The 55,000-nt window shown below is 42.5% G+C and overlaps 2 protein-coding genes across 3 annotated transcripts in view; one reads left to right on the forward strand and one right to left on the reverse strand.

Annotated features, from left to right (window-relative positions):
- The first annotated feature begins 35,557 nt into the window (after positions 1 to 35,557).
- On the forward strand, positions 35,558 to 46,140 carry LOC138965419 (uncharacterized). 2 transcript variants are annotated; one of them, XR_011455451.1, is made up of 4 exons: positions 35,558 to 35,726; positions 36,597 to 36,654; positions 37,405 to 41,910; positions 42,157 to 46,140. XR_011455451.1 is itself a non-coding variant. In XM_070337572.1 (3 exons), exons 1-3 carry the CDS (start codon positions 35,613 to 35,615, stop codon positions 39,936 to 39,938), a joined length of 2,706 nt encoding a protein of 901 aa, XP_070193673.1. In that variant the 5' UTR covers positions 35,558 to 35,612; the 3' UTR covers positions 39,939 to 46,140. The 2 variants fall into 2 exon arrangements, 1 of the variants encoding a protein (XP_070193673.1); XM_070337572.1 differs by having other exon boundaries at positions 37,405 to 46,140.
- Positions 46,141 to 54,206: 8,066 nt separating this feature from the next.
- LOC138965690 (annexin A7-like) overlaps positions 54,207 to 55,000 on the reverse strand; it is a 3,462-nt gene continuing 2,668 nt past the window's right edge. The window contains exon 3 of the mRNA XM_070337866.1: positions 54,207 to 54,922. Within this exon, the coding sequence (XP_070193967.1) occupies positions 54,207 to 54,922 (716 nt within the window). The remainder of the gene's footprint in view (positions 54,923 to 55,000) is intronic.

The raw sequence follows: 55,000 nt of genomic DNA on the forward strand, positions 1-55,000 counted from the left end.
ATACTGAGCCGTTTTGGCGGGTCGGATAGTGCATCTACGTGTGTGTGTGTGTGTCAGTCTGTGTCAGTCTGTGTCTGTGTCCGAGTGTGTCAGTGTGTGACAGTGTGTGTGTGTGTGTGTGTGTCACACCCTGTGTGTGAGTGTGAGAGAGAGAGAGACTCATCTTGAACACGCGGCCAGTACTGTAACTCAGTTACAGTACTGGCCGCGTGTTCAAGATGGAGAGAGAGAGAGAGAGAGAGAGAGAGAGAGAGAGAGAGGGAGGGAGAGAAAGACAGAGAGAGAGAGAGAGAGAGAGAGAGAGAGAGAGAGAGAGAGAGGAGTTTAAAACACGTTGGCTTTATACCCTGCACTGCTTTGGACTGTTCAGCTTAAAGGCACAGTAAGCCTCCCGTAAACCATCACAGAGCTCCCCGAGCGTCTACATACAGTACAAGCATACTTCCATTTAAACGCTCACCGAACGGGAACATCCTGGCTGCTTTCTGTCGAGCGTGAGACATTTTCAAAGAATTTATTTTCGTGGACTTGGCCCTTTACAACAATGGCGCCTCGGTTTGGTGCTGGACGGCTGTTATGAATATCCCGGAAATCACGCCCGGACAGTAAGCCTCCCGTAAACCATCACAGATACTGTCAGGCTTTTAAACACAGTACAAACACCCTTCCATTTGAACGCTCACCAAACGGGAACATCCTAGGTGCCCTACGTAAAGAGCGAGCAATTTTTAAAGAATTAATTTTGCAGATTGTCTCGAACACTTTTTGGACCCATCCTGAAGTCAGGTCAAAAATGAGTTACTTCCCTTAAACTGGCGACAGCCGTGGATCGATGATTATCAGAATGTTTTTGGACCGTGGTGCGTTTTTGCGCTAGACCTAACTTTTAAAAACTAGCTTGTTACACAAACATTCTTTAATCATAAAAGAATTCTTTTTTCATCAAGACAAGATCAGTGCAATTCGAAGTTGTGAAAGTTTGAAAAAAGAAAAGCCCGGAAGCAGGGTCACGCAAGGGTCGTAGCAGACGACGGTTTATGCGGCATATCGCCGTTCCTCTCAACAGTCAAAAGCCATCGCTAGAGTTCTTGTGAACCACAGCCGTTTGTTTCGTGCATAAAAACGTGCTATTGTAGATAAACTGACATCGCGTCGCATTCAAATGACTAACTGACGACTACATTGTGAAAAAGGGAAACTGGATCACACGGGTTCACGATGGCTCAGGGGTAAGATAAACCACGCAAAAATAAATTCTTTGAAAATTGTTCACTCTTTACGGAGGGCACCTAGGATGTTCTCAATCGGTGAGTGTTTAAATGAAAGGGTGTTTGTACTGTGTGTAAAAGCCTGACCGTATCTGTGATGGTTTACGGGAGGCTTACTGTGCCTTTAAAATGAAATGTTTCCCACGTCATGCTTTGTTTTGCAAAGGACAACCGGCTCAGGTGAAACAAGTTTGCATTGGTAACCTAAATGACTGGTAAAGGGTATCCAAGATAAGACTTAACAAGAGGAATGTAATAATTATTATTATTTATTATTATGGTGAGCTTATAAAGCGCGAACCACAATTAATAGTGCTCTCCGCGCTTTACATACTAATTTCTGCCGTGTGAAATGGATTTTTTTACAGACAGACAGACAAACAAACATTTTTTACACACAATATATAACGCATTTACATCGACCAGCAAACCTCGAGCCTGTTAGGCGAACATTCACTTTTCACGGCCTTTATTCCAAGTCACACGGGTATTTGATGGACATTTTTATCTATGCCTATACACTTTTGCCAGGAAAGACCCGGCCTTTTGTCAATCGTGGAATCTTTAACGTGCACACCCAATATAGTGTACACGAAGGGACCTCGGTTTTTCGTCTCATCCGAAAGACTAGCACTTGAACCCACCACCTAGGTTAGGAAAGGGGGGAGAAAATAGCGGCCTGACCCAGGGTCGAACACGCAACCTCTCGATTCCGAGCGCAAAGTGCGTTACCACTCGGCCACCCAGTCCCCTATAAACAGCATGAAAAGGAGGTTGAAACGAATGTGTACATACAATTTTGACAGGCACCATCAATATCCTCTGTCTGTTACGTAGTAAAGGCGAATCCAGATTTGGAAGAACGGCATACAAGTTTGGGACGCGGAATCTGTGAGTTTAGTTGTTAACTTGTTTGCAATTGTTACACGTTGCTATGACGATGTGGCATATTCTTGATTTAAATGTATCTGCCTAAGGTTTGGATTGGAAAGCGTGCATGAAGTGGGGTCCCAAAGCTGTTCAAATTAGGTGACTTCTAGTTGGTAATATTTGTTAAAGGGGGGCCGGAATATTACTAATGTGTATAACGAAAGCGGCATAAAGTTCGGTCACTCTGCAACGAGGGAATTTTGTTATTTCAAGAGAAAACGAATATGGTACATGTATCATGTCAACTTGACACACACACACACACACACACACACATACACACGCGCGCACACACACACACACACACACACACAAACACATTCACACACACACACACACACATCAAAACGCGCACATACCGTGACACACGCACGCACACGTACATACACGCGCACACACACACACACACACATACACACACCCACACACACACACACTGACAAACACACACACAAGAACAAACCCGCTGAACAATACTGATTTTTTACGACTTCCTTGTACTAAATATCCCCGAGGGAATTTCAATACATGTGCTAACGATATACACAAAAATATAAGGAAAAGAATGTTTCTTTGACGGTTAGTAGGGCGTGGTTCCACTGAAAAAATAATGGCAGCGCGATGACTGATGATGATTCAACACTGATCAATATGGCTCAGTGTTATGTGCGGATGGGGATGGGGGGAGGGGAGCGCGTGCGTGCGTGCGTGCGAATGTTTGCGTTTAAGATAAGCAAAAGCAAAAGACACTGTTGAGGTATGACTGATGAGTTGAGGTATGACTGATGAGTTGAGGTATGACTGATGAGTTCTTCATTATTGAATTGTGTGTCTTTTCACGCGTCACTGTTTATTTTACATGGCGTCAATAAATTCGATTTTAATTTTTCAAGAACGAGCTTGTTCCCTAGGGCTTTCCAATACATAGATTGAACTGTAAAGACACAAGAAGGGGCCGTTTTGAAGATGTTTTTCTCTTTTTGAATGTAACCGTTTCTCGGAAGTCCAACATGCACTGCGCTTAAGCTCGCATTTCAATATTTAAGAGAGAAAAAAGCTCATGTAAATCTGGTATTAAACAGCAAGCCATGTAGTATTTATTAGGCTTATGTAGCAAATGCGTGAACGCTAACTTCCCCACTCTCAGAGGCCAACAAAGGTGGGAAGCAGGGCCGGATCTGGGGGGGGGGGGGGGTTCCTTGGGTTCCGGACCCCCCCCCCCCCCGGCCATCCCTGGCCATCCAATGTACCTCTCAGAGAAAAAAAAGTGGACTTTGGACCCCTGCCTTCAGTTGGAACCCCCCCCCTCCCTCAAACGAACTTGGTCCGGGGCTGGGAAGGAAACTTCTTCTTCTACGTTCGATATTTATGGCCGTCATATCGTCAGATCGGTGGCTGCCATGAAGTCCGCAGTCTTCAGCAGTTTGGTGCCCAGGCTGGGAACGAAACGAAAACAAAGACAGCGCGTGTAGAGATTACAGCCTGTTAAGATTACTCAAAAGCTGCGTTTACAATTTGAATAACTTAACGTTCAAACTCTAATGTTGAGGTAGCCTATAATTTGATATAATTACTTACCCATTGAAGCTTATTGGAGCTACTTGGGACAGCTTTTTGTCCACGAATATCCATTTACTAGAGAGCTTTCAATTTTAATTCCATAAAAAGAAATAACAATTAGTCGCGTGAAGCGATATCAAAACATTTAGTCAAACTGTCGGCCTGAAACCAAGAGAACGACACTGAAAGCGGGAACTACACGTAGTAAGGCTTGGTTAGCCTAAGACCGTGAAGGGTCGCGCTCGTCTTGGTCAAGAATAGCCTACACCGATTTTCTTAAACTCTGAGCACATTTTCAGGGTAAACATAACATATCTATTACATTTTTGAATTCAGGAGAAGACAGGGAATACAATGCACTCATTTTAAAATCTGTTGTTGAAAATTCAATTTTAATGACAACTTTAATAAGCAAACTAATTAAAGGCACACAGCTTCCCGTAAACCATTTCAGACACTGTCAGGCTTTCACAAACAGTACAAACACCCTTTCGTTTAAACACTCACCGCTTGAGAACATCCTAGGTGCCCTCCGTAAAGAGTGAGCAATTTTCAAAGAATTTATCTTTGCGTGGCCAGTTGGATTGTCTGTAAGTCGCGCTCAACTGAGTTTTCGAGTCGCGGCTAAATCTGTCCTAATTCGAACCTAAACCGTTGGGGCCGTTCACATGGCAGACTTCAAAAACTCGGGAGCGATTTCGAACCAACAAACGTTGGGAGAGTTGGTTGAAAGTCCGCCATGTGAACGGCACTTTACCCTACCTGTACCCGGTTGCCATGTGACGACCGATGACATCCGGTTGGTAACTTAATTGGTGTGTACTGACCTCACAGCAGCTGTTGTTAGCGGCCGCCATGGAAGGGGGGCGGGGGGGGGGGGGGGGGGGGTGTCGCATATTGAACGGAAAGGACAGAAATGGTTTGATCGTTTACGGGCAAAACTGAGAGAATTAAATCTGAGTATAAAGGACCGAAAAGGACCTGGTACCAAAGAGTGCTTCCTCCGTACAAGCTCTTTGCTGGTACTCAGTAACGCAAGTGTAGATATACCGGTACTGTGTCGGAGTTTGCAGCATCCAAGACACACACACACACACACGCACACACACACACACACACACACACACACACACACACTGACACACATACACACACACACACACACAACCATTATAGCCCTTTCCTGGAAATTCAAATTGATATCACAATAGAACATCAATCAGGGTATTGATTATTTATCCATTTCTTCCGCTGTAAACGGTAACACGGGAATATAGCAGTGATGGTACGAGCGTGCATTTAACAAATCGTATTTAAAATTAAGAAATTTAAAAAAAAACAGGATTGTGGGGGCTTAACGTCCTCACAGGAAATTTCCTATTAGGGACATGTATGTGGGGATATGCTAAAAGTGCTCGTATTTCTTCATCCTGGTTCCTTTAGAAACCGGCTATCTGTCAGTGTCACGTGAAGAATTCAAACCAGATCATAGCACGCAGCAACTTCGTTTGGTCTTTGTGTAAAACAGTCAAACCGGTATAGCTATGACGATCGACGGCTTTCCCAATTCCGATTTGTCTAAGCGTCAACGAATAAAGCTATACGGACAATTCCTGGCCACTGTGATCCCTAGCCCTTAAATTGTCTTTGTCATGCTCATACTCGTACAAGAGGGAGTAAAGACGTGTTTACCGCAAGATGAACAAAAGGTGTAAAGGTTTGTCCATCCCTGTCGGGAACTGAGACAGATGGCTCACTCACCATCACCAAACTGTAGGACAAAACATAAGCTTACACAAATTTAACTGAGCAGTATTTTCATGAAAAGACCGGAAAGCAACGACATTGACTCTTTTCAAGTCAAAGAAGCACTTTAAGTTTTGACAAGGAACAGAAAATAATCGTTTGAGTGTGTATGTATTTCCACGGGATCCACAACTGTGACAGGCGTTTCAAGTTGGGGAAAGGACATAAGTCGATCACAACACTTTCCACGTACGAGCTGAATTGTAAGCTTTTCCTGGACTAAAGAGGGACAATGAATTGATATAACTACACACGGCTGTTTTGGAGAAACTGCAAAAGCTGGATAGATTTTTCTGCTTTCAGCTCTCCGTACCTTCTGGGTTGAATTCGGACAAAGACTGTCGAGTGTAGAAATTCAGTAAGTGCACCTTCGGTTCTAATGAGGCCGTTTTAGTTTAATGCAAAAAAACCCAGTTATATGACTGGAAAGGCCATCCATTCGTCTACCAATCGTTGAGCAAACAGAGTGTACATGTGGTGGTGTCAGAACGGTGGAGCCTACAACACAGATATCCCCCATAGTCACATATCCCCCATAGTCACATATCCCCCATAGTCACATATCCCCCATAGTCACATATCCCCCATAGTCACATATCCCCCATAGTCGCGTTCCCCCATAGTCACATATCCCCCATAGTCACATATCCCCCATAGTCACATACCCCCCATAGTCACATTCACAAAACGTTCCGGCGTTAAAATCAGACAGAAAATCAGAACAGCTAAAACGGAACTCGTTTTGATAGTCATCATCATTACACACAAAAAGATTGCCGGGAGGGAGGGGGGTAATCTAGGCAGCTCCAGTGGACATTGTCGTAGCTTTTGATTCTGCATTAGGGGGTTCATTCTGCATTAGGGGGTTCAGTGTTGCAATTTATGAGAACGGTTCATTCAGTATCCTCGGTGTAAGTCCAGGGCAGGGCCAAGTGTATCTTCTTCTTCTTCTTTGTTCATGGGCTTAGACTCCCACGTTCACTCATGTTTTTAGCACGAGTGGATTTGTACGTGTATGACCGTTTTTACCCCGCCATTCTGGCAGCATACGCCGATTTCGGGGGAGGCATGCTGGGTATTTTCGTGTTTCTATAATCCACCGAACTCTGACATGGATTACAGGATCTTTTCTGTGCGCACTTGGTCTTGTGCTTGCGTGTACACACGAAGGGGGTTAAGTCACTAGCAGGTCTGCACATAAGTTGACCTGGGAGATCGGAAAAATCTCCACTCTTAACCCACCAGGTGGCAGCGACCGGGATTCGAACTCACGACCTCCCGATTAGGAGGCCGACGTCTTACCACCACGCCACTGCGCCTGTCAGGGCCAAATGTATGAGAGGGGGAAGCTTCACGGGCCAGATGAGGCAGGGCGACCCGGGTACAGTGGCTTACAAGAAAATTGGTTGATTAAAATCAATATGGCCGAAGCAATGTTTTCATTAAAAGAAGCGGTATTGTACGAGCACATGTTGTATTTGGGTTACATGTGTTGCAGAGTATTTGAAAATAAAAACATAATATTTGAGCATAAAAACACGAATATTAGTCAAGTGGATAAATTGATTACTTCTGTATCACACTAGTTTTACTGTTACAGCAGTCCCTCTCATGAACGGACACCCTAGTGCCAGTGCAAACCTGTCCGTACATTGCAGGTGGCCGGTCACGGGAGAGGTTCCCCGCCCCCGCACACTGACGGACTGAATGATTCTTTGCTACCGGTGAACGAGCTCTACTTGTACTAAAACAATAAGGTCAAACTACTACAACTTATAACTGAAAGGGAAAAAAAACCTGTCCTGTAAAAATGACGTTAAATCAACGGTGTCAGAAAAAGAGAGATAAAGAAATCCTCAAATTCCTGAGGATACAGGCACCCCATAAAAGCAGCCACGAACATACTCAAAGAGGCACACATGCTTGTGCAGATACTTTGAAAAAATATGAATTGAAAACCTGCATGTTGTAATTTTTGTGTGTGGCTTTATTGAATGCTTCAGGCAGTGACTTTTTCCTGTCCAGTTTCCTCTTTCGTCTCTCTTACCTACTCCCCTCCCCTTCCCCTCCCCGGCCACTCCCTTTACCCAGCCCCGGCCACTCCCTTTACCCAGCCCCGGCCACTCCCTTTACCCAGCCCCGGCCACTCCCTTTACTCAGCACCGGCCACTCCCTTTACCCAGCCCCGGCCACTCCCTTTACCCAGCCCCGGCCACTCCCTTTACCCAGCCCCGACAGCACAAACTTCTAATCTGCAAGGCAGAGTACACATTTTCTTAAAAAGGTTGGTTGGTTGGTTTTTGGGTTTTAATGTCCCTTCAGCAGATGCTAGCTGCTATTCAAGACCGTCTTAAAAAGGAAGACTACTCCTCTTCAATTATATCCAGAGATCTTCCAGCTGTCTTCACCATAATCCAAGTGGTCGAGTCTTATACCCCCATTCCAGGGGGGGGGTCGGGGGGGGGGGTCCTGGGTTCCGGACCCCCCCCCCCCCCCCTGGCCATCCGATGTACCTCTCCCCAACTCCCTTAGTTTATTTGGTCTTCTAAAACTATTTCAAATTATGAAAATGTGTAATTTTGATTCCCAGTTGCAAGGAAAGACCAAAAAATGACCTCGCAAATGCAAAATTTTCTCGGCTTCTGGCAGGCTTTGCCCCCCAGACCGCCCAGCGGGGCGTTGCCCCTGCACCCCACCGGGGCCTCGGCGGCCCCTTGACCCCTGCCTTCAGGTGGAACCCCCTCCCCCCCCCCCCCCCCCTCAAACGAACTTGGTCCGGCCCTGCATTCCACACAACCGTTTCAGGTCCCGTTCCCGTACCGACCAAGGAACGGTGCGGGCACGGGAGGGATCGGGACAGAACCGCAATGGAACGTAAATGATCGTTAACGGAACTGCTTTGAACGGAAGGGACGGTTGAGTTTGGGCTGCATGTTCAAATTTTTAACCGTTCCCCTCCCGATGAGAATGAACGGTAATAGAACCACAACCCATCTGTAACAGAACTTAAAACAACGGTAACGCAACGGTAGCGCTCTCACACACTGAGTTGTCATACCCACATTCCACACATCCGTTCTAGGTCCCGTTCCCGTACCGACCAAGGACGGCTGCCACTATGGTCAGACGCTGCTCAAAGATGCCAAAAACGGCCGTTTGCGCAGCGTTCCATTGTTGTGGCAGCCGTCCTTGGTTGGTACGGGAACGGGACCTAGAACGGTTGTGTGGAATGGGTATATAACTTTTGACACCAACAAACTGAAGAATGAACAGATCTATGAGGTAACCGTCTCAATGGACCGGCTCAGAAAACAAAGAGTTAGCTTTGCTAATCTTTTCAATGAATGAGGTTATACACGGAATCGGTCATTAGCCACCGCACTAGTTTTGGACTCAACCATCAGCTGGTATGTATAACATGACACACCGTGAAGCTGTGTACTGATCATGTCAACTCTGTGACTCGGCCTGGGGCGATTGTAGCTTCCCTTCTCCGTGTCCGATAGACAAGGACAATAAATAGTAGAGCATAGTGCAATTTCGTGTTGGCATCTTCTCCACTGAAAGTGCAAGAACCCAAAGACTGAAGACCAAAGTGCTTTCCCCACTTCTGACCCGAATCACCCCCCTCCTGCTGGGTACACGTGCACTCAAGTTAACACAAGACTGACACCTCTGCTTTGACCTGTGTGCCAGGAGTCGGATGAGAGAGAGAGAGAGAGAGAGAGAGAGAGAGAGAGAGAGAGAGAGAGAGAGAGAGAGAGAGAGAGAGACACACACACATAGACAGAGATAGACATAGAAAGACAGAGACGCCGGAGAGACTCAGAGGGAGACACAGACAAAGACATACACACACACACACACAGAGAAAGAGAGACAGACAGACAGACAGACAGACAGACAGACAGAGTGACTCAAAACAGAGAAACAGATAAATGAACACCGGGTGAGATAAAATGACTCGAGAGAGAGAGCGCATGAGATCGAGAGAGAGAGAAAGAGATTGAGAGAGAGACCGTGAGATACACACACAGACACGCATAAGGCAGAGCGAGGGAGATAGGGAGAGACTTGCATGGAGTGTACGTGACAGACAGTGTGTGTTGCTATAAACAGACAGACGAGGTGCAGCTCATTTCTGAAACAGCGCAAACGGGACAACAGTGAGATGATAGGCCTACTGTTTGAATTCCAAAAAAGCGCAGCTCATTTCCGGAACAGCCCAGATGACAAAGTTGGTTTCAACAAAAAGTAACTCCTGCGGCCATCAATGAACAGGCGAGGCGAATGGGATTCCTTGCCTGAGTACCGTCTGTCCCTTGGCTTGCCTCTGACGGCCGGAGTCAGTGTTGCCGGACAGCGCTCAACATGTAGTTATGGCCTGGGGATGAAACTGCTTGATGGATTGGAATTTTTTTATGTGAGCCATGGAGGCTATGCCTCGGTCTAGTTTCAGATGTTATCGTGGCGGTCAACGTCGCCTGGGAAGTCGGTCTGTTCAAGATCAAGGCCATACCAGGCGGGGCGCCGCCATTGTCAAATAAAAAACAAGTCGCATGAAGCGATGTAAATACATTTAGTCAATCTGTCGGCATCAAACTAAAAGATCAACACACACAAAAACAGTCAGCGCCGAGACTATATTCAAGGGACGTAACCACTCAGTACACGTTTTCGAAGAATTCGATTTTGGGGGTGAAATCTATTAAAATTTACCACCAATTTTCTTCACATGCAAGAAACTGACATGCTTTTCGTCCATAAATAATTTCACTTCTTAATTTGACCAGGAAACAACATTTCAGTCTTGAGTATATGTCGAGGGGGAAATATGTACACAGGCGAAAGATGAAATCGTGACACCGGTGTAACGCGTTCAGCTTTCTCCCGGCATTCAGCTTTCTGATTCGATATACATTATTACACTCGAGACTAAAATGTTGTTTCCTGGTCAAATTAAAGAAGTATACTTATTTAAGGAAGAAAAGCATGTCAGTGTATGTATGTGTGTTTGTGTGTGTGTGTGTGTTGAACGATTCCGAGGAAAGTACTGGACCGATCTTCACGAAACTTAACATGAGTCATTTTCCCATATATGTCTTTGATGACGTCATATCCGGCAATTAGTGAAACTTGAGGCGGCACTGTCACGCCCTCAATTTTTAACTAAATTGGTTGAAATTTTGGTCAAGTAATCTTCGACAAAGGCCGGACTTTGGTATTGCATTTCAGCTTGAAGGCTTAACAATTAATTAATGAGTTTGCTCATTAAAGTTGTCATTAAAATAAATTTTTCGCAAACAGATTAAAAATTGATTGCATCGTATACTTAATCAAATTCTTAATCTAAAAATATATTATATGTCATGTTTACTCTTAAAATTTGATCACAATTAACGAAAATAGGTTAATTACTACTACGATTAAAATGTAAGAAATCGATCCAAGAATGGTTTCATTTTATTCTTTATCATTTCCTGATTAAAAAAAAACATAGATGTAATATGTTTTATTCAAAACAAGTTCAGAACGGTAAAAGATTACACAAAAGCAAGATTTCCTGCTTATCGCAGTACACTATTGCGCTATTCTGCCTTGTCAATTTCAATTCGTGTTGCACGGGAAAAGTATCGCGGGGATTGACGAAGCTGTATTGTCGCAGTGAAAAAAATGCAGTGCGTTCAGTTTCATTCTGTGAGTTCAACAGCTTGACTAAATGTAGTAATTTCGCCTAACGCGACTTTTTAGGGGGGGGGGGGGAGGGGCACAAACCCCGGAACCCTCCCCCCCACACCTGGATCCGCCCCTGAGTTTATTCAAGATCAACTAGGCCGAATCAGAAAGCTGAATGCCGGAAAAAAGCCGAACGCGTTACACCGGCTGACAAAGCACGGTACACGTCAGCATCACGTACGCCACAGCTGTCGTTTCAGGTCTTGGTTGAAGCTTGCAGCTCTGTAGCCCAGCCAGGCTTCGTTGGCTACAGTTCAGCGCTTGTAGCCTGCCTACAACACAACCCTCTATCTACACAAAGCTTTCCAGTCAATGTTGGCAGCCAGCCAGCCAGCTAAAGGTCGGTAACCTAGCAACCATCAATCGCTGGGTGACGGCAACACCATGATGTTTCGCTCCCTATGGGCTGCGTTGTGTGGCCCTGCGTGAAAAGTAGGTTATCGCCAGCCCTTCTACTTCTACTGCTAGGCAGTAGGGCAAGCAGAGAAAGGTGGCAAGTTGCCAGACCCCGCGCATAAACTACGCCGAGTAAACATGTGTGGCTGCGGTGGAGCCTGCGCGCGTAATCTGTCATATGCCACTCGGTCATAACTTTGACGCACAGCTGCGGCCATAGGGTAATTATATGTGTGTTTTTGTCAGAGTTATTTTGCACTGACACGCGTGGGGTGTATAGAGTTTGTAGGGTATAGAGTTTTGTGTTGGAGAGGACATGGGATTTGCTAGGGACTGAGGCAGTCATGAAAACATGTAGGCTAGTATTGGTTTTGCTCTGACACGCGTGTGGTTGGTATAGAGCCTATTGAGTTTTGTGTTCCAGAGGACAAAGCATTTGCAAAGGACTGAGGCAGTCATGAAAACATGTTGTATATGATTTGCCACACTAACACGCGTGTGACTAGTTTTGGGTAAAGTTTTGTGCTGGAGAGGAGGGAAAAATGTTTTTTTTTGGAATGACGTTAGAACACCTGTCTGCTTACTGGTTTTGCATTTACTTGACACTCGCTAGAGAGGGAGCAATGTTCTACATATGGTAAGGCTATCATGACAACATGCATTGGTTTTGCATTGACTTGCGACTCATTAAAAGCTGTACTGTACTGGTTTTGTATTGACTTGGGATTTGGTCATGAAAAGCTGTACTGTACTAGTACTGGTTTTGCATTGACTTGAGACTCGACAGAGAGGGGGCAATGTTTCTATACACAAAGACCGTCATGAAAGATTGTACTGGGAACAAAATATTATAAAAACATAGAAAGGCCATCGTGAAAAAACGCACTGGTTTTGCCCTCACTTGACACCAGTATTCGGTAGTCTAAAGAGGAGGTAATGATTTTGCCTTATGAAGAAAGGAAAGACCATCATGAAAACGTGCTGGTATTGCCCTCACTTGACACCAGTATTCGGCCGGAAGACAGGATGTAACATTTGAATTGTTATTATGAAGAAAGACCACCATAAAAACGTGCTGGTTTTGCGACACTGACTTGACCTTCGATATACATGAGGCAATCATGTGTCAAATTAAGAAAGGCGAGACATGAAAAGATGTGCAGCACTGTTCTACAAATAGAAATGCCATCATGAAAAAATGTAATGGTTCTCCAGTAACTTGCCATTCGGAACTGACTGTCAAAATCTGAAAGGAAAATGAGAATGGCTGCTGAGTCACCCTGAAGTTCTCCACTGATGTAAGTGTTCCCCAAGTTCTCTTGACGATCTATAGGTATTGTGTGACAGTGTGTGTGTTCATCCTTGGCGTTTCCTGTCTCGGTGTCACTGGTTTTAAGGAAGGAAATTGTCACGTAGCCTTATGACAAGTGCCACGTATATACATGGCACTGCGGGTAGCGTACTGCGCCGCATCACACTGACTATACGCTGCAGTCAGTGTTGGTTTAAGATAACAGCATGCGCCCTGTTCTTGCTGCAAATTACGTCCTACACTCAAAATTAACGTAGGTTAAGGGCACAGTAAGCCTCCCGTAAACCATCACAGATACTGTCAGGCTTTAAGTACAAACACCCTTCCATTTGAACGCTCACCGAACGGGAACATCCTGGCTGCTTTCCGTCGAGAGTGAGAAATATTCAAAGAATTTATTTTCGTGGACCGTCTGTTCTACAATCAGGCGCCTCGTTTTGGCGCTAGAACTAACTTTTAAAATCTAAATAATAAATTGACAGCTTGCAACACAAACATCCTTAAATCATAAAACATTTCTTTTTTCATCAAGACAAAATCAGTACAATGGGAAGTTTTGAAAGTTTTAAAAAAGATAGGCCGGAAGCAATACAGCAGGTCGGCACATTATTTGACCTGGGAGATCGGAAAAATCTCCACCCTTAACCCACCAGGCACAGCCGGGATTCGAACCTACGACCTCCCGCTTGGGATGCCGACGTCTTACCACTAGGCCATTGCGCCCGTCCGTATGAACTTACAAAAAAATCTAGTTTCCATGTTTGTACCTTAACTCGACCCCGCCGTGACCTTCAAAGTTGTCAAAGGTGAACGATACTCCAGTTGCGTCACGGCTGTGCGTCATCAGGGGCTTTAGTTTCAAGTGCCGGTCTTGCTTCAAAAACATTCAAGAAAATGTGAATGTCAATTTTTGTCTGTGAACCATAAAGGTCATGACAAGAAAATTGTTATTTTCATTGATTCGGTACCTACTTTGTTTTTCTTTGGTACCAGATTTGAAAATAGAACTTCTATTCCATCGACCTCTTACGTCAGAAACTTGGTAGCTATATTTATTGATGCCGTTAGAAGCGATATCAACAGAGGGCTGGTGCTAGTGACTGACATACATATGTATAGCATAACGGTTGTAAATCTAGGATTATTGCAAATATAACGTTACCTTGATTTCCGTTTTATTTTTTTCTAACTTTATTGGTTAAGTAGATATTCTGTAGTATAATAACTTGATTGTAGTTTTGAATGACAGCTTTACCCTTCAGCCGCGCGCGACGCAAGAATGTGACGTTGGGCTCAGTTTCTGACACCATTCTTCGGTTTAAAAAATCGTTAACCTGAGTATTCAGTTGTATGCACAGTTAAAGCTAAATATCAGCCGGTCTCAGGGTTCGGTTTCTAACGCGCCATGCGGCAATGACGCATACAACATGAAAATGACCCCCACGGAGTTCCCGGGGGCAAAGAGCTTCCCCTACGGATTTTCCGTAGTGGATTTTCCGTAGGGGAAGTTCATTGCCTTGAGCGGTGACAAAGGCCGCATCGAGACTGATTCCTTACCACTGCGCCACCCGCCACTCTTTGCACATTGACTTGAATTTGACGTTTGTCTCGGTGACTTTGGCATCATAAGCAGTGGAAAAACAGGTCCCTGCCAGACTTGCTTGACATGACCTCATGTACATGATATACACACGTGTGATTTGAACGATTATTATCTCACGAGTGTCTCTCTCACGTATGTAGGATAAAACTACATAGACACGCAGGCACACAATTTGATAACATGACGACATATAGTTGGAAATCCTAAGCTCCGACAGCACAGGTTGCACCCGGCATTTGTCTTTAGTTGGGCGAAACAATCAGGGGTGGGGCGGGATATATGGCCGGTCATGCCTTCGACTGTATCCCTCCCATCAGAATTTTGTTGAGGGGGACTGATGGCCCATTGTTCTTTTCTTCCAGGCCGCTGAACCTTGCGATATGAACAATACTTGTCACGCAGCACCGTCATGGAAGTTGTTTCATTTTTGCAATTTTTGGAAATAATTCTGTTACTCAACTACATTACCGGTCGGCAGAGTTGTGCGGCTTGAAGCTCGGACAAATATAGTTTCCGCTTCCGGCAAACACGTGCTCGACTGAAGTAAACAAGCAAGGAGAGAGGAGAGAAATCGGTCCAAACATTATGCGTTGCTCTTGGGGAAAGTGCGATTCTCAGTGATAGTCGAAACCCTGCGCGCGTACGTAGATCTACGTAACGTCAGTTTCTTCCCATTTGTGAAACGTGAAATTACACGCCAGTCATCAGCGAGAGGGTGTGTCTCAAACACGTGTACAGGAACCACGTGATGTTTGTCTGAGCAAAGAAAGGGCACCAACTCTTTCACAACCCATGCAAACCCGACACAGTTATTTCCGGAATTCGTCTATTGACGTCACATTCAAGGTACGAAATTGCGTCATTTTAACATCTTTTGGGGGGGCATACTGATAATATATCGTCACACGTCTTCAACATCGATCACATTTCTCAGGGCCGGACTAGGCTAAGAGGAGGGGGGGTTGCCAGTGATGGGTAGGTCATATTCTGAGATAGCAAAATGGTCGCTCCTTGCATGAAACGGCATAAAATAAACAATAATAAAAAATGTTTTAAATAAGTGAGGTACATGTTTAGGCTAGGGGGGGGGGGGTTGCGCAACCCCCATAACCCCCCCCCCCCCCGGTAGTCCGGCCCTGTAAATTCTTATGTAGGTTGTCTTGTATACCTGAGCCTAAATGACAACCAGTATTGCACAATTCAGATTCATGTTGAAGTTGAAAAAGAGCAAGAAACAGAGGAGCCCCCAAAGGCAAGGGAGACCAGCCTCGTAGAAAGTACCCTCAGAGCAGGAACCATACCGCTTCAGAGATTTTTACGCATGGAACGTCTCCCACACCATGGTACCGTGACGAATAAGGAAACATGATGGGATCCATTGATCGGAAGTACTTATAGGCAGTGATCGCGCTAGGTGTCTAAATAATCATCATAAACAGAAAGGCTAGAGGACCAATTATACCAAACGACCAAAACTGACACTGAGATCACGTGGTCACTGCGTGACCGGTTTTAAGTGGCTGTATTGACCGTGACAAAGCAACCGTTTTACTTGGATGTGAAAACCTGTCAAATGCAATAGAAATTACTAGCACTGACCGGCTAACAATTTCATTTCCGGTCTTGTTAAACAAAACCCGGAAAAATACTGTGGCCGGACATTTTCGGTTAAAGCGATCACTGCATTACTGTCCTTCTACACATGATGGCAACGCCACCCAGCCTGGCCCCTTCAAATGGGTTTCTTTTGCAACGCCACCCAGCCTGGCCCCTTCAAATGGGTTTCTATAACAACGCCACCCAACCTGGCCCCTTCAAATGGGTTTCTATAGCAACGCCACCCAGCCTGGCCCCTTCAAATGGGTTTCTATAGCAACGCCACCCAGCCTGGCCCCTTCAAATGGGTTTCTATAGCAACGCCACCCAGCCTGGCCCCTTCAAATGGGTTTCTATAGCAACGCCACCCAACCTGGCCCCTTCAAATGGGTTTCTATAGCAACGCCACCCAACCTGGCCCCTTCAAATGGGTTTCTTTTGCAACGCCACCCAGCCTGGCCCCTTCAAATGGGTTTCTTTTGCAACGCCACCCAGCCTGGCCCCTTCAAATGGGTTTCTATAACAACGCCACCCAACCTGGCCCCTTCAAATGGGTTTCTGATCTTCTTTGTCGTACCTTTACTAATTAATAAACGCAACAGCATAAAGTTTGGAGTGTTGATCAGTTAAATTTATAATGTAGGACCATGCATGGGGGCCCGGTAGCTCAGTTGGTAGAGCACTGGACTTGTGATCGAAAGGTCGCAGGTTCGAATTCGGGCCGGGACGGACACGGGTCAACTTTATGTGCAGACCCAGAGACGGAAGCCATGTCCCACCCCCGTGTCATCACAATGGCACGTAAAAGACCTTGGTCATTCTGCCATAAGTGCAGGTGGCTGAATACACCTAAACACGCAGACACCTGGGTAGCGCGACTCCGTTGCTGCTAGCTTTCCACTGGGAGGAAGCGACCCGAATTTCCCAGCGATGGGACAATAAAGTAATGAAAATGAAAATGAAAAATGAAAAATGAAATGAAATGAAATGGTATCATCAGTGTGATCAAATAACATTATTCACATTTTCATCGACAACAATATTAGATGTAAATCTCATTTGTTCGTATGTTTTTATGACTGATCTTGTGGTCACATGGTATTTGGTGACACGGGGTGGGATAGGGATACCGCCTGTGTCATCACATAAAGTTAACCCATAATCCTTTCCGGCCTGGATTCGAACCTGTGACCCAAGGATACTGGCAAGTCGAGTCCAGTGCTTCACCAACTGAGCTTCCGCCGCCGGACCCAAATCAATGCTCAGTATTCACAATTCTCACCATGTAAACGATAAAACTAAAGGGATATAACTGACCACCCTCCCACCCCCCAAAAATAAAAAAATAAAAAATAAAATAAAAAGCCGTCTCCAATCGACTCAAGAGTGGTGTTTCGAGACTATCTCTCCACGCGACGCCTTCTTCTGCCTCTTTTGATTTACGTCCTAATATTTTCCCCTGAAAAGACGCCCTGTTTCACGCTTTTGCTAGAGGTACAGAATTAAAATCGACCAAATGAGTAACAAAAAGGTTTGAGCGTTCTATTTTTGAAACTATGTTCTAAATGCTGTGTTTGTAGAGATCGTGTATATTCTCCAATTGACAGTGTGTTTGCTTACGTCATGCGATACGTTTCAACCCAGTACGGCACGGAATGGGCATGCGTTTGCTAGATTATAATTTTGACTTCCTGAATGCAACGGTTTAAATCTGCTTGGACGAATCAGTGCGTACCTGTCAGGACTAGACTAAAATAGTGTCGGAAGAACGGACGGAAGTCGGGACTCCTGATACAGGAGAGTAGTGGAAGAAGAAAACCGCTCGCTGATGACATTAAAAATTCTTTTAACAATTTAGCATAGTAACGGAGCATTTTCGAGCAAATCCGGCATTGTAGGTTTCTAGTAAATTACAGTACAGCAAGGGCTCCCCATAGCACGCGTCCCTGCGTCCTATACGCACTAGGAGCCGAAAACACGTACTAGAAATATATGGAGGGGGTCCCTGGACGCACTAGATTTTATCGTGCGTACCGTAAATTCCATTTTCAGACTGCAACCGACACTTCGCAGTACACTATACGTGACCACAATGTTTTATAAGTACACTGGGACTTTTCGGCTTTTGGACCCTTGGGACCCTCTAAAATACTGCAGTGGGGGTCCATGACAGCGAATGTCCCTTGAACTTTTCACAAGGTGCAATACCACGTTAGTCCGAAAACTTTCCCAAAATGGCGCCTTCGGTGTTATCAGTATCAGGTTTAATAATTATATCCTCTGACCATTTAATTAATTCATAATTATCCTACACAATGATACTATCCGAATAACGATAATTAAAAAAGTATCCTATGATAATTTGGTAAATGCATAATCATTATTAGCTTACATGATACCTCATGACAGTAAACTGTGATCTCAAGATTTATTCATTATGATGACACATTACCCCGTGACTGATTAAATGGTATCTTGCATGATATCATATAAATGGTATCTTGCATGATATCATATCAGTCACGATATCATATCAGTCATCACTAATGTGATTGATGAGCTGCTATGTGACAGTGTCATATGAACATACAAGACACCATTCACTGTTCATGTCACGGCGTATGACATGAATATCGTCATATGGGTATACCCATCACCAGGGATTAAACTAGTCTACAATGAAATACTTTCAATCATTTGATATCCGTCAGTATTACGACATCAGTTTCTATCAGTTTATCTCAGTCCATTGTCCTTTTTACATTTAGTCAAGTTTTGACTAAATGTTTTAACATAGAGGGGGAATCGAGACGAGGTCGTGGTGTATGTGTGTGTGTGTGTGTCTGTCTGTGCGTGTGTGTGTGTGTGTAGAGCGATTCAGAGTAAACTACTGGACCGATCTTTATGAAATTTTACAGGAGAGTTCCTGGGTAGGATATCCCCAGAAGTTTTTTTCATTTTTTGGATAAATGTCTTTGATGACGTCATATCCGGCTTTTTGTAAAAGTTGAGGTGGCACTGTCACACCCTCATTTTTCAATCAAATTGATTAAAATTTTGGCAAAGCAATCTTCGACAAAGGCCGGACTTTGGTATTGCATTTCAGCTTGGAGGCTTAAACATTAGTTAATGACTTTGGTCATTAAAAATTCGAAAATTGTAATTAAAATTATTATTTTATAAAACGATCCAAAATTACGTTAATCTTATTCTTCATCATTTTCTGATTCCAAAAACATATAAATATGAGTATTCGGATTAAAAACAAGCTCTGAAAATTAAAAATATAAAAATTATATTTAAAATTAAATTTCCGAAATCGATTTAAAAACACTTTCATCTTATTCCTTGTCGGTTCCTGATTCCAAAAACATATACATATGATATGTTTGGATTAAAAACACGCTCAGAAAGTTCAAGCGAAGAGAGGTACAGAAAAGCGTGCTATGCAGCATAGCGCAACCACTACCGCGCTAAACAGGCTCATCAATTTCACTGCCTTTTGTACGAGCGGCGGACTGTCACTGTGAAAAAATGCAGTGCGTTCAGTTTCATTCTGTGAGTTCCACAGCTTGACTAAATGTAGTAATTTTGCCTTACGCGACTTGTTCTTTCCTTTCTTGGTGTTGATCTTGCTCAGTCACCTCCGGGACAACCTGTGTCAGGCCTGTCTGAAAACACCTCCGGGACAACCTGTGTCTGGCCTGTCTAAAAACACCTCCGGGACAACCTGTGTCAGGCCTGTCTGAAAACACCTCCGGGACAACCTGTGTCAGGCCTGTCTAAAAACACCTCCGGGACAACCTGTGTCAGGCCTGTCTGTAAACACCTCCGGGACAAGTGCGCACGGAAAAATCCTGTAATCCATGTCAGAGTTTGGTGGGTTATAGAAACACGAAAATACCCAGCATGCCTCCCCCGAAATCGGCGTATGCTGCCTGAATGGCGGGGTAAAATCGGTCATACATATCCACTCGTGCTAAAAACACGAGTGAACGTGGTAGTCTAATAGGCCCATGTACGAAGAAGAAGAAGCCCCCCCCCCCCCCCCCCCCCCCCCCCCTCCTCTCCCGGCCAGACTCAGTGTTGACTCGGCACGGTTTTTATTTGTTTGTTTGTGGTAAATTTGTTTGTGACTTAGCCTGTGTATTCGATAAATCTCGACATTAGTTTACTTCCGGTGTAACAGGAAATTTTTACTCCACAAAAAATTGACTCCGGAGTAAAAATATCGTAGTTAGGGTTAGGGTTACGAAACAAGAACTCCACAAGGAACGAAAAAATTACTCTCTCCACAAAATTTTTACTCCCCAAATGTTTACTCCCAGTAAAAACCTCGTACGAGATGTTTACTCCCTGGTTTATATTTCGCGGTGAACGTTCGTACTCATGGGATCACAAGCCAAGCGTCATTTTACTATCGTGTCATAACAATAGCGCGATATCCCATTTTGATGCAATCCCGTTTTGCCGCTATCCCATTTTGGCCTCGTCCCATTGTCGCGACATTTCACAAGCCAAGCGTCATTTTACTACCGTGTCATAACAATAGCGCGACATCCCATTTTGAACCCATCCCATTTGGCCACCATCCCATTTTACTAAATTGCGTCATTCAACTGGAGAGACATTCCGTTCAAGTTAAGCAAAATGGTATGACACGGCAGAGAATTACCTGGACTTGAACACAGGAAAAACTAAAGAAATGATTTTTGACACTAGAAGAAAAAAGGTAGCACACAAACCTATCGTGATAGCTGGTGTTGAAGTCGAACAGGTTGAAAGCTATCGCTACCTAGGTGTAGTGATCGACAACAAGCTGTCTTGGCATGCCAACACTGACCAAATCTTGAAGAAAGCGCACACGCGCATGTACTGTCTAAGGAAGCTTAGATCGTTCTCTGTTCGTAATGACATCCTGCAAATGTTCTATCTGTCCACTGTTGGTAGCGTGTTGACATATGCATGTGTGTGCTGGGGGGGTAATCTTAGTAAACAGGATAGTGACAGGCTAGAAAAGCTAGTCAAGAAGGCTGGATCTGTTGTAGGCAGGAAGCAAGAGACCATTGAATCAGTTTGCCAGAGACGACTGACTGACCGACTGACCTCAATTTTGGCTGACGAGACACACCCACTGAAACCTGAATTTGACTCTCGACGCATTGACAGGAGTGGTAGACTGAGGGCTATGGTTGCTAGAACGTCACGTTTCCGCAATTCTTTTGTTCCCAGAGCTATCCATGCTTTCAACCAATCACATGTTAGAGGCCTCTATCATGTTTCTCTGTCATAATTATTACTGTACTCTGTTGCTGGGTTATCTGTAATGTATGTATCTTTAGTAACTGTATTACCGTAGCCCAAATGTGCGGTGTTCTAGTCGACATGTGGTGCTTTGTAAACCTTGTGTGTGCGTGGATGTGGAGGTGGACTCTTGGACGTCTTTCTGTTATTGGAATTATGGTTTTTGTTAATTTGTATTGCTGTTGCTGTTGTTGTGTGAGTGAGTTGTGAGTTGGCAGACTTGACTTGACGGATGACTGTTTGCGTTAGTGAGACTGTGTTTAGTATGCATTCTTATTCTTTTGATTGGAAATGAGTATTGTTACAACATAATTTCCATATGGATTAATAAATTTGAGTTGAGTTGAGTTGAGTTGAGTTGAAAAAAAAAATGACGCTTGGCTTGTGAAAATTATGTCGTGAAAATGGGTTTGGGGCGAAATGGAATAGCGGCAAAACGGGATTGCACCAAAATGGGATGTGGAGCTAGTGGTATATGACACGGAAGTAAAATGACGCTTGGCTTGTGAAATGTCGCGAAAATGGGATGGGGGCGAAATGGAATGGCGGCGAAACGGAATGGCGCCAAAATGGGATGTCCCGCTAGCGATATGACACGATAGTAAAATGACGCTTGGCTTTGTGAAATGGGCAGAAAATGGGATTGGTGGCGAAATGGGATAACGCCCATATGGGATCTCGCGCAAATGCCGGGAATGTCGCGCTAACATTCCCTCCACCCCTTTGACCACCAGGACTGACAGGGGACGGGGGAGTAAAAGTTTCGTACGAAATTTTTACTCGGGAGTATACCTGTCGTGGTGGAGTAACTTATTCGTTATCTATTTATCAGGGGAGTACACTTGCCGTGGGAGTAACTTTTTTGGGTTAGGGGGGGAGTCATTTTTTTGTAAGGGGAGTAACATTTTTGTACGAAATCTTTACTCGGGAGTACACATTTTGTGGGAGTAATTTTCTCGTGTTACAGGGTTTATCATAGTTCGCGGTGAACGTTCGTCTTGCACGACGTACGTACTCATGGGATGGCGGCAAAATGGGATGTCTCTCAAGTTGAATGATGCAATAGTGACTTGAAGTCGGTGACCCTTGGCTTGTAGAATCACGCGAAAATGGGATGGCGCGCTATTGGTATGACACGATAGTAAAATGACACTTGGCTTGTCAATGTCAAACAAGTCACGTAAAGCGAAATTACTACATTTAGTCAAGCTGTGGAACTCACAGAATGAAACTGAACGCACTGCATTTTTTCACAATGACCGTAGTCCGCCGCTTGTGCAAAACGGAGTGAAACTGACGAGCCTTTTCAGCGCGGTAGTGGTTTCGCTGTGCTGCATAGCACGCCGCTTTTCTGTACCTCTCTTCGTTTGAACTTTCTGAGCGTGTTTTTAATCCAAACATATCATATGTATATGTTTTTGGAATCAGGAACCGACAAGGAATAAGATTAAAGTGTTTTCAAATCGATTTCGGAAATTTGATTTTGATAATAATTTTTATATTTTTAATTTTCAGACCTTGTTTTTAATCCGAATATAACATATTTATATGTTTTTGGAATCAGAAAATGATGAAAAATAAGATGAACGTAAATTTGGATCGTTTTATAAAAAAATAATTTAATTACAATTTTCAGATTTTTAATTACCAAAGTCATTGATTAATTTTTAAGCCACCAAGCTAAAATGTAATACCGAAGTCCGGGCTTCGTCGAAGATTGCTTGGCCAAAATTTCAATCAATTTGATTGAAAAATGAGGGTGTGACAGTGCCGCCTCAACTTTTACAAAAAGCCGGATATGACGTCATCAAAGACATTTATCGAAAAAAAGAAAAAAAACGTCCGGGGATATCATACCCAGGAACTCTCATGTCAAATTTCATAAAGATCGGTCCAGTAGTTTACTCTCAATCGCTCTACACACACACACGCACGCACACACACACACACTGACACACACACACACACACACACACAGACACACACACGCACGCACACACACACACACTGACACACACACACACACACACACACAGACACACATACACCACGACCCTCGTCTCGATTCCCCCTCTATGTTAAAACATTTAGTCAAAACTTGACTAAATGTAAAAACATGGGATGGGGGCAAAATGGGACGGCGGCAGAACGGGATGGCACCAAAATGGGGTATCGCGCTAATGGTATGACACGATAGTAAAACGACGATTGGCTTGTGAAATGTCGCAAAACTGGGATGGGGGCGAAATGGGATTGCGGCACTGAATGGAATGTGGCGCTATAGTGGTATGACACGGTAGAACAAAAACTTATGTAAAAATGACGGCGCGACTTGTGAAATGTCGCAAAACTGAGATAGGGGCGAAATGGGATTGCGGCGAAACGGGATGGCGCCAAAATTGGATGTTGCGCTGGTGGTATGACACGGAAGTAAAATGACGCTTGGCTGTGAAATGTCTCAAAAGTGGGATGGGGGCGAAACGGGATAACGTCCATTTGGGATCTCGCGCAAACGGAATGTCGACCCCTTCCACCACAATTTGCTCGTGTTAGGGTGGAGTAATTTATTCGTTATCTATTCGTCAGGGGAGTGTTATTTTTGTACGAAATCAGTTCAGTTTTACTCGGAGTAGGCCCTACACCTGTCGTGGGGAGTAACTTGCTCGTGTTAGGGTGGAGTAAAGTCACGTTTACGCAGTGTAAAGCGGGGAGTAAAAAAATGTCGTGTTACACCGACTGATCATCATGCACTTATGGTGATTGACAACTTCAGTGAGTAATGTTCACCATCATGTTAAATAATCACTGTGTGATTGTGCATACAAGTTACGATCACGATGTCACACTGAGCGGTTCATACGACGATGACGCGGAGTCTGATGATGACATCAGTCATGACGTCATACCATAATCACGGTCAGTCACACTGGTGCCGGATCAAGGAAATATATCACCTGTATGATATGATAAATTAATCCAGTAAATTGTTGAGATCAAAGGCTAGATGCGCTGGAGAACTGCCGCAGCTGTGACGGCGGTACTGCTGGGCCACCGCTGACTGACGGTCGGCGATATATCCTGTACTGATTCAGGTCAGAATATCCGTTGTTTTGTGTTGTTCTGGCGTGTATTTTACGTCGCAGTTTGCTCAATGACTGGTAGAAGAACTTGCTTTGGTAGGTGTGTTTACCGTTAGATCGCAAAATGTTGCGTCCAAAAAAGTATCAGACGACGCAAATGTACGACGCATGACGTCATCAACACAACTGCAAACGCAGTCTAAGTCAGTCTCTCCTGAACGCAATGAGCACTCCTTCGCCCGCCATCTTTGATTCGTCTGCGAACAGAGGATCGTGGCAAACTATCGCCTTTCCTGCGTTCCGGTAAAGCCAACGTTGGTTTTTCGGTTGCTTTGCAGGCAAGTTAGTTAATATTCTGAACATTAAATTGATAGTGTTGGCTTATATAGGAGTGTAGGCTCTTTAAGACACTCTATCTGTGCACGTCGGAAGATAGGGAGCGGTCATTGCATGTTAGAGCGTGCTGTCGATGAAAACAGAGCATTATTTCTCACACATGGCAGTGCTGTAACAACGTCGACGTTGTCTCACCATAAACTGCATTCGCACATTGTTCTTAAGTGGTAAATAAAAGCATAACGCTTGGAATGACGTTCTAATTTTGAAATACTTATCTCCTGCAGGCAACCAAATGTTCGGTTCGATAGGCAAATGATTTTTAGCACGAATTTTCGAACATGCTGAATATCACGGAAGTAAACACAGTAGTACGTCTACCTCCCCAAAATGAACTCAGATAAGAATTGAGTAGGGTGTATAGTTCGGCTATACATACTAGTATTAGCTAGTAGGCTCGCACATTAATATTGTCAGGTACGCATTGTGGCTGTCACTGTGTCAGTGTCATGAAAATGCATGGCCTAGATCTACATGCAGCTCGTGCAGACAGCTCCAAAACAAATTCTGGCACGTGCAGCACATTACGGGCGCTTGTGTTTCTTCTTTGGATCTGCATCAAGTTTATTCTTTCCTCCAAAAAAATAATTGTGCTTTGGACTGTCTGATAATTTTCTTTGTTACATTGCTTGTGAGCCAATAACCTTGAAACTGGAATTTCTTCCTCATGTACTTATTATAATTTACACACAGACGGTTGAAGAAAAGCAGCTCTGTCTTAAATAATGGTGCTTTGGACTGTCAGATAATTTACTTTGTTATATTGCTTGTGAGCCAATAAGATTGAATCTGGAATTTCTCCCTCGTGTACTTATTATAATTAACTTACTCACAGAAGGTTGAAAAAAAGCGGCTCTGTCTTAGGGGCTATAGTTCATTTTTAAATCCAGCTGGAATTAACATATTGATGTGTTGGTATAGTTATACTTATTAACACTATTCTTCATGAATTAAATTGTGTTCGTTTCTTCTTGTTAGAAATATTCCCAGTTGACCAAACAATTGGACATTGTTTGTTTGTTTGTTCATGGGCTGAAACTCCCACGGCTTTTACGTGTATGACCGTTTTTACCCCGCCATTTAGGCAGCCATACGCCGCTTTCGGAGGAAGCATGCTGGGTATTTTCGTGTTTCTATAACCCACCGAACTCTGACATGGATTACAGGATCTTTTTCGTGCGCACTTGGTCTTGTGCTTGCGTGTACACACGGGGGTGTTCGGACACCGAGGAGAGTCTGCACACAAAGTTGACTCTGAGAAATAAATCTCTCGCCGAACGTGGAGACGAACTCACGCTGACAGCGGCCAACTGGATACAAATCCAGCGCGCTACCGACTGAGCTACATCCCCGCCCGTTTGGACATTGTGACAACATAAGGAGACAGTAAAGCACAAGTGACACGCGTGTAAGTGACACGCGTGTATTGATGTTGACATTTTCAGGTTGGACGCCCACTGGAAAGATCTCCCCTCTGTGTTTGATCCTGAGTGCTACTAGTAACTAGCTAGTAACTAGCTAGTAACTAGGCTGATCCCACCATGCATGCCAAAGTTGCTAAGGTTACTACGAAAACGACCACAGAAGGATGAACAGGCCTAACTGGCCTCAAACATCTAACAAGTACAAGTACAAGTACAAGTACAAGTATTTTGTCTCCAGAGGATCAAAACATCTCGGAAATTAAACAGAAAAAAAGGGTCGTTGGTCATACTCATACTACTGCACCCGGTACTACTGTGTTAGTTGATTGCTTTGTTGTAAAAAGGTTGTTTAGAAGGATCTAGTAACTGTTGAAATATATTTATTATATGAATGATTTATGTGTGGGAACTTTTAGATATTGAAGCCTTTTTGACTCACATGCGAAGCAAAAGTGAGTCTATGTACTCACCCGAGTCGTCCGTCCGTCCGTCCGGAAAACTTTAACGTTGGATATTTCTTGGACACTATTCAGTCTATCAGTACCAAATTTGGCAAGATGGTGTATGATGACAAGGCCCCAAAAAACATACATAGCATCTTGACCTTGCTTCAAGGTCAAGGTCGCAGGGGCCATAAATGTTGCCTAAAAAACAGCTATTTTTCACATTTTTCCCATTTTCTCTGAAGTTTTTGAGATTCAATACCTCACCTATATATGATATATAGGGCAAAGTAAGCCCCATCTTTTGATACCAGTTTGGTTTACCTTGCTTCAAGGTCAAGGTCACAGGAGCTCTTCAAAGTTGGATTGTATACATATTTTGAAGTGACCTTGACCCTGAACTATGGAAGATAACTGTTTCAAACTTAAAAATTATGTGGGGCACATGTTATGCTTTCATCATGAGACACATTTGGTCACATATGATCAAGGTCAAGGTCACTTTGACCCTTATGAAATGTGACCAAAATAAGGTAGTGAACCACTAAAAGTGACCATATCTCATGGTAGAAAGAGCCAATAAGCACCATTGTACTTCCTATGTCTTGAATTAACAGCTTTGTGTTGCATGACCTTGGATGACCTTGACCTTGGGTCAAGGTCACATGTATTTTGGTAGGAAAAATGTGTAAAGCATGTGAGTCGTATGGGCTTTGCCCTTCTTGTTTCTCTTTTCCTTTTTTGTCTTCTTATTTTTCTTCTTCTTGTATTTGTAGAAATTCCTGTTATTGCTGAAAGTCACAAATTATTGAATCAACCCCACATTATTGTTGTTTTTATAGGAAATGATTGCTGTTTGTCTGTACCATGACTATTTTCTCAAAAACAGTTGCATGGGTGTTACTCTTCCGGCTTTTGCCGGATTTCCGGTTTTTGAAAAAAATCTGAAGCCGGAAATTCCGGTTTTCCGGGTTTTCAAAAAACAAAAAAAGAAAAAGCTTCGTTTCGCTAAATTGAAATAACGAGCAGCGGTTCCGATCCGACTTTTGACACCGGTTCGCGTGCTTTCTCGGTTCGCTCCCTTGGATTTGCCGCCATCTTGCTTATTATGATTTGGTTTCGTCGGAGTCCAGAAACTTTCTTTTCAAACTTGAGCATTTTGGACCCCTGCCTTTCAGGTTTTTTGATTTTTCCCAGGAACACCCATGCAGTTGTGAATAGGACTAGGAGTTTGTTTTGATCATCAAAACATCGGGACGGACACGGGTCAACTTTATGTGCAGACCCAGAGACGGAAGCCATGTCACACCCCCGTGTCATCACAATGGCACGTAAAAGACCTTGGTCATTCTGCCATAAGTGCAGGTGGCTGAATACACCTAAACACGCAGACACTTGGGTAGCGCGACTCCGTTGCTGCTAGCTTTCCACTGGGAGGAAGCGACCCGAATTTCCCAGCGATGGGACAATAAAGTAATGAAAATGAAAAAATGAAATGAAAATGAAATAGAACAGTATCATTGACAGTTTTAGAAATATTTCAAAGAAGTCAGAGTCTTTGAACTTAAACATCCCAATTTTCCCCAACACATTCATGCAACATTTGGGATAAACTTGTTTTTGTGTACAGGTCTTTTGCTTTAACCTGTTCTGATGAGTTGTAATGACCTTGTTCTATTTTCAAAGTCACAACTTGGTTTTGACCTACCAGATTTTTTCCGGAAAAAACTCTGTCAGGATTTTTGGCGGTCTGTAGGAGTAGGAGCCCCTGTACCGCAGTCAGGTTTTTCACAACATCCGGAACGTGTTCCACACGGCTGATCGAGAGGAGCAACTGACTGTGATGTGTATGCTTTGCAGCGTGTGCTAGATATGATATCATTTCCTTTCGCAGACCTGGGAACCCATACGATTTCGCCGTATTTTGTACGCTTGATTGTCAAAAATACGGTACGGTCGGTGGAAAAAAAATACGAAGAGAAAAATTCTAAAGAGTGTTTTTCTTCTGTTTCTTTTAATGTTTAAAATAACTTTATAACTCTGCATTTTATCAATGATAACAGCTTTAGTTATTACACATTGAAAGAAGCATTTGTTTTAGATGTACTGTCCTCCTTGACCCCCCCCCCTCTTTTTTTGTCCCTGTCTAAAAGGTATATTCTCTCTCTCTCTCTCCCTGCTCACCCAACACCACCTGCTCCAGTCTCTCTTCCCTTTCCCCTTCTGCCGGTTTTTGTGGCATGTATTCTTCTTGCCTTTGAGGTCATGCATGTATCGCTTTACAAAGTGCCTTGCTTAATCACAGCATTTAAAACTATGGTAAGATTCGTTCCATATAATTGCACACTATTGTTTATTATTGACACATCTGAGTAGATATCGAGCCACACTCAAAGTATTCAATGTGTTTTTTTTTAAAATTTATCATTGTATAGCGTCCAGCAGGGGCGCTAATTTACTAGTTTATTCCGTATTTCTAGTTTTAAAAAGTTCAAAAAAGAATTTCACATTGGACTTGCAAGCATAGCTGGATGTTTCAAAATATGTCAAACAATGCATGTTCCGGTTCAGGGCTCCCAGGAATTTCAGGGTCAGGGTTAGACATACTGTTACCTTAATCCAAAAACAAGAATGGTCAGTTAATGAAATGTTTAATTTTTGACAAAACAAATCAATGTTTATAACTGTTGCTTTAGCACCCCTATGTGGGAAAAAAATTAACACTGAGGTTTTGTTGTACTTTATAGGAGCTAGAAACTTTACACACTTCCAGGGTTTGATGACCTCAATGACAATCATAAGTCTGGTTGTAGGTATTATAACCAACTGTTTTTTCAAATTCTTCATGCATTGATTTTTTTTAATCTGCACTCTAAAACAATCTTTTTGAAGTTGACATTCATTCAAATAAAGAGGAATTATGGCCGCTGTGTATTTTTTTCAATTTTTTTTTTAAACAGAGGTAGTGCACCATGAAAACAGTGTTCGCTCAAAACAGGGGACACGCCTTTTTCTAGAAGAATACGTACACTTCATGAAAGAAAGTTTCACACAATGATTCGTGATCAGGAAAACTGTTTAGTGCACCAAATTTCTTTGAATGTGTCTAATTATCTCGATTTATAATGTTAAAAATTGCTGGAAGTCATTGAAACAGACTATAGTTTTTGAAAAAGACTTTAGTGTATTTTAAGGTTTATGAACTTCTTCTTCTTCTGTGTTCGTGGGCTGAAACTACCACGTACACTCGTGGTTTTTTTGCACGAGTGGAATTTTACGTGTATGACTGTTTTTTACCCCGCCATTTAGGCAGCCATATGCTGTTTTCAGAGGAAGCATGCTGGGTATTTTCGTGTTTCTATAACCCACCGAACTCTGACATGGATTACAGGATCTTTTTCGTGCGCACTTGTGCTTGCATGTACACACGGGGGTGTTCGGATACCGAGGAGAGTCTGCACACAAAGTTGACTCTGAGAAATAAATCTCTCGCCGAACGTGGGGACGAACTCACGCTGACAGCGGCCAACTGGATACAAATCCAGCGCGCTACCGACTGAGCTACATCCCCGCCCCGGTTTATGAACAATTCTGTATGATGCTAGATATGACTTTCCGGATTTAACATATGAAAGAACCCTTTGTTATTCAGCGAATTAAGACATTTTTCCAATTACAGTGGTTTTGTTGTTTGTAAAATCATTTGATGAACATTGTTGCAAACACAAATTCGAACATCTTTTGACGTTATGGTTTTACGTAAGCATAGTTAGTGACTGAGAACGCTAAAAATAGCTCCGAAGTAGCGAGGTTGGTGTGTTTCATCTGCATTTTTTTTAGTCTTTCGCACACTCTGGTGCTAATGTAAGTGATCAGGACGGTAAGAGTAACGAACGAACCACCAAGGCTGCTCTTTGATCGCAGGTCAGTTTTTAACACCAAAAACACGCAAAAGACACGTTCGAACTGCCTAACTGCACAAGGTGAAAGCGTGTTATTTTGTCTCCCTGTTTTGGGGACTTCTGATTTTCCGCGAGAGTTACCTTTTCTTAGCTTGGTTATGTCTACTGGTTGTCCCTCTTCAAATGTCAAGGTCACAGCAGGATCAAATTTGGTAAAAAGAGAAAGGAAAATCATCAATTTATCATAAGTTTATGAAGCTAGAGTTTTGAAATGTCACACGCTTTTAGTTTTTGGTGACCTACAGACATTATGAAAGTCTGGTTGACCCATGACCATGTCAAATTTGAAGGTTACAGCTGGGTCAAGTGTGTATCAAAAAGTGGACACTTGTAATTTTCTTTAACTATTTTTGAAGTTAGAGCTTGAAACTTCACACTTCCAGGTTTCAATGAGAGTTTGGTTGATCTTTGTCAAATTTTCAAGTGCCTCTAAACCCCTATTTTTAACATGGTTGGTTGATCTTTGTCAAATGTTCAAGTGCCTCTAAACCCCTATTTTTAACATGGTTGATCTTTGTCCAATGTTCAAGTGCCTCTAAACCCCTATTTTTAACATGGTTGGTTGATCTTTGTCCAATGTTCAAGTGCCTCTAAACCCTTATTTTTAACATGGTTGATTGATCTTTGTCCACTGTTCAAGTGCCTCTAAACCCCTATTTTTAACATGGTTGGTTGATCTTTGTCCAATGTTCAAGTGCCTCTAAACCCTTATTTTTAACATGGTTGGTTGATCTTTGTCCAATTTTCAAGTGCCTCTAAACCCCTATTTTTAACATGGTTGGTTGATCTTTGTCAAATGTTCAAGTGCCTCTAAACCCCTATTTTTAACATGGTTGGTTGATCTTTGTCCAATGTTCGTGTGCCTCTAAACCCCTATTTTTAACATGGTTGGTTGATCTTTGTCAAATTTTCAAGTGCCTCTAAACCCCTATTTTTAACATGGTTGGTTGATCTTTGTCAAATGTTCAAGTGCCTCTAAACCCCTATTTTTAACATGGTTGATCTTTGTCCAATGTTCAAGTGCCTCTAAACCCCTATTTTTAACATGGTTGGTTGATCTTTGTCCAATGTTCAAGTGCCTCTAAACCCTTATTTTTAACATGGTTGGTTGATCTTAGTCCAATTTTCAAGTGCCTCTAAACCCCTATTTTTAACATAGTTGGTTGATCTTTGTCAAATTTTCAAGTGCCTCTAAACCCCTATTATTAACATGGTTGGTTGATCTTTGTCAAATGTTCAAGTGCCTCTAAACCCCTTTTTTTAACATGGTTGATCTTTGTCCAATGTTCAAGTGCCTCTAAACCCCTATTTTTAACATGGTTGGTTGATCTTTGTCCAATGTTCAAGTGCCTCTAAACCCCTATTTTTAACATGGTTGATTGATCTTTGTCCACTGTTCAAGTGCCTCTAAACCCCTATTTTTAACATGGTTGGTTGATCTTTGTCCAATGTTCAAGTGCCTCTAAACCCCTATTTTTAACATGGTTGGTTGATCTTTGTCCAATGTTCAAGTGCCTCTAAACCCCTATTTTTAACATGGTTGGTTGATCTTTGTCCAATGTTCAAGTGCCTCTAAACCCCTATTTTTAACATGGTTGGTTGATCTTTGTCCAATGTTCAAGTGCCTCTAAACCCCTATTTTTAACATGGTTGGTTGATCTTTGTCCAATGTTCGTGTGCCTCTAAACCCCTATTTTTAACATGGTTGGTTGATCTTTGTCCAATGTTCAAGTGCCTCTAAACCCCTATTTTTAACATGGTTGGTTGATCTTTGTCCAATGTTCAAGTGCCTCTAAACCCCTATTTTTAACATGGTTGATCTTTGTCCAATGTTCAAGTGCCTCTAAACCCCTATTTTTAACATGGTTGGTTGATCTTTGTCCAATGTTCAAGTGCCTCTAAACCCCTATTTTTAACATGGTTGGTTGATCTTTGTCAAATGTTCAAGTGCCTCTAAACCCCTATTTTTAACATGGTTGATCTTTGTCCAATGTTCAAGTGCCTCTAAACCCCTATTTTTAACATGGTTGATCTTTGTCCAATGTTCAAGTGCCTCTAAACCCCTATTTTTAACATGGTTGATCTTTGTCCAATGTTCAAGTGCCTCTAAACCCCTATTTTTAACATGGTTGGTTGATCTTTGTCCAATGTTCAAGTGCCTCTAAACCCCTATTTTTAACATGGTTGGTTGATCTTTGTCAAATGTTCAAGTGCCTCTAAACCCCTATTTTTAACATGGTTGATCTTTGTCCAATGTTCAAGTGCCTCTAAACCCCTATTTTTAACATGGTTGATCTTTGTCCAATGTTCAAGTGCCTCTAAACCCCTATTTTTAACATGGTTGGTTGATCTTTGTCCAATTTTCAAGTGCCTCTAAACCCCTATTTTTAACATGGTTGGTTGATGGACTGATAGTATGTGGGTTAAAAGCGCACATGTACCCTCTTCAAATCCAACACAATCCAGATAATCTGAAAGTATTCACCTCTATCACTGCTCATTAAAACTTACTTCAAAAAAGGCCTAGCTTCCTGATGTTGCTGATTAAACCTGAGGAAGGGGGTAGTGTTAATATATGGGTCAGATTAGGCCCCTCCAGTTATTTTGTTAGACCAGCTCGCTTAAAAATTCTGTGGTCGATTTGAAGAAGAATTAAAAGAGCTATTATTGCGTTTTTACGGGTCACATGACGAAACTGTAACTAACCATTGGTCAAACATGCACCCTATATCAATTGATATATCGCAGGAAGTCGTCATAGCCAAGTGATATCTCGCAGGAAGTGACTAATCACTTATGGGCGCCATCTTTTGACGATCACTTCAAAAACAGTGGAGCGAGATATTTCCCATAAACATTCTTTGATGAAGAATTGAGTACACAACAAGCGAAAAGGCAAATCGTCAAAGAAGAGAAAAGCATGCCCAATCTTTTGTACGCAGTCATGTGTCCTAAAAATTGGATCTGAAGTCTTACCCACGGGGGTTGCATTGAATGGCAATTTAGCAGTAAAACAACAAGAGACACAAGCAGCAGACACTTGTGAGAACTGAATAACTTTGACTACAATTTGAAAGAGATTTCACCCCCTAGCGAGATAGAAGCAAAAGTGTCTGCAGGCACAATGGTTTACACCGCACCAGCCCTGAGATTAAAACGTAACTGACCTGACGACTCGATGAAGAAAACAGAGGGAATGAAAGGGAGAGAGACTGGAAGAGGTCACATTCACTGTGCATAATTCCTACCTGTATCATTGCGACTCGCGCATTGTTACATAATCGCAAGTCTTTCAGCAGGTTCTGTGAAAGTAAAAGACAATTCTCTGAAATTCTGATCACTTCAATGTCCATCGTTCAGTGAAAACGATCATCCGAGTTGTCGAAAAGAAGTTCTGAAACACGTCACGTTCCAAATCAAAAGACGACATTCTATTCTCTTACGTCACTATTCTTGGTTTATGGTACCATTCGGCGGCTTTGCTACGAGTATGCCATAGTCTTGGTTGGCCGAGACCTTGAGGTGATCCCAAAGAAGACTCTTAGCAGCTACCGACGGAAGGTTTACGGAATAGCCTGTCTTGTTTATTTTGAAAAAGGATGCGTTTGAAACTGTCCAAAACAAAACGCAATAAATTCGTTATCGTTAGATGTGGCTGTGATATCCACATTTATCAGTCACAATGTCTGAAAAGGCGGAAACATATCAGATCTCGGCCTACGCCTCGATCTGATATGATTCCTCCTTTCTCGACATTGTGACTGATAAATGTGGATATCACAACCACATCTAACGATAACTACTAGCGTTATTTGGTTGCGTCAAATGAATCAAAGTGTTATTTTCTCTTATCTGAAGTGTGGTTCTCAATCTGTCATCTCTCTGTGAGACAAAAAAAAGAAGCAAACAAGGGTATGTTTTTTTCCCCCTGCATTATCATGTGAGAAATTTGTGTGAGAAGGATAAGGATAAGGATAAGATGTTATATAGTCCATGAGGGTAACCTCACAGAAATTCGGGCTGCTTTCTCCCTGGGGAAAGCGAGCTGCCATACAGTATACGGCGCTACCCATTTTTTTTTTCCTGCATGCGTGTATTCATGTTTCCAAGCCCTGAGACTTAATGCCGTGTGAGATGGAATTTTTTTTATGCTTTATTCCAAGTCACACGGGTATTTGGTGGACATTTTTATCTATGCCTATACAATTTTGCCAGGAAAGACCCTTTTGTCAATCGTGGGATCTTTAACGTGCACACCCCAATGTAGTGTACACGAAGGGACCTCGGTTTTTCGTCTCATCCGAAAGACTAGCACTTGAACCCACCACCTAGGTTAGGAAAGGGGGGAGAACATTTCGTGATTTAACATTCTTGGTCAGTGAGTGGCTTCTGCTAGGTAACAGCGTAACAATCCATCTTGCAAGGATCGACAGGGTAAATTTGACATGTCTTTTGACAAAATGCATCCATGTGCTTCCACTTCCCATGTGGAAATAAAGGTGCTTTTTGCACTTGTCCTACCAGATATCGTGGAAAGCAACCCCTCATCCCACAAATATTAGGTAGGCAGCTATGCTTTGGGTTCAAATGTTAAATTTTAATGTCTAATGTAAAGCGCCATGAGACTGCCATTCGGCGGTGAACAGCGCTATAAAAGAATGTTTTATTATTATTATTATTATTACTCCATCAGATATGACCTGTGACATCCCCTTTTCTGTAATATTGTAATGCCATTTATAAATAGTGTGTTTTTCTATTGCAGACGTGAAACTAGAGATGTGTGTGAAAGCCAGATGCTTGGCCTGTCTACACATGGACTCAAAATGACCAGAAAGAGTTATTTACCTGCAGTTATCATGGACAAGTCGCCTGCCTTGTCCTTCGCCATGCAACAAAAAGCATTGCCGGTAAGACTTTGCTTCACTTTCTTGAAGTAGGCCGGGTAGCTCAGTTGGTAGAGCACTGGACTTGTGGTTCTAAAATCATAGGTTCGAATCCCAGTAAGGACGGACTGGGGTCAACTTTACTGAGCAGACTCAGATGGTATCCATGTCCCACCCCCGTGTCACCACAGTGGCACGTAAAATACCTTGGTCATACTGCCGTAAGTGCAGGTGGCTGATTACACCTAAACAAGCACACACCTGGGTAGCGCCACTCTTGTTGCTGCTAGCTTTCCACTGGGAGGAAGCGCCACTCTTGTTGCTGCTAGCTTTCCACTGGGAGGTAGCGCCACTCTTGTTGCTGCTAGCTTTCCACTGGGAGGTAGCGCCACTCTTGTTGCTGCTAGCTTTCCACTGGGAGGTAGCGCCACTCTTGTTGCTGCTAGCTTTCCACTGGGAGGTAGCGCCACTCTTGTTGCTGCTAGCTTTCCACTGGGAGGAAGCGACTCAAAGTTCCCAGCAAGGGGATACATTGTAATAGAGTATATGAAATGAAAAATGAAAATTACTCATCAGTCAGTGATCAGTGTGTCATAGTATTATTAGTAATAGTAAGGAGCTGTGTCTAGATGTATGATTGGACGACCGTCCATCTCCCTTTAAAGTTCATGACACAGTGTTTAGTTCATCAGGGTCCAAATGGTAGCCCATCAATGTGTAACTTCATGACAGTATTTAGTTCATCAGGTAGCCCATCAATGTGTAACTGTATGGCAGAGTAGATCGCAACTAAAATACTTTGCCATGACTTTTCAACGTTTTTTTTCTCTGAATGGATTATGCACGTGGCGTGCGTCGGGTTGAAGTGCATGATCGTGTTTTCTTTCATTTCAGGCATCAGTGTACTCGCAGAATGGAACCGGGGACCTGATGATGATGAGTGGTGTAAACGGTAAGGTTGTTGAAGACAGGAAAGGGTTAGCTGGTTGCTACCTTTTTTTAAGATTCGATGGTTTAAATGTTCTGTTATATCTGCTTGTTTATGACTTTGTTGGTCTGTCTTCAGTTTCTCACATTATCAATGTCTCTGTCTGTCTCTCCCTCTCTCTCTCTCCCTCTATCTCTATACCTATTGAGTTGACAATGGGGAAATGGTGTATTCTTTTGAAAACATGCAGATGGATGCTGATTATTGACTGAGACGACAACGGCTTGTCTCCACTGATTATTCCAACTAAGCTATAAAAAAACTCAGCTTGCCTCACATTTAGGGAAAATCACTTCCTCTGATCATAACAAAACCTGAAAGCATTATTTCCACAATCGGGGGCCCGGGTAGCACAAGCAGTAGAGCACTGGACTTGTGATCCCAGGGTCCCGGGTAGCTCAGTGGGTAGATCACTGGACTTGTGATCCCAGGGTCACGGGTTCGAATCGAGGCCGGCACGGACACGGGTCAACTTTATGAGACTCAGAGATGGTATCCATGTCCCACCCCCGTGTCACCACAGTGGCACATAAAAGACCTCGGTCATTCTGCCACAAGTGCAGGTGGCTGGTTGCACCTAAAGACGCATACCACATCTAAAGTCGGGATAACACTTCACTGTATTTCTGCAATTTGTTTATTGTAGAAATTGTGTATGCAGCAGAAAATGTTGAGAATTGCGCAGAACTGATATAAATGTGCTTTGTGTTTCAGACGCACCCCAAGCCAGGAGCCAGGGGGTCCTGTGTTGCCCTGTGTGCAAGCAACAGTTCAAAGAATACACAGCCATGCTCCTTCACAAACAGAGCTGCAGTGCCACCTCAGCCACTACTGCTGCTGCTGCTCAAAGCGTTCCCTTTGACAGTGGTGGTGGCAGCAGCAACAAGGTGGTAGTGACCAGCGGTGACCGACAGGTGCAGAGTTTCGTCAACAAGTTCTCCGGCCACTGCACGCGTCGACAGCAGCTCATGCTGGAGGAGTTTGCACGCCGCAAGGCTCAGCTGCGAGAGCAACGCTGTAGAAAGAACCTTCGTAAGTGGGACAACTCCCGCCCTGTTCACGCTCACTGGGCTCCCAAACGAAAACGCGTGGCCTCGCCTGACCCTCCACCCTCACAGCGTATGTCCGAGGAAGAATTCTTGAAAGGCTTGGGCCTGGTGACGAACTCGAAAGCCGTGAAGATCAAGCATGAAGCAGAGAGTCACGGAGAGGTGGACCTGGATTGTCAGATCATCGCAGTGGAGGGACCCATCGCTGGGGAGCCGTTACATTCCCCGCGCACAACTCGCTCCCTCATGTCTCAGCTCAGCCGCGAGAGTGCCGAAGCGGCCAGGAAGCGACTCAGCTTCTGTCTGGACAATGAGGACGCCAGTGAAAGCGAGGTCTTTGACAGACGCGCGGCACAGGGCTCCCTTCTGTCCATCGACTTTGCCTCTCCCTTGGGGCAGAGGTTGAAGAATCACATGAAGGGCGACCTGGTTGTGCCGCCTCTCACCGGCATTGAACTGTACTGCTCGGAACCGGTTCAGGATGCAATGGCCGCCAAGCTTCGCTACCGTGTTCCGGACTATCCCATCATGCACAGAAAGAGAAAGGGCATTGTGACTGGGTACTGCCACACATTTAAATTCAACAATGTGGAAAGGAGAGAGTTTATCAAGACATTGCGGACAGGTTTGAACGCAAGAAGTCGAAGGCTGCTTCTGCTGACAAAGAAGTGTATGCTCAAACTGACTAGGTTGCGCGTGGAAGAAATACGGCATTGGACTATGAGGAGAAGGACCATTGTCAACCAAGAGATAGCCATCGACGATGACATATCCATAGTGCAAGTGGACGTACCTGAACACATGTTCAACGCAGTGCAGAAGATGCCAGTGCCTTCTGATTACAGGCTGCAGTTCAGGCAGAACTCTAACTACAAACCTGCAAGATACGGTGGGCAAAGTGGTTCTGCCTACCAGCTCTCTGGTCACCCTGATATGCCCTATCCCTACCCCACCTCTTGCTTCACAGCCCATCAGGCTCCCATGCCACAGTTCCTCGTGAAACAGGTCAGCAAGAACTGGACAGAGAACGGGAAGGAGTCTCAGAAACTGGTGTTTGTTCCCATCGAGGAGACTCCTCCCATGGTCCCAGGCTCATCCCACTTGTCGAGGGGGTTGTCACACAGCTCAGGCCAGAGACACTCGAAGCCCAGTTCCAGTGGAATCCAGAGATCCCTCCCCAGACATCTGCGTCCCTGTCCCAAGAGCAAACGCAAACAGCAGCTGCCTGAGCAGGACAGCTTTGATGACTTCACTATTGAGACTGCTTCCTCCTCTTCAGACGAGGAGCATGAAAAGCGGCTGGCACAGAAAGAGATGGTGTATCCCCTGTCCATGTCCAGGGCGGACAGCGGTGGAGTGCCCACGCCGTGGATGATGCCGGAGAAGCCAGTGCCTCAGATGCTGCACAGAGCCGCAGACTTCTCGTCCTCAGCCGTCACCTCAGAACCGGTGCATTTCCCAGGAAGAACAGCACCCAAGTCACTGCTGATGCAACAGTTAGAGTCCAGGCCTGGTGCTCAGCTTGGGCAGTCAGATACGTACGTAGCTTCCCACTCTCAGCATGGGTCGGCCTCGGCTGCTGCTGATCGTGAAAGATCGGCTGCAATGAGGAAACAACTCAGCATGTTCAACCTGACTCCAGCTGGCAGGAATGCTGGGGCTGTGAAGACGGAAGACGGTGCTCATGGTGCCAAGACTGGTATTAGTATTGGTGCTGTGTACAGTGCGAGCGACTTGAGTAATGAACAGCTTGCCGCCTCTCTGGGGCTGGAGTGCACATCAGCGTCCTCGTCCACTTCCAGGCTGCAGCGCTTGCCTCAACAGCCAAACTTTCTGCATTCAGACTCGCACAGTGAGCCCACAGGGGTCAACCCAGCTCCTCAACCATCGCAGCCACCACCCCAAACACAGTCACACATTTCTCACAACAGTGTGCGCCACTCATCACAACACTCGGCATCTCCCAAACCTGTGTTTAGCCGGTCACTGCTCAGTCACAGCGGACACCATCAACCCAGCATCTTGCGCAACCCAGGAAACTTGCAAAGCTCTGCGGCCACAAAAGAAGAGGCATCTCCTTCCGCCGCTAGTGTGTGTAAGCGACCTCCCGCTCAGGCACGCTCCTTCAAGGACTGGACGGTGGTGCGTGCCTCTGACGATGATGTTGTGGAGGTCATCTGCATAGATGACGATGACTGAAGACGATGTGTCAACTTTCGTGCTTCCTTTGAAGTGAGCTGTGCAACATCAACATGTGTCATATCAGCATTTGCAGCACATTTTTGAAGGTGTATAAACATTGACATCAAATACCTCAGTGACATTGACAAGTATTGCAGCTTGTTGGATTAAAATTTCTCTTTAATAATGATAACTATAGTGATGATGATGGTGATGTTGTTTTGAGGATAACGAAGCACTCCTGTTCAACTATGGGGAGAAATCTCATTTGTTTACTTGCTTGAAAGGTAGCGAGTTCCCAATTTTAGTTTACAGTTTCCGTCTTCTACGGTCTACAAATGATACAGGGCATTAGACGCAACCATCATTTTTGACACAAAATAGGTGTGCATTCATGTATTGGGCCCATACAGCTTATACGCCGCATACAAGTTAGCAAATAAGGATATACAGTACATGTATTTTTGCAGTTTGCTAGCTCTGACTGGCTTACCAAATGAAAGATGGAAAGTTCTCAAATTTACTGAAAAGATATTTTACATAAAAAGAAATTTACTTGCTTTGAATTTGAACATTATAAATTCACAAAATGTATAATTATGAATAGGAACATGTTCCACTGACATTACATAAGACCTGGATTCTGTGTTTTTGGCTCACCTGAGTAAAACGGGAGAGCCTTTGCAATGACCAGTGTTGTAAGGTCAGCCTGCCAGCTGTCCGTAGAACCTCCGCGGGTTAGGGGGAAGAATTTACCCGATGCTCCCTAGCATGTCGTAAGAGGCGACTAACGGATTCTGTTTCTCTTTTTACCCTTGTTAAGTGTTTCTTGTATAGAATATAGTCAATGTTTGTAAAGATTTTAGTCAAGCAGTATGTAAGAAATGTTTAGTCCTTTGTACTGGAAACTTGCATTCTCCCAGTAAGGTCATATATTGTACTACGTTGCAAGCCCCTGGAGCAATTTTTTGATTAGTGCTTTTGTGAACAAGAAACAATTAACAAGTGGCTCTATCCCATCTCCCCCTTTCCCCGTCGCGATATAACCTTCGTGGTTGAAAACGACGTTAAACACCAAATAAAGAAAGAACAGCTGTCCGTAGACACAGATCTTAATGTTGAGACTATCTTGGATGTGCATGGAGCTGGAACTTTGCAACTTCACCCATTGATAGATTTTGATGATCTCATTCTCAAGACACGTTAAAAGTCTTGTTGACCCATGTCACATTTCAAGGTCACAGTATGGTCAAGGTCAGGTAAAATTAAAAACGGTAAAATTATAATTTTCTCAGAAGTTTATGAAGCCAGAGCTTTGAAACTTGACATGGTTTTGGGTTGTGGTGATCTGCAGACATGATGAAACATTGAAAGTCTGTTTGACCCAAGTCAAATTTGAACTTTTCTATGCTTGTACTGTTTTATCACTGACTGGCTGTGTGTGTAGACGCATCTGCTTACTCCTTAAAATACTTTTTCGTAACTCATAAATGGTATATTTTTGTTTTTGTTAAAATGACTCAAGGGAATGTTTTCTTCTGTAAGGCCAAAAAAAAAAATTGTCTGTTTAGGGTAACCCGACCGACCCTATCGATTTGGCGCCGACCCAAAAACTTTTTTTTGATTTAAAAAAAAAAAAAGAAAAAAAAAAGGTAAAAATGCTAAAAAGAGACATTTGGCGTTTCTTTCTCTCCCTTTCTCTCTGTTTTATTTATACGTTAGTTTTGAAACGTATTCATTAAATATAAGAAGTGAATTTACACACACACAAAAAAAACCAAAAAACCAAAAAAAAACCCCTACCTACCTACCGACCCTACTTTTTTTGGTCATGTTACCCTAAACAGACAATTTTTTTTTTTTTGGCTTAATGGAGCAACACTCATCAATATTTTCCTGTTAACAGTAACTTACAAGTTTTGATTTTAAACGTTGTTTGGTGGCTGGTTTGCATTCTGTACTGATTACTCTCTTTTGTTTGCCTGTTTAGGCCAAAAAAAAAAAAAGGTCTGTTTACGGTAACATAGGCCCAAAAAATAGGGTCGGTAGGTCGGGATGGTTTTTTTTTTTTTTTTTTTTTTTTCCTCCAAAAAACCATATTTTTACGTTATTTTGCAAAAAAACCAAGATTTTTTTTTTTTTTTTCCCCAAATGCCAAAAAAAAGTCTAGGGTCGCGCGAAAAAACTAGGGTCGGTCGGGTTACCGTAAACAGGCCTATTTTTTTTTTGGCCTTAGTAGCATGCTTTTTTTCTGCGCTGAATCTATTTTGCACTGGCAGCACCACAGTTGTGGATGTTTCTCGTGTTATATTGAAAGCATGAGGGGTACGTCTTGTTAAGCGAAGCACCATATTATCCCAAAGATATGCTTCTACGTGTAATACTACTGTTAGTACATGTACTACATTAGTGACTTACCTGTTGTCGGATGCTGTAGTTACTGATTGATTATTGGAAAACTCCAGTTTTGTTGTATGTTATCTTTTGGTGTTGTTGTGTAGTCTAATCAAAATACGCTTTCCCATTTCTTGTTTTGTTTGCATCTAGTGTGTGTGGGAGTGTGTGGGAGTGTGTGTGGGAGTGTGTGTGGGAGTGTGTGTGTGGGAGTGTGTGTGTGGGAGTGTGTGTGGGAGTGTGTGTGTGGGAGTGTGTGTGGGAGTGTGTGTGTGGCTGAAGTTTAGAATAAGCAACAGAAACATTTTCCCAAAAGAAGTGCATTTGAATATGACCAAAATATCGTCGCTGTAATTCACAAACCTCGTTATCTCAAGCTAAAAATACAACAGAGGAACCCCGTATCTTTCAAATTATGATGTAGTTTCCGTCAAAGTGTGGCACGAAAACCTTCTAAGTTTAACTTGAGCGTTTTTGTTGTTGACGTTCACTTCAAAGAAATGAAGATACGAGTTTTCTTCTCAAGAACTTTTCTTCACTTTAGAAAGCAGTTGGAGCAACGAGCTTTGATCACCACACGGGCAACATAATAAGGGAGCTTAATATCGTTTTATCAAAACCTCAAAAATTGAGTTAGGAGGGTTGTGAATTACAGCGACGATATACTGTATGACGCTATCTAGATCCTCATTGGCACCTATGAAATGGCTTTCTGTGTGTACTGTGTATTTTACCGGTTCACAGTAATGGTGTTTGTGATGAAACGATCTGCATAGCACATAGAACCAACTGGAGCAAAATTATGGGCATTGAGGTTTTGTGAATGATTCTATCTGTTGTCAACTGTTTACGTTTGCTTTGCTCATTTTGATCTGATTTGTTTAAAAACCGCATGTCATCAAGCTATGTAACATGCTACTACATGTATTGCTAGTTTTTGAGTCACTTGAGAAAAAGTGACTCTATGTAATTGGTCAGTGTTAGTCTGTCCGGCCGGCCGGCCGGCCGTCCGGCCGGCCGTCCGTAGACACCACCTTAACGTTGGACTTTTCTCGGAAACTATCAAAGCGATCGGGCTCATATTTTGTTTAGTCGTGACCTCCAATGACCTCTACACTTTAACGATGGTTTCGTTGACCTTTGACCTTTTTCAAGGTCACAGGTCAGCGTCAAAGGAAAAATTAGACATTTTATATCTTTGACAAACTTTTCTCGGAAACTATCAAAGCGATCGGGCTCATATTTTGTTTAGTCGTGACCTCCAATGACCTCTACACTTTAACGATGGTTTCGTTGACCTTTGACCTTTTTCAAGGTCACAGGTCAGCGTCAAAGGAAAAATTAGACATTTTATATCTTTGACAAAGTTCATCGGATGTGATTGAAACTTTGTAGGATTATTCTTTACATCAAAGTATTTACATCTGTAGCCTTTTACGAACGTTATCAGAAAAACAAGGGAGATAACTAGCCTTTTCTGTTCGGCAACACACAACTTAACGTTGGGCTTTTCTCGGAAACTATAAAAGTGACCGGGCTCAAATTTTATGTGAACGTGACTCATTGTGTTGTGAATAGCAATTTCTTCCTGTCCATCTGATGCCTCATATAATATTCAGAACTGCGAAAGTGACTCGATCGAGCGTTTGCTCTTCTTGTTATTATTCTTTTTCATAGATTTTTCTGCAGTTGGGCTCATTCATCATGTAAGACATTGGTTCTGTTGGGTGTGTGAGTGTGTGTGTGTGTGTGGTTTATGAGTGTATACATGTATGTTGTTTTTGTAATTACAGTCTTACATAGTGGGCTACAGCAGAACCCCCCTTTAAGTCCCCATAAAGACCATGTTTTCTCTTATTTTCTGTTGATAACCTCTGTAAGTTTACGTCCATTTTGAGGTTGTTTTAAGGCCTAATTTTCTCAGATTTGTGGTATCAAAAGGAGGGGGGGGCGGGTTACCATATTTGGATTGCTACATTGAAGTGACAGGTTCCAAACAACCCAAAGTGCCTCCAAACATTTCTTTTACCAGAATCAAATTACCAACTTTGAAAAGGGCTATAAAATCATGTTGTCCTAGGCTATTAAATTTACCTTTTGAGTACCAACTTGATTGTAAGGCTGCTGGGCCATAGACTCTCACGTATCACGTATGTATCATGTCTTTTTTTTGGGTAGGGCCTCACGCCCCCAATGTTGATGGGTTGTTTTTGATTTTTGGCGCTTCAGATGAAAACAAATTTCTGGACAATTATTAGTGTATGCTCTCGGGCATAGCCTATTTTGTTTGCCACGTCTGTGCCTGTTGGATTTTCATTCAAAAAATCAATCAAAACTAACCTTTTGGCGGTCGAAGTAGTTCATGTAGAACCCCTCGCGGGTTAGGGGGAAGAATTTACCCGATGCAAGTCGTAAGAGGCGACTAACGGATTCTGTTTCTCTTTTTACCCTTGTTAAGTGTTTCTTGTATAGAATATAGTCAATGTTTGTAAAGATTTTAGTCAAGCAGTATGTAAGAAATGTTAAGTCCTTTGTACTGGAAACTTGCATTCTCCCAGTAAGGTCATATATTGTACTACGTTGCCAGCCCCTGGAGCAATTTTTTGATTAGTGCTTTTGTGAACAAGAAACAATTAACAAGTGGCTCTATCCCATCTCCCCCCCTTTCCCCGTCGCGATATAACCTTCGTGGTTGAAAACGACGTTAAACACCAAATAAAGAAAGAAAAAGTATGTGCACCTTTTTTCCCCATACCTGTCAGTTTTTTAAGTTCAGTGCATGTGTGTGTGTGCATCTGGTATGGTTAAGGACCAAGTGTACACTAATGGTTTTGCAATATACAAGCTGTTTTCTAAGAATGGGGGAGCATAAAGAAAAGAGTGGTATTGATGTATTGTATCGGACATAAGGTCCACAAAAGATCTATGATGAATCTTATAGTTTTACAGATGTATACAGGTTGTGGTATGATTCAGTATTTGTTTTGTGTTTTGTTTTTACATTGTATTTTCAATCACATTCTGAAACATTAAACCCTGTTGTTCCTCCACTTGTTCTTTTGACACTGTGCATATGTAACTAAATCATTACCCCCCGCGGGTTAGGGGGAAGAATTTACCCGATGCTCCCCAGCATGTCGTAAGAGGCGACTAACGGATTCTGTTTCTCCTTTTACCCTTGTTAAGTGTTTCTTGTATAGAATATAGTCCATTTTTGTAAAGATTTTAGTCAAGCAGTATGTAAGAAATGTTAAGTCCTTTGTACTGGAAACTTGCATTCTCCCAGTAAGGTAATATATTGTACTACGTTGCAAGCCCCTGGAGCAATTTTTTGATTAGTGCTTTTTGTGAACAAGAAACAATTAACAAGTGGCTCTATCCATTGCGATATAACCTTCGTGGTTGAAAACGACGTTAAACACCAAATAAAGAAAGAACTAAATCATTACATTAACAGAATTGAAAATCGTTCTTAATTTCTTCCCAGTTTTATTTTATATTCCATACCGAAGAGTCTGAATTTTTGTTTGACTAAAGAGGAAAAGTACACCCTCCTTAGAGGAAAATACGTTAAAAACATTACCCCACATTTGTGCAACAATGTGAAACTTGAAATATGTTGCTGTGTTTAAGGACAGAACAAATGAGATATTCAGTCACTTTTTTTTTTAAGGCTAAATATGTTTCACTGGTATTGTACAGTTATTGTTGTCATATTTATTCTTTTGTGTGACGTGCAGTGTACAAATATGAGATAATGTATGATGAATTAATGTCTTCATATATGGAGAAGATACATCTGAAATATAACTTTTTTTGTACCACAGTGTTTGAGAAGCATATTTTCTTTGTGTGTGTGTGTGTGTGTGTGTGTGTGTGTGTGTGTGTGTGTGTGTGTAAACTAACAGTGTATCAGAAACAAGTTTGATTATGTATATATTATTGAGATATTAATGAGATTAAGATACTCATACATATAAACTTGGCCAACAATTTTTCGCACGCTAAGAAAAGCATTAAAACGCAATTTATTTTAGTTGAACGTTATATGCCCCAAAAGGTAATTATGTCAGCTGTACATATCATTTGTCCGATTGACGGTACTTTGTCTAGGCATCCCGTGACAGCCTGTCAAACAAGGTCACCCCTAAAATCGACCTGACAAAAACCATTGCCCCGTATTTTAAAATCTGCAACCGTTTCAGAGGCCACAAAAGGCACGTTTTGCAGCCACTAACAGTCCTGGGCCTGTGCTTACTATCCTGTTCCGGCGTGCTGTGCTCGGTGAGTTGCGCTTTTGTGACCCGCAGCGAAGGAAGCACAGGCCAAGGTCAGTTTATCTCCACCGCTACTGTACGCATTACCAAGGACGGTGATCGATACATTTTCTTGCGCGTTCCCATCTCCAGCAAATGTAAACCAGCACTCGGATCTGCCTCAAACTTTGGCACCTATTGCCTCATCCATTTTTTTCTTAGCAGGCAAAGTCACGATTTTTTAACCTAAAACCCTGAATTAATATGAATATTTTTTTAGTTCTTTCGGAAAATGTGCGTAATACAACACGCTTATTATACACATTTGCAAAAGTAAACACCGATTTAGGTCAGCCTATTGGTCATAATTTCTGAAATTTCCAAAGCAAATCATTGAGAACTTGAGCAGATATAGCTCTTTGGGTGGAGGACCCCCTCAAAAATGGCCATAAAACGTGCCTTTTGGGGCCTCTGAAACGGTTGACACCTACCGCCTTTGACAAAAAGGCTACATAAAGACTAGAGAAGTCAGGTGCATAAATCAAAATATTCTGAACAGGAAATAGTCTCCTGTCCGCCCAGCGACCTTTCCCTTGACCCTGCTTGTGACCTCGATGTTTTTTGCCCCCGCAAGGGGTACGGTACTCTCTAAGCACCCAAAACCTCAAAGAGAGATAACTGGCGGAAACCTTCCTATTGTAGTCTCCTGTATGACGGCTTACTAGTGCCAAAACCTCATAACTGTAATTATCAAGGGAAAATTAGTAATTTTCCCTTGATAATTACCATTTTCACGTGTTAATTACTAATTTTCCCCGGAAAATTACTAATTTTTCCGGAAAAATTACTAACTTTCACCTGTTAATTACTCATTTTTTGTTTTGGCTCACTTCCTGACGGATTGCTAGTGCCGAAACTAAAAATTAGTAATTTTCCCGTGAAAAGTAGTAACTAACAGATGACAGTGTTAATTAGTAATTATCACGTGATAATGGGTAACACCAGGTTTTGGCACTAGTAAGCCGTCATACTCCTGTCCGCCCAGCCGACCTTCCCCTTGACCCTGCTTGTGACCTCGATGTTTTTTGCCCCCGCAAGGGGCACGCACCCAAAACCTCAGAGAGATAACTGGCGGAAACCTTCCTATTGAATGGCCTTTCCATTGGTTGTCACAAGTGTTTGGTTTGTGCATATTCTGATTTTTTTCAGATTTTAAAATACGTGGCTATGGTTTTTGTCAGGTCGATTTTAGGGGTGACCTTGTTTGACAGGCTGTCACGGGATGCCTATACAAAGTACCATCAATCGGACAAATGATATGTACAGCTGACATAATTACCTTTTCGAGCATATGAAGGTTAACTAAAATGAATTGCGTTTTAATGCTTTTCTTAGCGTGCGAAAATTGTTGCAATTATTTTTTGGCCAAGTTTATTACAAACACAAAATAAATAAACTCCCAAACACACACAAAAGGAATGAAAACTTTTTTTGAAATGCTTTAAAATGTACAGTATCAATATTTGCAAGACCAAGCTTTCAGTCATTAACAAAACACACACCAACAATGTGAGTTCATTTTATCAGCAGTAAAAAGCTTTAATTTGAACTTTGAAGACTGGGAGTAATTGGGAATCAGGATTTTGGGAACATCACAGTATCAAAAACACAATGATAGTATCTTCCATACCTGAAAGGAAAAAGGCAAAGTGTGCAAACACATAATAATCTGACCTGTGATTCAACATTTCACATATATACACAATGTATTTCAGTATGGAGATCACAATGTTAGCTTTCTTCTATATGTAGTACATACCTGAAAGGAAGAAAGGCAAATGTGCAAACATAACAGTCTTACATGCCCTTTATCATTACACATCTCTCACTTTCACACAATTAACAACCCCCTGTGCAAAAAAGTAAAGATGTGAGCTGTAATGCACCATTATAAACAATTCATAACAAATATGTGATCATTGAGAACAATTACAAATTAAAATGCAGTCAAAAACAAAGAGGCTAAATAAGTCTGCGGATAAAACATTCTTATTACACAATATGGAAACTGATCTGGTGCAGATAATGCTCCATTTTGCTGCAGGTTATGTTCAGTACTGAAATATTTTGTGTATACCTTTTCTGTGTAAGAGACTGTATTGATCTTTAAGAAAGATAGCAATTACAATTCTGTCAAAGGACATTATTTTCTTCTATAAAAGTGATTACAACTCAACCAATCTCTTGCTTTTAATAGAAAGTTGACAAAAGAAACCAAGAACACTTGAATGTTCTTCTGCAACGTACATATGTGTCATAATATGACATGAAGCAACTGAAAACAAAGCAGACACAGAGTAACTGACAAAATAACGTATAGTAACTCTCCTCTCTATCTGAGGTGACTTTCTTTGTGGCCTCCTGACCCCGCCCCGTCCCTCTGTAAGGACCCCCCTCCATAAGGACCGATTTTTGTCAACATTTTCAAGGTCGCTAGAGAGGGATTCCACTGTATTTAATCTGTAAATTGTACCAAATAAAAATGATATTTCATAAGCAAGATACAAATACATGTATTGAGTAAAATATGTTGGTAAATAATTTGTAAATGTGCACCTATACTCACCCAGGTAAAATTGTTTACATACTTCCTACAAACCACTCCAAATAAAGGATGTACTGCATTATCTAATTCTTTCAAAAAATGCAAACAACCAAACATGTAAACATACAAAACGTATCCCAGTTAAGACAGAACTTCAAGAGAGATTCGATACAGTTGAAAAACACGTAACTCGCGAGACATGATCAGATGTACAACATTAACAGTTGAGTAGTAAACAATAGGATAAGGATAAGAAGATAAGGATTGTTAAAGTCCTGTGAGGTTACACTCATGGAAAATTGGGCTGCTTTCTCCCTGGGAAAGCGAGCTGCCATACAGAATACAGCGCTACCCATTTTTACATTTGGTCAAGTTTTGACTAAATGTTTTAACATAGAGAGGGAATCGAGACGAGGGTCATGGTGTATGTATGTGTGTGTGTGTTTGTCTGTCTGTGTGTGTGTGTAGAGCGATTCAGAGTAAACTACTGGACCGATCTTAATGAAATTTCACATGAGAGTTCATGGGTATGATGTCCTCAGAAGTGTTTTCATTTTTTTGATAAATGTCTTTGATGACGTCATATCCGGCTTTTTTGTAAAAGTTGAGGCGGCACTGTCACACCCTCATTTTTCAATCAAATTGATTGAAATTTTGGCCAAGCAATCTTCGACGAAGGCCGGACTTTGGTATTGCATTTCAGCTTGGAGGCTTAAAATTTAATTGATGACTTTGGTCATTAAAAATCTGAATATTGTAATTAAAATTATATTTGTATACAACGATTCAAAAACAATTTCATCTTATTCTTTATCATTTTCTGATTCCACAAACATATAAATATGTTATATTCGGATTACAAATAAGCTCTGAAAATTAAAAATATAAAAATTATGATTAAAATAAATTTTTCGAAATCGATTTAAAAACAATTTCATCTTATTCCTTGTCGGTTCCTGATTCCAAAAACATATAGATATAATATGTTTGGATTAAAAACAAGCTCAGAAAGTTAAAAAGAATAGAGATAAAGAAAAGCGTGCTATCCTTCTCAGCGGAACTACTACCCCGCTCTTCTGGATTGTCAATTTCACTGCCTTTGCCATGAGCGGTGGACTGACGATGCTACGAGTATACAGTCTTGCTGAAAAAATGCAGTGCGTTCAGTTTCATTCTGTGAGTTCGACAGCTTGACTAAATGTTGTATTTTCGCCTTACGCGACTTGTTTTTCTTTCCTGCATGCGTGTATTCATGTTTCCAAGCCCTGAGACTTTTGCTGTGAACTTGGGTTCTTTATCGTGCGCATGCGTGCACACAGGGGTGTTCGGACACCGAGGAGAGTCTGCACAAAGTTGACTCTGGGAAATAAATCCCTCGCCGAACGCGGGGATCGAACCCACGCCGATAGCGACAACTAGTTTTGAAGTCAGCGCCACTACCGACTGTACTGAGCTATTTCCCCGCCCCCCTCCACACAATTAATGGTACTCTACTCATTATTGTTCTTATGGATCGATTATCATCACAAATGCAAAATGTACATAAATGCCCCATGATGAAAACAAACATTGTAAAGACAAAAAAAAGTGCAGTAAATATAAAGCTGGGAAAACTCCAGGCCAGTTTTATCATAACTTTTTAAATATTTGTTAAATATTTTGTTAACTGTTCAATCAAAGCTTCCTGCTGTAGCTGTGGTGTGTGTGTGTGTGTGTGTGTGTGTGTGTGTGTGTGTGTGTGTGTGTATTTGTGTGTGTGTGTGTGTGTGTGTGTGTGTTTGTGTGTCTGTCTGTGTGTCTGTTTCTCTGTGTGTTAAAATATATGTAGATCACCTACGACGAAAGCATCTCAAGATTTTGCTCTATGGTCTATTTGCATTCTGTACACTACTGGCAGCTCATTCTTACAAGCACAACCTGAATTCCAAGGCAGCAGTTGCATACATGCTTCCTCTTTAACCTTTTCTTGAAACATTAGCGACTCATTTCCGTATTTCAACCGATGATGGCAATAAGTTCATCCAAACCTCAAGCAGGCTCTTCTTTGTGACGTTTTGTGAGAGGCAAATTGGTACTATAGTACACGGTACATTTACTATAGTATACTATAGTACTTTGAAATGAGTACTATAGTACACGGTACATTTACTATAGTATACTGTAGTATACTATATTATACTATAGTATACTATAGTATACTATGTGGTACTTTTTCACTTGGGAATGTTTGACATTTGAAATTAACTTGGAATACAGTGAGCCGTGCCCATTAAACAGTATACAGTGAGCCCATTAAACAGTATACATGTGAGCCGTGCCCATTAATCAGTATACATGTGTAGCAAAGTTACATCTAAATCCCTGCGCCTTGAATATGTGCGCGATATGAATTGCATAAAAAAAATTAAAATTAAAAAAAAATTAAAAAAAAATAAATCCCTGCGCTTAGAACTGTACCCACGGAATACGCGCGATATAAGCCTCATATTGATTGATTGATCTAAACAGAATGCAGCATTGAAACAAAATAATTAAGATAACCACTGCTAATCAAGTTGTAGAGGTCATTCTGTTCACTGTGAAAACTGTTCAAGAAAAAGAATGATTATAGAAAATTATTTTTAAAAAACAAAAAACTTTGGTCTCTATAACATCTCCTTCCATCCCCAAGGAGGATTTTGTTTTATCCACACTGAGGAAAGACACTATGGTGTCTGGCAATGCTACACAGTGCTTCTGGCATTTCATGTTGCATTGTTCCTTACATCTGTTTTGATCACGCACCAGTGTTCAAATACACAAGTCTAAAATTGAAACATATTTATATCATAGTTGTAGGTTGAATGAACATCACGACACATTTGTCTAATAATCATTTGCACATGATTTCAAAGAAAATTTCAACCAGCACATGTGAACTCAAAGCCACCGTTATAAGATGACAAATTATGTATGAAAATGTCATGTCTCAAAGTATTTTGCAACAATAAATGATGGAATGAAATCGTTGTGACTTTAAGATACATATATGTGTAGTGAAAAAAGAGGTATATCAAAGAACTAACTATATTTTGAAACAATTTACAAGTATTTACAGCCTCTAGGAACTGACCTTTGTAAATAGAAGTTCATGTTCCACGCATACTGCATTACATACTCTTACACTTACCACTCAACACATTCTCCATCTCTTTGTCTGTTTCTCTTTTGTTTCTCTTCTGCCTTTAGTAGTTGTATATGTACATTTTGAGCATACGTGTGAAATTTGTCAAGTAGGATAGACCCTTCTTGGGTAAAGCCTGTCCTTAATTGAGCCCCAAGTCGACTACACAAAGACTTCGCAAAGTCTTTTTACCCAAAACTCAGTGCTAAAGATCCATGTGGCCAGCTTCGCAAAGTCTTTTTACCCAAAACTCAGTGCTAAAGCTCCATGCGGCCAGCTTCGCAAAGTCTTTTCACCCAAAACTCAGTGCTAAAGCTCCATGCGGCCAGCTTCGCAAAGTCTTTTTACCCAAAACTCAGTGCTAAAGCTCCATGCGGCCAGCTTCGCAAAGTCTTTTTACCCAAAACTCAGTGCTAAAGCTCCATGCGGCCAGCTTCGCAAAGTCTTTTTACCCAAAACTCAGTGCTAAAGCTCCATGCGGCCAGCTTCGTGAAGTATACTTCGCGTAGTCGACTTGGCCTATAGTTAAGGACAGGCTTTAAGTCTAGGAGTAAAAGAGCTCGTTGCCGTTTACTCCAATACCCGGACATTAAACACTCTCTCTTGCTCTCTCTGTCTCCCTATGTCTCTGTCTCTGTCTCTTCTACAGAAGAAAAATGAGCTGAGAACAAACCTTTGAGAAGAATATCAAAGTAGAATAGATTACATTATGACCTTGTTCGCCCTTTTCTTGGACATTGACAGATTTACAGGGTGGGCCATAAAAAGTGTCCACATTTAATTTGTTAATATTTTTCCTGTAAAGTGATATTTTCTTTTCTGTTTCAGATAGAATTTGAGACAAGCATCTTAGAATTCTTTTAAAGCCTGAATGGATCGCATTCCAGTACAGGAAAGGACCAAAATCGTTGAACTTTACTTTGCTACCAATTCTGTGGTTCTCGCCCAGCGCGCTTTTCGGAGAGAGTTCCCTGGCACACACTGTCCATGTGCGAGAACTGTGAAGCGCCTCGTGGATAAATTCAGGAACACTGGTAGTCTCGCAGATAACAATAAAGGACATAACCCTGAATTTATCCACGAGGCGCTTCACAGTTCTCGCACATGGACAGTGTGTGCCAGGGAACTCTCTCCGAAAAGCGCGCTGGGCGAGAACCACAGAATTGGTAGCAAAGTAAAGTTCAACGATTTTGGTCCTTTCCTGTACTGGAATGTGATCCATTCAGGCTTTAAAAGAATTCTAAGATGCTTGTCTCAAATTCTATCTGAAACAGAAAAGAAAATATCACTTTACAGGAAAAATATTAACAAATTAAATGTGGACACTTTTTATGGCCCACCCTGTACACAATTCTGTGCCCTGATTTCTAATCTCAAGAACAATGATAATAATTAATAAAGGTATTAATATATGGTGCAAATCCTATCATTATAGTTCTAAGTGGCTTATAATGATAGCCCTAATCTGACATGGCAGCTGGGTAAAAAAATACCACATCCTCAATTTTTCACTTCACACATAAACAGTAATCACCACAGCCATTTTCCGAACCATTACTTCCATAATTATAGTGTGAATTCTGGCTCTCACCTAAAATGGTCACTATAGTAACAAGAACAGGTTAAATTAAGTGATAAAATTATAATTATATGTGAAAAACTTCAGCAAAAAATATCAGTTGCCGATTTTATTTTTTGACATTTTCAAAATTCCAGACATTTTTTCATTGATGCGATCCCTGTATAAAGCATTCTCACAAAAACCATGACAACTGAGGAGGATCACAGAGTAATGCTGGGGAGAGGAACGCCAAGAAACAGCTAGGAAAAAGTCACACACACACACACACACTTTCACAAAGCGTACACTATTGATAGGTAGAAGAAGTATAAGGTGGCGGGGGTTCCTGAGGTTCTTGCATATCCATGGGGCTGAAATGAGAACCAGGAATGTTCTGGGGCCCGCCTGCCCCTCCCCACTGTCCTCCCATACCCCCACCCCCACCATAGCCTTGAGGGGCAGTAGGTTGACCAGATCCATAGCCTTGAGGGGCAGTAGGTTGACCAGATCCATAGCCTTGAGGGGCAGTAGGTTGACCAGATCCATAGCCTTGAGGGGCAGTAGGCTGACCAGATCCATAGCCTTGAGGGGCAGTAGGCTGACCAGATCCATAGCCTTGAGGGGCAGTAGGTTGACCAGATCCATAGCCTTGAGGGCCAGTAGGTTCAGCAGATCCGTAGCCTCGGAAGCCCTGAGCTTCGGGCACCTGGGACGGGATCATAGCGTAAGGCAGGGGCTCACCACCGTCAGTGGGTATCACCACCTCCCCTGTGAACCCTGCCCCCAGGACACGATCGTTGACGTTAGACGAAGCCACTCCTGTGTAGCCTCCAGCCCCGCCCCACTTTGGCGCGCTGCTCGCCGCCGTTGCCGGGTGAGATTCCGTGCTGACCTCTGACTTGTAGCAGTCCGTGCAGCTGGCGACGAGGTAGACGATGACGATAAAAAACAAAATGGTAGACACTGCGCCAACCAGGATCTGTGTGTTTTCCGTCGTCTGTGAGGTGTCGGGTGATGAAGGAGCTGAAGAGAAAAGTTAAAACAGAGTCAGAAAACTATGTGAAGTTTACTGGTAAAAAGAAGTGATTGAAGATTCACTTT

The sequence above is a fragment of the Littorina saxatilis genome, linkage group LG4, assembly GCF_037325665.1.
Source record: "Littorina saxatilis isolate snail1 linkage group LG4, US_GU_Lsax_2.0, whole genome shotgun sequence".
Taxonomy (NCBI): domain Eukaryota; kingdom Metazoa; phylum Mollusca; class Gastropoda; order Littorinimorpha; family Littorinidae; genus Littorina; species Littorina saxatilis.

Coding starts and splice junctions, on each gene's coding strand:
- LOC138965419 (XM_070337572.1), top strand. CDS start 35,613: ATGCTTGGCCTGTCTACACATGGACTCAAAATGACCAGAAAGAGTTAT. Junction 35,727..36,596: donor TGCAACAAAAAGCATTGCCG/GTAAGACTTTGC, acceptor CTTTCATTTCAG/GCATCAGTGTACTCGCAGAA. Junction 36,655..37,404: donor GATGATGAGTGGTGTAAACG/GTAAGGTTGTTG, acceptor TTTGTGTTTCAG/ACGCACCCCAAGCCAGGAGC.